General features: G+C 35.8%; 1 protein-coding gene across 4 annotated transcripts; it reads right to left on the reverse strand.

The window, feature by feature from the left end:
• Positions 1-395: 395 nt before the first annotated feature.
• FGF7 (fibroblast growth factor 7) lies at positions 396-29,729 on the reverse strand. 4 transcript variants are annotated; one of them, XM_085070572.1, is made up of 4 exons: positions 29,497-29,729; positions 28,394-28,893; positions 4,600-4,703; positions 396-4,212 (listed from the first exon to the last, which is right to left on the reverse strand). In XM_085070572.1, the coding sequence occupies exons 2-4, from the start codon at positions 28,677-28,679 to the stop codon at positions 4,018-4,020; spliced, it is 585 nt and encodes a 194-aa protein (XP_084926698.1). In that variant the 5' UTR covers positions 28,680-28,893; positions 29,497-29,729; the 3' UTR covers positions 396-4,017. The 4 variants fall into 4 exon arrangements, with proteins under 4 accessions (XP_084926698.1, XP_084926696.1, XP_084926695.1 ...); XM_085070570.1 differs by having other exon boundaries at positions 28,394-28,963; XM_085070569.1 differs by having other exon boundaries at positions 28,394-28,978.
• Positions 29,730-54,732: the final 25,003 nt, after the last annotated feature.

Below are 54,732 nucleotides of genomic sequence, written 5' to 3' on the forward strand. Positions count from 1 at the left end.
TCTTAATCTTCAAAATTATTCTACTAAGAGCACAGACAATTTAACTTCTTTCCTGGTAGTAAATTCACCTTCTCCCCTGTATTAAGTAAACATGTGTTTTAAATAACTGTTACCTTTTAAAACTCACCTAGTGATTTAAACAATTGTACTTCCTTTTTTTTTTTTGTTATTAAATGTTAGTTAAAAAGATAATATTATGTCTAAGTATGGATCTCAACTCTGATGATGACTTTTCCTAATTTGGGGAAAACCATCTAACCTGACACTTCCTTTTTCTACATGTTAAATGTTATGACATCATTACAGTGTTTGGAAAGGTAGCAGTGAGGAGATGGATTTTATAGGCTTATGAAGTATTTAGACTACTCAGATACCGGTCGTTGAGTGCAATGAAATACTGATACTCTCATTACTTTATTGATTTAATGTCAACTTACATTTTGCTTCAGCTTATTCAAAGAGAATATACATATATCTTTTAAAAAGTTTAAAACACAGACAAGTGTATTTTAATAATTAATTGATCAATCATTTAGTAATGTGATTATAACAGATGCTATGCAGAGCCATGTTTTAAAGTATTTGCAACAGAAATAGAAGTGAGACCGTATTGTACCATATCATGTATTGTAAAGGTCATGGATATTGTCCAATTGTCGTTTTTATTGTGTTATGGAATGTATTCACACCATTTTGCATACCTTTAAGGGCTCAACAAGTTATGAGACAAATGTGTAATTAACCCCCTGACATGGAAAATGTGTTTTGTGTAGCTGTTTGAAGGGATTGTTTCAAGAAAAATAACTTTCTTATGGAATCCTAGACTCATTCAGGTTGGAAGGGTACTGCAGGTCTCTTGTCCGATCTCCTGCTCTAATTAGGGCCCATGCTGGTTGTGCAGGGCTTTGTCTGGTCAGAGCTTAAAAAGCTTCAAGAATGGAGGTTCTGCAGTCTTCTCTCAGATTCCTCAGATGAGATTTGCTCATTTCTGTGTCCCAGAGTGTTTATCAGCAGTAATGCAAGGTTAAGTAAGTAAAACCTTTCTAGTTAAAGAGCCTGTGTAATGGAGCAGTTCCTGTGAAACCTGACTGGCTGTTGTAGGTTGCTGCTCTGACCACAGGAGCCTGGATTTCACTTCTTAACACCAGTCTGGAGACACTGTAGGGTCAGTGGGAAACAAAGAGAAAAGCTACATGGAAGCTAATGTCTCTGAAAGAAAAGCAAAGTAATTACACTTGAGGCTGGCTTTTATAGCCCACTTTTCTTGGCTTTTCTTGAACTTTTAGTATGATAGAGGTTAGTAACAAGCCATTTCCAGATAGATGTATCTGGTTTTGTATAAACATGTTTTTCTCCTGTATGGTATATTGTATGTTGGTGTTAAGATTGCTTGGATTGTGATCTAATTGATGTAGTAGGCTTTTGTGAAGATTTCTGACATCTTTTTGAATTTCTGTTAAAATCTAATAGATTCTTCTTATTTCCTGTTTTTTTAATAGTTTGCTGCTGCAGATAATCACTATAATTTTTCTGATTATTATTCTCTAGTTTTAGCATTAAACAGATTTTTTTTTTTGAGTCAGCATTTTGGAAGAGATTTTCTGAGATAAAGATACCATGAAAATTGCTCAATTGTAAGGACATATGACTGTGGTACTGACAAATCGCACCATTTGCAGTTAGGTGTTTTCTGGGAGGAATTCCCTCCCAGAACACATTTCAGTTATGACAGCTGTAAAACATAAAGCAGCCTTGGCTTACCTGATAATGGTGGTAACAGTGATTCATTGTATAAAGCATTCAGCAGTAAGGGCTAATTACAATTTGCATTCAGGATTTGTTCGACTGTATTTCTGTATTCTTGAATTACCTAATCAAAAGATCATTTAAAAGAGCCTGTCTGCATCTGGTTTTAATTTTAAGATTTCTTTTACATATATATTTATATATTGACGTGCATACATACATTTAAATTAAAACTTCAGTAAAGCTTTGAAGCACAAACAATCTTAATGAGGTTTTGTTATTTTCATTTTTATTTCAAAGTTTCAACTAACCTAGTTTAGATATAGAAACTTCTGCTAGTATGTTAGTGTTGATCATGAGTGTGAACTTTGTTTCACTGTTTATATATTCACAGAAAATAGTGCAGAGTGGTAATAGCAAAAAAACTTCTTTCATAGTACAGTCTGTTGTGTTCAGTGAACAAGTAATAAATAAACTAGCACAAGCACACTGAAGGTTTACTGATGGAGCTGTATTGACAAAGTTTTCTGCATGGATCCGTTCATGTCTTCTTTGATTTTTGACTTGCTAATATAATTCATTTTCAAATGTCATTATTTCTTAGACAAGTTGGTTTTTTTTTAAAGAAATATTTGTCAAAAGAAATCATTGCCATTTTCTCTGAGTGCTCTTAAAAGTGTTTCATGTAGAAAAAAATTGACTCTAGACACTTGTTATTCGAAGTAGACCATTTAAGACCATATTTAATTAACTTAACTCTCTCCCAGTCATGTGTCAACTGCTTTAGCTAGCTTTTTTGTGATCTTTATTTGAGTGCAATTATAACAATGCCAAGAAAACGTGTAGGGAAACTGAACAGAAAGAGATTATATAATGCATAAGTCAGGTAGGGCTTAGTTGAACACTTTAATAGCTAGAAAATTAAGATGTGTTTTCGTCATCAGGTCACACTGATTTTAGCTGTAGTTCCAAACTAGTCGCACAGGCTTGCACGTATTTCTGTATCTGTGAGTGGAGGTTCTACCATTTGAGGATTATTTCCAGTGCCTGCTGGAACTATAACCTTTTTTTACCTGGCATAACTCTGAGCATGCCAGTAATTCAATTATCAAGAGTATGCGGCATAGATTTTTAAAATTTTTGCATTGTTTCTTTTGAGATCTCCATTGTGTGATTTGCTGCAGGCTGTCATTTTTGTCTGCCATCCAATGTATGTTGGCAGGAGGGTTGTGTACTAGTCTTTGTGTCTGGTCACAGAAAAAAATTCATGCATCTCAGCCAGACCATTTTGTTATTCCTTTAGAATTAAAAGCATATGAAACAGATGCAGCTTAATAAGTATCTTTTTTTATAAATAACATTTAAATAACTTAAAACAATAAAGTTCAAATACAACTTAAAATAAAGTTTAATGCTGTAACAACAGAAAAAGCATGTATAAGAATGGAAAACAATATTGAAAGCTGTATGCCCTAACAGAAATTATACAAAAGATAGGATATGTTACATAAAAAACCTTAATATGTCTGAATTTTTGCTTCATTGTTATATAAAATGTTAATTTGTGAAAAGTGAGATGAAGTACATTATTTATTCCTATTTTTATTTTACATACACTATTTGAAACATCTTTTAGAGCAGCATTAGGTATTTGTTTCATTAATAGATAGGAACATTTTGTGTTAGAGTAAACTTAATTTTTCCAAACTAACTCTCTTATCTGAATACAACAATAAACATTTACAAGATTATATTTTTTTTTGACCATATAGTTTATGTATAGGATATCAGTTTCTTGGGGGAAGTATTTAAAATACTGCTCAGCCTCCACATTTTCTATTGACTTGATAATCTGACAACTCATTCCAGCAGCCTTAAAGTCTGACATATTTTACACAACATTATCATCTGCTTATTATTATTATAGCAGCCATATTTAAGAAGCAGATAGTTTTTTAAATAAAATATTATCAGATAATCAAGTAATGACTTATTCTTCAGGGTAAATTAATTTAAGAAACTACCCAGTTACAATGACTAAGATAATGATTGTACAACTCTTTAGAATTTTTTACAACTTTTAGTTAGTAAATCTGGTTTTGTGTATATTTTCAAATCTTTTTCATGTAGTCTCTCAAAAATAAACATAAATGCGCAAGTCCAGCTTGTTCAGTTTCTCAGTAGTATTCCAGCCTCTCTTGATATCTTGTCAAACAGTCTTCTTAAAATTAGTCTTCCTGCTGGAACTAGTTCTTTATAGATCATTTGTGATTAGGATATTGCCAGAGGAAGAAAGTGGGATGCTCTGTGTTCTTTCTTTGTTTTTTTACCTTTCATTGGAACCCCTTTGTGGTTTAGTGTAACAAACATCTCCTTTCCTTTGTGTGTCCATTTTGCAGAAGCATATGTATTATAATGGTTTTCTTCAATCAGTTCTATGAAGTTACAGTCTTCATTGCATACTTTCTGTTGAGAGGAAATAATAAAATAAGGTGAGATAAGTACAAGTGTCTTTTTAAATACTTAGATTAGGGAAGATGGGAGAAGAATATATGTTATAGACCCTGCATATTATGAATATTTTAATAAATAAAATTGACTTCTGAATATTGAATATTTTAGCTTTGTCTATTCCCCCTTAGTATTCCACATTTTGAAGAAGTGTATGTAAGACCTAATAGCTGAATTTATTAAATGGACATGGAAGTCTAATATGGGATGCATGGGATAAGTACAGAATACATTTTACTTAGTTAGGAATCTGTTTTATAAAAAGTCATACAGATGCTACATCTATAAATACATATCTTTAAGATTGTAGGGATGTAATATAAGAGATGTTTGCATCCATACCTTTCCATAGAGTCGTCCTGACTTGTTCATTGCCAGAAAATATTCACTTTCCACTCCTTTGATTGCCACTATTCCAACTGCCACTGTTCGAATTTCTAGAATACCTGCAAAGGTACACAGTAAGGGCTGTAAAATGGTTGGTTGTTCTCCAGTCAGCTTAGAAAGTTTAGTTGAACTAATATTCTGTAATGTTTCCATGTTTATTGAAAATCTGCAGCAATCACTCTTTGGAAAACAGAAAAATTATGTGTATTCATGTGAAGGAAGGGCTAGACTTTAAAAAATTCCTCTGTGTGATCATGTCTGCTTGCAGCCACTTTAAAATTTGTATGGTGATAATTTTTAAGTATATACTGAAGTTGTGGTGTCAATATAAGTAATTTCTCTATTTTCAGAGAATCCACGTAGCTTAGAATTTATCAGGATCAGGGTTTCATTTGGAATATGTAGTTAGCCATCAAGGTTCACAGAATTTGTGTAAAGCCTTTATTTTGAAGTCTTGTGTAGCAGTATCATCTCCTTGAAAGAGTGTAAACTTTAGAACTTGCGAGTGATAGAAAACAGACCACAGTGTCTTAAATAAGATAAAGTATTTGCTTGACCTTTGTGTGCTTTTATGACTGATCAGAGCTGTAAAGATATGTGTATTTGAAAATCATTAAAGGCTGCCCTGAGAACTTACTCAAAACCAGAAAACATTTAGTGTTGTTTTCTCTTAACTACTTTATTTTCATCTCACTGATACATATCAGCAATGCTTTCAGTAGTCACTGTAATACATTTAAATCACCTGCAACATTAAAAATATTCTTTTGCTAATAAGAAAGAAAAAAAAAAGTGAAGGTAGCAGGATCATGCAAGTTATTAAGGAACACCAGGTTGTTTTCAAGCTTAAATATTATTAATGTTGTCTTAAGCAATAGTTTATAGTTCTGCATCTGAGTTTGAGCTGTTCTGTTCTATATTGAGTCACTGACAGAACTCTGTGCCATAGCAACTGCACTGTGGCACCTTCTCCAAAATGGGGTCTTTCAAAGGCAGCTAACTTGAGGGGAATTGCAAGAGCTAAGCATGGGGGAAGCAAGTGAGGGAGGTGGGAGGGAGGCATGTGTTAGATTGCCACCTGAATTTCCTATCTAACAAAACATTTCCTTTTTTTCCACTTCAAGTTGGCATTGACTTTTCACAGACACATGGTAATAGTTTTTCACTGGTTAGTTTTTTTAAAGACAGGCATTAAATATCTATGATACTTCTCCTTCCCTATACATTTTTATATCCTCTTGTCCTTTGCTTTCTTTTGTGTTCTGTTTTGTTTTTCTCCTTGATATTACTGATGTCTCAGTCCTAGCACATATGGTTATTCTTTTCTTCCTATTTTCCTTACCAAATCAGTTACCTCTTCTCGTGGTGTGTGCTGCAGAGCATTCATCTCGGAGTATTTATACTTCTGTACTCCCCAATAATGCTAAGCCAGCTTTTAAGTAAAGCTTTTAGAATTCTTTGACAAGTTCCACTCTGCTGCAGGCCTAGCAATAGTTCTTAAAAAGGGCAATTTGTAACTGAAACTTACAAAAATTATGTTAACTTTCATTTAAATTTCACTTTAGAAAAACCACAGTGAGGCTGAAAACCAGATGAACATCTGCATTTAGCCAAACAAAGAACATAACAGTGGATGGGATCTCTGGGTCATCAAGTCCAGTGCTCTGCTAGCCTGGGAATTGGATCAGATAATTGTCTTTTCATAAACTTTGCCAGTACTAAATTGGAGTTGTTATTTCTTTGCCCCCAGTGTTTCTGCCGAAGGCTGTTCCAGAATTTGATTTATTTTAATGGCTAGAGACTTCGTGGTAATTTGCAATCTGCATTTCTTCAGTGACAGCTTATGTGCATTTGCTCTTTTGCCTGGGCTGGCCATTAACTTCAGTAGAGTTTAAAAAAAATAGAAATCAAACAACTGTGTTTGAGTTTTCTATTTATACAGGATTTTTAAAAATGAAAGATTTAAAATTACTTTTTAAAACAAGTCATGCTAATAGGAATTGAGATTTCCTTGAGTAAGTTGATGTTGGCTGAAGCTAAAGTAGTAAGAAATCCTACTACTTTAAAAAAGGAAATGCCAAAAGGTTTTGTCCAAAGCAATATTATTATTGTTACAATTTTGACATTATTTTTTAAAGGTTTTTTTTCTGAAGTAGATTGTGATACTCATACTAACTTGTTGAAGTTATTTTATTTTAGTTTGGGGTACTTGTTTTTCTACTTTATTTGCAGTTGAGACATCAATGTTTTTCATTGTCTTGAGTGAGCAGGTGTATTCTTATGTACTTCCTTTTGAAGTAAAGGGTTTTAATCCTTTTAATATCTATTCATGAATAGAAAAAAGCTACCAGACTAGGATGGGAAAGAGAAAATTCTTATACATAGATTGTTTCATTGAAATACTCTTTTCATACTCTAATAACCAAAATTACTTTAAAGTAATGCTTAAAATAATAAGATATTGATGGGGAGAAATTCAGAAGTCCAAGCTTCAACAAGGTCTTAAATATCCCTGATTTAAAAATTAAAATACAAACTATGTTCTTCAGTTGTTTTATCTAAAGCATCCCCAGAGAAGTTCAGAAGAGATCTAAGAGAAGACTTGAATATACCACAAAGTAAATGGGAAAGAAATCACATTAAAGCCAGAAAGAGAAAAAAAAACAACCTAGAGATGGGCATCCAAAATTGAAAACAACTGTACTTTCTATAAAATCAGCATGAAATTCCAAACAATTTTATATGGTTGTATGGTCAGTGTATCAAATGTAGCTTAAAATTCCTGTAGTGAATGAAGTTTCCTACAGAGCTGAAATTCTGTCTGGTGTATGTTAGAGACACTTAGCAGAGATGGGCTATAGTTTGTCTTCAGAAAAGATGGCTATGGATGGTGGCAAGTCTTTATAACCACTTGGTGCAAATTCAATAACAGACAATTGATATCCAGCAGGAAAAAAAAAGTGAAAAGGAAAGAAACAAAACAAGCCTGACACAACAGAATTAGTGGGTGAAATATATATCAGGTTTTGGAGAAAATTTATGTCATAAATGAGGTGAGTTTCCTGGCATTCTGGTCTAGAATGACAGTTGCTCAGTACTTTACAAGCAGACACTTTTATGTCTAGACTTGTTCCATAACTGTAGCCTGATCGACAGGACAGTACCTCAGGCTGTAAATTTGTGTAGAAAAATGGGCATTTAGCTACATCATTAACATAAAATTGAGCATTGTCTGTGAGATAATTATTTCCTGGCAAGAGGTATTTGATGATTTTATCACCTGATATCAGAGAAAAGTGTTTTTTCTGATTTGATTAATATTTTCAAATCACCATGTTCATCTTCCTTTTATTGGTTAGACTTTTTTTGCTTTTACAATACACCGTGACATTTTGTTTGTTAAAACGAATCTTTGCTTTTATTGCTACACAATCCATTTGCAGACTATATTAATTGCCATCAGTGTGCAGGCATAGCCAAATGTGTTTGCCCATAATATCCTTAAATAACAGCGTCTTGTCTATAACAAAGTAGCAAGAGCCTTGTGATTTGGCAAAATCAGGGCATTTCTCTTTAATCATTTGTCAGCTAAGCGGCTGAAAGAGCGATTGCAGCTCCTGCTTCTGAGAGCTGTAAGGAAAGCAGTAGGTGCTGCTCGTGCCTGAAGATCCTGCAGGCAGGAATAACCTGTCAGGGGGTTTTTGGAAGAGGAAGAACCACAGAGAGAGATCCCTTTTTACATTCTAGGGAACTGCCCCAGTATGCCAGGAGTTCTCGAGAAGATTCTGTGAAGTACATGTCGTGTTCAGTCCCTCATCAGCTGGCTCTGTTTCCAGACATTCCATATGTCACAGGTATCCCCTCAATGTCTATCACATGAGGTTTTTGGTCACTGCTCCTCAGTTTGTTAGAGACACAGTTTCTGTAGGCATTCATTCAAGGAGGCATTTTGACATCCATTACATTTTTCAGAAAGCTGACAGTGATTTCACTCCAGTACTTTTCTGTTTTGTCAGGTACAGATGTTGTGAGAGTGCATATGATATGTACAGCACTTTATTTCTTGCAGCCTCTCTGTGCAGTGAAGCTGAAAAAAAGCAGTCTGTTGCTGATTTTAGGGGTAGGGAGGTTGGCACTGACAGTTAAGCACTTGTGAGGAATGTGTGAAACACCCTTTCCTAGGCAGAATTGTCTTAAGATAAAGTATGTGAAATCTTAAATAGGGACAGAGGGGGCAGAAGGGACTTGGATGGAAAATAAGTTAAAACAAAATGTAACTTTTAAATTTCACTAGCTTGTGTTTCTCATTAATTGAATTTGGAGCACATATTTATGAATTCAAATGACCTTTGCAAATGATTCAAGGCCAAGTAAAATAATCTTGTCCTTGCTTACAAGACACTGTTTAATGGTATGTGATGTAATTTGTTCTTTTATTCTGGGACTTAATAAGTTAAAGTTTGTGCTTAAAGCAAGAAAATACGAATCACGATGGTCAATCTTGGAAAGCTTTCATAGTGTTACTGGTATGTGCGTGCATTTGGTGAGCCAGCACAGTAAATACGTTCATTAGCCGGTGTAAATGTTTTTCCAGAAGAGTCTTATCAGTGAAATGAATACTTTTATTGGATAGTTTTGAAAGTAATTGGTTTCAGGAAATATTTTTCTACATAGTGTCTATATGGTAAAGTATTTGTTTGGTTTGTATTTTGACTCTTAATATTTTTAAATGCGTGCATCTTGAAGTTCATTTTTAGGTAAAACAATTTGTGTGCTCATTCTTTCTCTCAAAAAACTAATGGTAAAAAATTTTCTGCAAATGAAGGTATTGATTCAAGATATTTTGTAATATGACTTAATTTTTACCCTTCCCTAAGATTAAATTAAAACCGATAGAAGGTAAAATTTGCATTTGTATTGAGCTCTTTCCTTAGCAGGAGAATGAAGGAGTTTCCTAGATGGTACCTCATAGAAATCCTCTTCATAAGCTTTGTAATTAGAAATAAATGTACAAGTAAATGTTATAATGGCTTTCAAAGCAGAGATGAGATTTCTCTACCCCAGAACTTTCTGTCTGTGGATGTGAGTTTAATGAACAATTGATTAACTTAAAAGGAAACAAGCTAGTACATTCACTATCACTTTCTTCTTTTACCTTCTCCCTGTGATACTCAGAATTTTGATTTATGTCATAAACACATATGTTGTTATTTACAACATGAACCAATATAGAAGGCTAAAAATATTCTTATTTAGGGGCTCTGTGGGCTTTGTGCCATATCCGTGCGTGCGTTTGCCGTGCAGAATATGGCTGTAAAAGTGATCTGCACAGAAAAAATGGATCTGTCAAGTATTTTCAAGAGAACAGTTGAAGCTACCGCTTCAGTGAGGTGCCAGACATCTGGATATTGTGGAGAAATATTCAAAGCACTCAAAATTCCTGGGTTTGTCCTGTGTGTAATTGCCAAGGAGGAAAAAGTGTAGTTGTCTGAGGAAACATGATTAACAGTAGAGAGGTATTTCTTGAGGATTTGATGCAGCACGTTGTTCAACATAATCAAACAACAGAATTTGCTTGTAAGGTTTAGTCCATGTACAGAATGTTTGATTGAGCATGAGTAGCTGGTGTTTAAATACCCTTTTGCAATTCACTGGACACAAAAACAGTAGGCATACTGCATTGAGAAGAAAATCAGCTAAATGTTAAACAGAAACCTGTTTAAGTATTTTTTGTACTCCGTCGGATTTTCATTTATTGTTAATTTAAAATTTTCTTTATTTGACATTACCTTATCTATAAATTTCTCCACTGTTTTTCAATAATAAAAGATGATAAATACATGCATTGCTAGATGGAACAACTTTGTGATAAACCATTGTCCTGGTGATAATCAAATAGCTGACAGATAAGTTAGTTATGGAATCTGAACCATTGCACCATGTCAAGGTTCAGAAAGGCTTCAGAAAGAAACTGCTAACTTGATAACTCTGTGAAAACAGTATAAAAATGCAAGATGAGAACCAAACATAAGAGAGAAGATACAACAGGGAACTAAAATGATTATTTAGAAATGCTGTTATTTTACTTACAAGATCTGTTCTTTGCATGTGTACTTGGACTTGTGGGTGTTTACCTTTATGACAGAAAAGGAGGGGGTAAGCCAAGTTCCACTCTTAAGTCTGCATTGTTCAAAGAATTTACACAGTTTCTCATGCATCATCCAATGTATAATCTGCCCTTCCAGCCACATATGGCTGATACTATGGCATGAAGTGAGGAGTCTGGGTTGAACTTCCAGACTGATGTTTGGAAATACATCTTCCTTTTTGCTTAAAACCTCACACATTTGATCTGCAGCAGGAAATATTAAAAGCCATAATACCGTTTTTTTTAGTTATTTTTCAAAGTGGATAAATGTAATGCAGTGCTCATCAGTTTACAACACTCACTAAAGTTTACCTCCCTGAATTACTCTAGTGAGAATTTCAGTGACCATATTGCAATTAATAATTGCTGAAGAGAAATACCTTAAAATCTTTGAGTATTTTCCCTTATTGTACAACCTGTTTGGCTTCAGTTTTATATCAACTCTCTGTTAATTTTGGTGAGTTATGAGATAGTTTTATAAATCAAATGCTTCATTCTTCATTGAAAATGGTGTTGTAGTAAGAATTGGTCTAGAATGTTCTGACTCCAAACTGCCTTCTTCTGTGCCTGTCTCTTCTGAGCATTAGCAATTCAGACCACTGTATTTCCCATATTTTCTTGATCTTCAGAACCAAAGGGTGTGACATTTTTCACTAAAGTAAATTGCAAAATTATGGAGCTTTTCAATTTAGAGGTGTGACTGGTGAATAGCAGTATATAGTAACAACTGAATAACATGCTGCCCCAGGCAGTCAGTCTCTTGGGAATGTCTCATTAAACTTATTAGAAGCCTTTACTCTGCTGATCTCCACTGTGCTTTATATAAATATTTTCTTGATCAGCCTCTTAGACAGCATGTAGTCATTTCTCATTTTTGCAGGAAACTACATTTCCCTCCAATAAAAATTGCCTTGAAGCTAAACATATGGTTATAATGAAGAATAATATTATTTTTTAGAATTAATACTGTCATGTAAAATCCAAGTCTTAATCCTCAGTCTGAAAAAGTGCTCTCTTATTACAGCATTAATAATTTACTGATATGAAAAATGGAAAAAAAGAGTGGAATGACTGTTTACAAAATGTAATTGTTTCCAAGCAGTAATAAAATTAATGATTTAATAGATTAGAGCTGAACGTGTACAACAAATGCTTTCCCTACAGCTCAGACGAAGGATATTTCTAGTATTTAAATATTTTGTGCCAATTTTACTGGAATAAGTGATCTTTTCAAGCTTCACAGGCTTTCAGAATGTAGCCTCAAAATACCAGAAGTGAATGCAAAATTTTGCTTATTAACCTTTTCACAGCAAAATAAGACATATCCAACTAGAGGTGCAAAACTTCCCAAATTCACTTCAGCGTCTACAGTTATTTTGATTATCTGAACTTGGATAATTCCACATAGGAGCACAGCTGCCTGTTTCCCAAATTCTCCCATAATGCAAAAGTCTTTAAATAGATTATTTGGTCCTTTTTTTTTAAATTTGTGTTACTATGCTATGTTGTGTTTTCATCTAGTAAAGAGCTGATGTTTTTCTTCTCCCTTTCCTTAACTAGTGATCACTGTAGACGTAAAATTAGTCATGTCCTTTCTGTGGAAGTTTTTCTTCTGTTTTTCTAAGAAAAAAAGGAGTGCATGTCCACATGCCTTTTCCGTGTATAAGAAAACAAGTGATTCCTTCTCTGAATTGTGTTCTGAAGAACATTAATTCCAGGTGCATTTCCCATTAATCACCTGTGTGAATTGGCTGCAGGCAGTCGCAAAATCAGCCGAAACGTGTCACTGGGTCCTTTAGCTAGCTAAACAGGGCAAAAAGAAATCCAACATAGAATCTGTTCCTTTTTATATGAAATATTCCCTGGGCTCAAGGGAATATTTCATATAAATATTCATATAAATATCTTGCTGGTTTGTTTTGTGTGTTGTACTGTCTCTAGCTGTTCTTGTGGCAGCTTTTCTGGTTCCTGAATCAGGCTTGACAGGAGGAAGAGCAGAGCCATATTCTGGGGACAAACTGCATCTAAGAACTGCCTTCCTGTGTTCTTTCAGGATAACTTAAAATTATACATTGCTGAGGCAAATTACTAAAAGCAAATAATAAATTTTTGTAGAGTGATCGTAATGGCATTCTACAATGTGTTATCAGTTTAAATATACAGTACAACACATTTTTAATAGTGAAAATGGTCCCAGAAGTAGCTAATAACCAAAATTATTTAAAATAAGTAAAACTCAGAAAGTGGCTGCACAACAAAGAAGGTGGCTGCAGTATTCCAGAGCGTGGAGGAATCCTAAGGGGCCTATGGCATGGACGCATATAGTTTTAAATGATTTGAAATTTTAGACAGTAAAATTTTGTTTAACATAGTTAAGAGATCATTTCAGTCATAAACACTACAATCCCTATTGAAGAGAGACATCTTTTCCCACTCTAAGAAGTTTTGTAAAATGTGGTGCAAGCACTACCCAACTGAAAAGATTTTAGTTCAATTTCCATCAGATCTGCTCTTTTGTTCAGGAACAGCAGAAGTCGGACATCTGAATATATCAATTACAATGTCTAGAAAAACACGAGCAGGCACTACGTAATTCCTTCCAAGGTACAAAATGCAAGAAGCTGCTAAGGAAATCTTACTAACCCCTTGCTGCATCACAGAGTGGGGATTGATAGAAACCAGCTGGCTCACTCCTGCCTTCAAAACACAACTGGACATATATTTATATGTAGGGTCTTTTAAATTGTTCTGGTTTGCTGCTGACAAATAATTCAGATTTAGCTGAACTTTCAAAATCAGTATAAGACCAAAGACTAAAATATAAACTAATAGAAGGAGAAAATTAAGACCCACTTAAAATCAAAGCAAATCTAATAATCAAATTCAATTCTGATAAATAAATTGGGATTTTTAGCAGATGTTTCTCCTGTCTTGCACAGTATATGGATGAAGATGTGTGTCAGTAATCCTAGTATTGCTGTTTTTTAGAATAGCTTAAGTCATGCCATGTCTTAATTTTGCCTAAAGTAATTAATTTCCTTCTAATTACACACTGCTTTTACCAGTCTAAAATTTAAGCTTGACTGGAAGCCTGACTTTAGGGAAATCAGTAGAACATTTGCCATTACACACAGGCAGCACTTTGAAGCCTCTCTCTTTCTTGATGTGACCAGATATTTGTAAAAGTATCACTGTCATCCCGTTATTACCTTTAGTTGTTATTTCACTTTACAAAAAATTCTGTATCAAAACTGAGAAAACATCAGCGTCAGTGGAGAAAATTGTTCCTCTGCTAGAGGACTAATTGCTATTACCAGAGCAAATAGACTAAAAGAGCTGCAGCTGAATTGCTCTTTCATTCTGTATTTATTTTTGTGATTTTTAATACACCTTTTTAAATTCAGCTGAACTGACCATTTGGAAAATCTAAACTTCTTTTCAGTTTTGACTGCAAATGCTGGTATGTAGAGGAAATCAGGTGTTAACCATCTTGAGTCTGGTGATAAAAGTATCCATGCACACTCTTGGTTTTGTCCATGTGTATAATATCAGGAAGTCAGTGAGAAAATTATTTCAACTAGAGTAACAGAAATATTTTCTAGAGTCCACAGCCTTTCTGTGCTTTGCTTTTTTTGGATTACACAGAAATAGTGGCCTTATTTTTCAGTGACTATTACTTGTACCCTAAAGTAGAAATCAGGCCTCTACAGCTCATGTTCCAGTGTGTTGTGATAGAATGGTGTGATGTTACATTATGAAAAGAAGTTATCAGTCATAGCTAATGTAGAAGTGTAATGGAATAAGTAATCAGTACTGAACAGTTAATAGAGCATAGTATTAGCCAAATTATATGACATTTCTTTAAATTCTTTAATTAACTTTTACCCATTTTTAGTATATTATTGGTTGTACACAACCCAGTTTCCCGTTGCTTTTGTTCTGTCTTATATCCCCATGTATGAATATCCCCATGTATGTGCAGTTATATTTATTTCAAGTAAGTTATCCATTTATAGCAGCTAAAGATATATAGAGGGGACATAAACGAGGGCAGCTATGAAGTTAGAAAGCTGCCTTGTGTTCTTACCCACTGTTCCTTCGCATTATCACCAAGAAACCCATATAAAGCATTTTCTCAATTAACCAGGGGAAAGTACGTAAAGTATGATAGAAACCACTTCACTTTCTTTACCTTTACCTTTGCCTTACCTTTACCTTCTCTTTTAACTAAGAAAAGTTTCTTCTGGCCCTGAACTGCCTAAGGAAGGATGTGAGCTCTCCTGTGCCTGTAAACTGCAGTACTTGATTTTCTGAGCTCTTGAAGCACACAGGTACTGCTGTATCACTATATGGTGACTATTTGTAATAAAGATATCTGTGACCAGTCTGTTAAAGGATTGAATAACTTAAATTCAGATCCATTTTGGCATCCATATTGTTATATTGGTAAAATTCCAAATTTCCATCTCTGACAATAATCAACCAACCTGTTTGATAGACAACAGTGCAGTGCATTGGCATAAGTGTAAAGACATACTTTTCTCTTGATCATGAAACAAATGGCAGATTTCATACCACTCAAGCATTTGAGAAGAGCTTCAGTCAGAGGCCTTTGAGAATGTTCCACTTTTTGATTTTTTTGGCTACAGTTTATATGCATTTGTATCATGAAATTTTGATGAGCTCTGTAGAAGTTATACATAAGCAACCTGTAGCAGAATATATGAACCCCTTTAAAATCTGGAAAACAGCTGGTCTATGGGTTGTAGATATTTGAAAACATGCGTTGCAGCTAATGGGTTTAAACAAGAACCTTGTTCGATCAGGGGGGGATAAAATGTTCGTTTTAAAGATGCAGAGTAAAAGGGTAGAGATTTCTTCTAGGTTTATAAAGCTAGAGAACTCAGGTAATGGTTGGTGCGGTTTTAATGCTAGACTCTGGACTGGGTAGCAGAAGCTCCATGTTCAAATAAAGGGTTTGCAGCTCTTACATTTTTATTTTGTGGAGGATTTGCATTGCATAATTCTGTGATTGGCAGACTCAGTTTGACAGCCTTTTTTGAATCTGCTTTATATTTATGATCATGTCTACTCCTTATGGTCCTGTTCTCTCCTGGTGTTTGTAACATAAAAGTGACTGCGTAACATTGAACTTAGCAGGAAATTTTTGAACTGCCTTGAAGAGCATATAGTTAAAAGACACAGGGCTTGGTTGTGCCCGTAGCTGTATGTTCTAAAATGTATAAAGAAAACCTGTTCTTAGTAAAGGATTTGCTATGCTTTTTGCTCTGACTGAAACAATTATGGCTATTCCAAGCACTTAAAGTGGTGAAGAAATCTTTTCTTTCTTTGCATAAAATATCAGTGACTTCATCTGTATTGCAGCAAAGAGCTGGAGAAACATTATCAAAGTTCACTGCGATGATGATTTCTTTTTACCACATAAAAAGAAACAAAGCACTTCTGCTGTTCTTAACTTCATCTTTTTGAGCGACCTTAATTCCCCTTTGACTATCAATGTATTCTTTATTCATATGTAAATGCAAATGTTCTGTGGTAGGAAGAAGTCTTACAAACCAAGATTATACCTCTACTATTAAATATATATTCATTATAAATAATGCTATCAGTTTTTAGTCAGTATAGAAATGTGAATCTGTGGTTTTAATATAGATCTGAAAAACCTAGAATAAACTTCCAGTTATATCTTTAATACATAAATACAAATTTGCACATATATTTGAAAAGTAATAGCTACTAAATTGGGTATATTCTGATGTATTGCACTTTTTAGGCCATACCTTAAGTAGAATGGAGATAACAGCCTTACTCCTACATAGATATTGGTGAGATAGATAAGTCATTCTGACTTGAAAGTCAGGAAGAGATTAATGGTGGAACAGGAATTTCATTTTTCTTTATGCCCAGTATTTATTACCAATGTTATGAAATGGTACGTTAAAGTAAAAGCACATGGATTTTCAGAAGCAATAGTTATTATTTGCCATATTTTTAAATAAACTCCTCAGCCATGGATAGGCATCAGTAACAAAACTTTTACTGATTTCAGTAGAGCCAGACTTTTACAAATGGCATGTATTTGTCTCTTTCCTAATATAGGTCTTTCAACTCTTGAGCAAATTTTTCCTAATGAATCACAGGGCTAGATAGCTTTTCCACTAGTCAGTAACTTAACTCCTCCACAGCTGTGCAATATTTTTTGCTTTCAACAGCAACTATTTAGACTATCAGTGATAGTTTTCCATAGTTCATCCCTAAGTCAGTATGAATAGAAAAGCCATATTTTGACTTTTTGTTGGAAAGAGCTAATGCTGTACTTCTTGACAATTACTTTCTCATGCTGATTACATCTCTGTGCTGTTGAGAATGTATTTCAGTCAAATACCATGCACACAGAGAGGGAATTGTTTTTTTAATGTAGAAATCTGTGTTAATGAAACAAATATGGCATGGTCTGACAGGGCTCAAATCAGACATTTTTGTACAATACCACCTGTGATGTAGATTGCAGCACATGTGATTACAAGAGATGATGTATATATAATTCTTTAGGAATCCATTGACAGAGGCTGGTTTGGGGTGCAGCTACCAGATAGCTCTTAAGGGGAAAATAAAGAAAGGAACCATCCCACTGTGATGGGTCTGGTGCCGGAGAGTAAACTCGTGAAACGAGCACTGGAACAAGCAATTCTACTTGTTAAGCTCAGTTCAGCTGAAAACACCCATAACTGCAATGCTGATGTATGAACAAGAAGACGGTGTAATTAATTGTGATCCAAAATCTTCAATATTTACAGTGCTGTATACAGACAGAAATATTGTTCATTTTCCTACATCACCTAAAAAAGGGTGATCACCTACATTCTAATTCTGGAATCTGAGTAGTCTTTTGGGGAAATAATTTATACAAAACTAATGTTCATTCAGTTTTGTCATATATGAATACCCTAAACAAAAGAATATCACTGACAGAAAAAAGTGAAGAGCAATGTGAAGAGGAAGAAAGGGAAAAAAGATTTTTGTAATGGTAGTCGTGATTTTAACTGAGCCCTAGCAGGAGAAAAATGTCTGTATCTTAGGTGTACAAGATTATCATTTACAAGGGATTAGAACAAAGTCGGGAAATGTGGGTTCTGTTATTTTTGCCTCACAGTTGCATAACAGTGGCTACTTGCACATTTTTGCAGATATCGCCTGAAGTGATGTAGAAATGTAAGCACCATATATATGATGCAGGATTTAGGCTTCAGTATTGCCCTTTTTTAAGGTGACTAGAAGTGTCTCTTGAGTACTTGTCAGCCCTTTTAGAGAACTGTCTCTGGGTTGTCTGCAGATCCTGTGTGAAAAGGACAGTGTACAGATACCTACTTGTGCTTATGGACCATTTTGTTATCTAAGAAGAAAAAGTCTTATTTTGACAAATATAGAAGTGTATTACATTTCAAATGTTGAACAGTTTTGAATAATTCTCCAATAATTTCTCAGAATAGTTATGACAAACGTATCTTCTATCACTTGATCATTTTCTGCTTGAATGATATAGCCATTGTAACTCATCAGTTTCTCTTAAATAATCTGCCTGGACCACAGTAATGCTGTTCATCACCAAACTAAATTAGGGGAAGTTTGCCTTATATATTAGGAATAATTGAAAATTCTGCTTTTGGTCTGATAATAGTTTATGATTTTGGTGTAGACTGGTTTTGCTTCCAGTGTTCCCTCTGGATGAAAGTGGCATTTCAGAAGTTTTCATCAGAATGTGTCCTAGAAGAATATGACTAAATTAGAAGAATTCAAATTCAAAACACTGGATTACTTAGCTAAAAAAACAACAGAGCATGATTTCTGCGAAATATGTGGTAATACTTTCCTAGAAAGATGTGGTAATTTTCTTTTTCTTTAATTTAGTTGCATGACAGTTCTCTTCAGTAATATAGACTAAATTTCCCATCACATAAGGGTGCAATCAGAAAGGAAGGCACATTAAGTAATTTTAGTTTCATATTTGGTCAAAGAGGCTGAGTCCCAGTTTGCTAATACAAACATTCTGATTGAAATTGGTGTATAATAATCTCAAAGCTTGGTTTTATTAATAGCTGTATTATTTTCATTGCTCAATTTAAAAGACATTTAAAGGGACAAGTATAAGTGGCCTAGGACTCTTGCCATTCGCTTTATAATTTGAGCAAACTCTCCTAAGGCTATTGTCAAAATTGATGTAGCATTTGATTTCCTTTAAGCTAATAAAAATATCAGCTACATAGTCCAATACAAATTCACCAAAATATGTGGCTGTTACACTGTTACTAAGGTAGGAAAACTTGCCAGACTGTTTGTCTTTTACAGCCTCAGTAAGAAAACGTCTTTCCTGGCTGCTGAAGCAGGTGCTCAGATAGAATGCTTAGCTCTGTGAAACACAGTGCCAGCCCTGATGGGGTGGCAGGATGCAAAACAGAGCAAGAGGCTCAAAGCACACTAATGAGGCTTGATTGCACACTAATGAGGAAGGAGGGCAGGGCCAGGCCCTTGTAGCTGGCCAGTGGTCAGAGAGGATGCCTTGCAGGGAAGAGGCTCTCCATGTGTTTCCCACTGGGGTTTTCTCCACAGTTCTTATGTGGCCCCTTACCTGGTGTGGTAGGTGGTGTTATGTTTCCTGAGTGGATGAATGGTCTTTTTGGGATCAGAATTTGAGCATAAAGAAATTTTGTTCTTTTTCTTTTAACTGGTATGCAGTGTTTTAGAGTGCTCTAAAGAACTTGCTTGCCCTGGAAATTATGTACCTTTTTGTTCGGTTTTGGTGTTTGTTTTGTTTTGTTGGAAATACGAAGCAGAATCTCCATGCTCGGTAAAAAATGTTAAAAGTTTGGCTAGAAGAATGGAGCTTACTTAAATTGGAAGAATGGCTTTTTGTCACCAGTTACTTTGAAAGTAATTGTAGTTGTGTACAATTTAGCTTTTTATTAGTAGCAATGTTTGTAGGCAGAGTGCTGTGTGAGTTCTGTCACATTTGCCGTTCAGATGTGGTTGGAGATGTGCTGAGTACATGGCAGAGATTTCTTTCTGTGCTATGTTCTAACATGGTATTTCTAAGATGGTGCTGAACTAATGCAGGCACTAGTGCTGGGTGTGGAATTCAATTGGGATGAATCTCAGTTTGAGCACAGGTATTTGTCCCTGTCCTTATGTAGAAGTAGTATTCCAATTTTTTGCTGTGGCATTGGGAAATGACATGTCTGTGATGACTTCAGCACTTCTCAGGTGCAGTTTCCCCACACAAGCAAACATACAGGGCTGCTGCTGAGTGAGCTGCTGTGCTGGCCTTTCCCACAGCATAAGTCTGTCTCTTGTTGTAAGGCAGTTCTATCAAGCAAGTCTCATTATTTGATCACTATGTGCTGGATTTATATAGCTAGTTCCCTAAATCCTTGTAAAATTTCACCAATAAGTACTCAAAAACTGCTTGGATTTCTGTGTATCATCTTGCACATTGTGTGCAGTCCCCAAGCTGCCAGGGCTATTCCAAAGGAAATAAATTAGCATGGTAGAGTTAAAGTTGGTTTTGAAAGCTGGTGAAAGTTGCAGTTTCCCATTGTGTTAGTACTGACTGCACTCTCCAGGATTCAGTTATCCTTTCTGTTTTACTTCAGAGTTTCTGTCAGAGAGTACAACTCTTATTTTCCCAACAGCTACACAAACACTGCATGGAATCACTCCACTGTTTGCTGCCTTCTTCCCTTGACTAGATCTGCATTTTCTCCCAAATCCATCTGCTTAGTGGCTAGCTAGAGAGCCTGAACATTGGCACCCTTAGAGTTCATGCAGACCACTCAAAGGGCAAATCTATCATCACCATGTAATGTTGTGTATGTGTTATACAAGAAGCCAGAAAACTCTTGAAGTGAGCATTTCCACACACCTGACATGTAAAACTCCACTTTTGCTACTGCATTCCAGCTGTGCACACAAACAGCCACTGAACAACAGTACCAGTTCACCTGAGCAGCTCAGGGAGTGCAGCACAGATTCACATACAACCTTTTCCAAATTTGATGTTGACTGTGGTTATTTTTCCCCTCTAATATTTTAAACATTTTCCCCTCTAGATAAGAGGTATGTTTATCTAAAGTAATTTATGTGTTTAACAGTCATAAACTTCTATTTTTTAATGTGTTAAACATTTACTTTTGGTTAAATGTCACATGGGGTTTGATATTTTGAAGGTCATAATAAAACATATAAAATTAGCACAGGTAATTAAGGAAAATGTGCTTCTTTTTAACAGGTGGGGCTATTTTTTCTGCTTTGAAATACATTCTAGTTAGACAGATATTAAAATTCCAAGGTGTCAAAATGGCCAAGGACAAGTCTGATCACCTTCTTTTTATAGTCTATAGCACCTCCCAGTGTCTGTTGACACGTTTAAAAGGAAGCAAGCAAGCTTACCAAAAATGGAAGTACTAATGCTAGGAAATTCCTTCCAAAAAAATCCACAGGTTATGAGGGTATTCAAAAAGTGTTATCTTTAAAGAGATGGAGATGAGTGGTGTTTGTTGATCCCTGTTGAAGTTGTTGTGCATATAAATGCCATGGAATGTTCATGTTTGCTCTTTTCATTTATCGTTTTGAGTTGATCTGTCAGTATTCTGACTGAGCTTAATTTTGAAAGACTGGATACAGAAGGAAGATTTCAGTGTTTTGAACAGAGTATCTAGAACTTTTAATAACTTCATCCTGGTTTTGTTCTTTGTTTTAAAAGCTAAAGAATAGTCAAAAGTGCCTATTGATTGCATTGATATTTTTATTGCTTTTTTTGGTGTGTTTTCATGAAGTTGTGGGCCACATCTTGAATATCCCCTTCTAACTTTTCAACACCAATTGTTACAAAGAATTTTTTCCATTTGTATAAATGATGTCATGTGTTACGAAAGTTTTCAAGAGTGACAATTCAGTGCTATGATTGTTAACCTCTATTATGTTACTGCCATAAAAATTTTCACTATTAACATTTTATTAATAATATTTCTAAATTGCATACACCAGAAGGCTTACTTGATCTTTCTTTCATATCCAGAATTAAAAATAATGTCAAAGGTCAAACAAGACAATTGAAATTCAGTTGCCAAATATAGTCATAGATAGCCAATTATGCAACGAAAGCAGTGTGCCACCCACGAAGAGTAATAGTCTACATTTGCCTAAACTTACTCTGTTTTGATGAGAAAAGTGTTCCAAAATAGGCCACTAGTTGATAGGTCTTGTAGTGTGGAACAGTATAATTATATGGCTTAGGATGTCTTGGTCTTCCTAAGCTTTAAGGAAGATGGAGAGGAAAGCCAACTGTGTTCTGTATTCCAGGATCCTAGAAATCTGAAACATTCACTTTCAGATACTCAAACAACACAGGAGGTTGGAAACTGCGAAGGGGATATCTGGACTTAGGTCTTGTTTTGCAAGGCTGACTATAAGGAATTAAATTTCCTGCTAAATTCTATTAGCCTGTATGGAAATGGCTTATTTAAGATTCATCTGAGCTCTGTGTTCTTCTGTCTAGCTACTGACTTCAAGTATTCTAGTTAATTTTCTATTAGTCAATCAATGTTCCATTATCAAATTATTTATTATTTATAATATTAACACACAATTCTTTTGTGGTTTGGAAGTATTTTCACTAGCACTTTTTAAAGCTCTTTACAGAGAGGTGAATAATTCTTTTTCATAGAGGCACAGAGAGTTTGAAGAATTTTCCCAAAGTCTGTAAGCAAATTGCTTAGAAGTTTGGATTAGCCTCAAGTCTCTTGAGTCTCAGGTCAGGGCCACTTCAGCACATTTTCTTCAGGATGGGGCAATAACATACTTAATGATACAACACTCAATTTTTTGAAGATTCTGAAATCGTAAACGATGTGGGGGAGAAAGCTGTGGGAGAGAAGGGGCTGCAATTTATCTTTTTAAATGTATCCTGTAACTGCTTCTGCAGTTGCCTGCTCAGTTTGATTGATCATTCCATAAAATGCACTATTTCTCATTTCTGATAAATCTCAATATTTAGAGATTCAGAAAAAATTGCCAAGTCACAGCTGAACTATGAGGGTGTATCAAGGTTGAAGGAATCAGTAAGAACAATGTGTATAGATTCAGATGTTTTTCACTGCTCAGACTGATGTTAGCTCTGTTTTGAAGCTCCCCCAGGCAAGCATAGCCCTGTTGGTGTATATTAACTTGTGGAGCTGCTGCCTGGGCCTGAGCCCAGAGGTTTGAGTTTTCCCAGTTTGCACAGAGCTTATGCAATCGTTTTTGTTCATGAGAGTGAGAAGAAAGTGAGTATAAACTGCTACCATCTGGCTTTATGCATAGTTTTCAGCTGGTAAATGCCTAAGAATAGACAAGGTGATGAAGATTCGGGAGGTAAATTCAGTAGTGACAAACAGATTTAATTGTGTTTTGTGGCACCCCTGCATACTCTGCCAGTTGAGCACTGATCTGGATGTTGATATGTGAGACCTGACAAATCTTGCTGCAATGGTTCAAGGCTTCATGCCCTGCTTTCTTTTTCTCACTTCCCCAAAGGCTACACTTACCAAGAAAGTCAGTAGAAGCTGTAAGACAGGTATAACTCAGCTGCTTCTGTTATCCACATCTTTGCTAAAACCCATTTCATCAGCAGCTGAGGGTGAAAACCTGGGGTTTGTGATGAGGTATAGGCTGAGGGATAGGCATAGATCTCTGTGCTGGCCGAAACTTGAGGGCTGGGATGTTCCCCCAGTGCCAGGCAGAGAACTGGAGAGGCAGCAGGGAAATCTGGTGTATTTAGGTCTGATGAATCACTGAGGGAAAGTTATCCTTGGTGCTGTGGGCTAGGTTTTGAGAGAATATGCATGTATTTCTATTTGAATTAAATCTCTTTCTGTTATAATTGAAAAGAATAGCAGTGTAGTAATGTGAAACAAAGTACTTTCATGCTAGTGAAGGTTTGTCTTCTCCTGACATCTAAGTGTTGGTGAACCAACAACCTCTTGAAAAATCAAGAATGCAGTGGCAGAGACAGACTTTCTGTTTGTTTGGAACACACATAACCCTTAACTGAAACTAGTCCATCAATACCTGCCTTGAAATACCTGATTTTAAGAAGCTGAATCTTCTTGGTTCTCTCGGTAATATGTATTTAAGCAACAGAAATTATATTTATACAGTAGTATAGCATACATACATTTGTTTTATGCTAAGAAGAATATATAAAATGCTAGTGGAGGTAATTCTGATTTCTAAGCAAGTTGGAGTATTTAGCTACTAAGATGTGCATAAAGTATATTTTATCATCACTTAGGGTTTACATTTGAGCAAAACTGAGTCAGAGTTAATTTCTTATTGCTGAAAACTATGACTTGTTAGATTTTGGTCAAAATAGAAGTAGTTTTCCAAGATAAAGTTCTAATCAAGATTTCAGCCATTTTATGTCAAGATCTCACTAGACTACTTTTTCTAGGGTCTTTTTTGGTTGGCTTTACCCACTGAAAAGAAGAGGAAATAGGCACTTTCTGGGTTTAGAGCACACATGCAATATGATCGGATCAGACATCTTAGGATTCAGGTTCCGGGAAGGCTTTCCTAGTAACTAGGAGACCCTTTGAAGTCTTTAAAATGAGATTCCAAAGGCAACAGAGCATGGAAAGTCCTAAAGCATCATCCAGTCATAGTTATAAATCCTCCTGTATAGGGTCAAAACAAACTGATTTTTGCTGCCTTTTTTTTTTTTTAAAAAACAAAATTAAGTGGAATCTGGTAACATTCTGAAACACAAAATGAAATGAAAGAAAGAGTAAACAGTGGTAAGGAGAGATTTAGTTTTCTATCAAAGATTAAGAGTTAGCAAACTGCCTTGTTATCTCCAAGATTTGTTCAGTCAATCTCACATTTTACAATAATGAATTCAAGAAGTGTGTTCTGTGTGCCCACTTAGATTCTTTTCCATAAACAAGATACAAAATTTAGTTTTTGTTAAAAAGGTTTAGGCTTTGGCAAGTTATAGTAAGTTTTTGTCAAAGAGAAATTTTTTTATGACTAATGACAGATTTTTCTGGGTGACCTAACCTCTTGGCTGCTGCCTAATTCTTGCTTTAGTTTTCAGTGGGTGACTCTCAGTTCTCACTCCGCCATTTAGTTTTCAGATTGAAAGCAAATCTGTCAGGTGCAAAGTGATTTCCCCTGCTTAGTGGAGATCACTGTCCTCTGATTTGATTAGTTCACTCTTGAGTTATCACCTTTATGTCCACCAGAAGGCTCTACTGCTTTCTGAAATGTGCACAGAACCATATTCTTTGGGTAGCTAACAAGGTCATCTGTTGTAAACAGGATTTGGCAATTCACTTGCACTGAGACAGCACCTATATTTCTTGAACGAAGCAGTTAAATTCTAATGTGTTTTGAAGCAACTGAATACAAAATACAGGTTATTTACAATTGCTGAGTGATGATTTGGTTCAGTATTTAGTTATGTCACGAAATTTGAATCCACACACATTTAATACAGTGGCTGTTAACTTAAAACCTTTGAAATTTTAACACTTTCACTATTTGTGCTGTTACTTTCATAGTATGTGTGTGTATATACATTTTTATTCTGTAACTAGAGAAATTTGAAATACAAAGACCCTAATTCTTCACCATCTTGGCATTCTTATATTTATGGTCCCAACTGATAAGAGAAGCTCTGTGAAATTTGGCCAAAGTTGTGATGAAGTTATCCTTCTGCAGACATTTCTCCATGTGAAGATTGTTCTTCACAATATTAGTGCTTCACACCTCATGGGCTGAAAAGAGGTAGTTCATTTGATCTACAAAACTGTCCAGGCAGCTTCCTTTATGAAGCAAAGTTATGATAGATAAAAATATGTTTTTTCTTATTTTATTTTAGTAGCACGAGTTAGTGAATTCAAAAAGGAAAAGAATACCTTTTATATGTTATGTAAGTGGAAAATTAGGATAAAATGAGAAGAAACGTCTTGGACACTTTTCATGTCCATTGATTAGTTTGCCTGCAGCAGTTCTGGCATTCCATCCTCAGAAACAGGTTTGATTTACCTTTTACTAACTTTCAGAACTGGAAGTCATGGAACAAGTACGTTTGAACACACACAAAAATACATCCTTTTCATGGGTATGGTTTTAAAATTATGCTTTTCAGAGACCCTGGGTAAAAATAGCCTGTTTAGTCTTCTAATATTAAAATTTTAACTTAGTGAAGGTATACTAGTCCACATGGGGATTTTATTTTTCCTGTTTGTTTTTTGTTTGGTTGGTTTGGTTTTTGCCCCCTCATATAATATTATTTATGATTATGGATTTCAGTAGAGAGCCATAAGCACATCTTCAGAAAGGCTGTTTACATCTTTTGTTGAACAACGGGTACGACAAAAAATGTTTCTATAGTAATACTACAATACCAATTTTTTTAGTTTCTCAGAAAATGCAGCTTATCAGTGTTCACATTTTCCTAGTCCTCTTTGCCTATAATTACCTATTCTACTTGTCCAACAAAAGCATTTGGATGCTATTCCCTAAGATACAATAGATAAATTAGAGTATTAGACTTCAGATGGTGGGAATTTCCTACATACTTGAGCCAAATTTAAAGACAGTTCATCACAGTGCACATCAGTAACCAGATAACCATTACAATTTCATTTGGTTTTTCTCCTGATACTCATTGTATTTACCAGAAAAAGGATTCCATTCTTTTTCCACTGCAATAGAAGTGTAAGGGCTTAGTGACTCAAGTTTGCCTTTCTGTAATTTGTAATAGTTAGTTACCATCACTAAATTATCATAAACTGTTCAGAAAACTGCAAGAGGCATCAGTGGCGCAAGAGGATCTAGTGTTCTCTAATGGGCTCACTACAGAATGTTTAAAGGTCTCATTAATGTGCTTAAGCTGCATGGGATCCTTCAGAGAACTGAGAACCTCTGCTTGAATTTGAAATAATGCTGAATTGTTTACAAAGTTTTTACTTAAGCATCATAGAACTAAAAAAGCAACTGTGTATAATTACTCGGCTCTAGATGCTGTCATAATGTGTTTGTAAATAATAACAGGAAAAAAAAAGGTACTGTGAATATTCACTTATCTGCATTAATTTGGAAGAATCAGTTTCAACAGTCAGTAACATTTTTTTCCAGTGATTTTTATGGGAACAACATTTCCCTTCAAAAACTACCCCTGTGGATCTCTATTGTAGCAGTGCCCTCCCGAAACTCAAAGGGAGTCTTCTTGAATATGGACCAAATAATTTAGTTGGCTGCTGGCCATGTGTTGTCTTTCAGAGGAATATGGTTATTCACTATGTAATAGTGTAGGAAGAAAGGAGACATATGGAAACAAATTTTAAAAGAAACAGTAACATTAGTCAATGCAGTTTTAGCCACACAAGTTGCCAAGCACTTAATGTAGTCATGAAGTAAAGAAATAAATTACGAAGCCCACTAGCCAGGCGCATAGCACTCGAAAGTGCTGTTCTGATAGAAAACAAGCACTCAGCTTCAGCTGAAAGTTGAAACACACTAACACTTCTTGAAGTTTGATTTATTGATTTCTTTTGCTGCTGCTGTTATAAAAAGCACGTTATTATATACAACAAATTAAAACTGTTTTTAACAGCATTCATGGAAATATATTTGTCCCTTTTTTTGTCTCTAAACACTAGACCAGCATGTCCCTGGCCCCTTTTCGTTATAATTTTGTTTTGAATATGCAATATAATCCTATGTATTTTCCTATTGCATCTTAATAAAGCAATGTTTTTCAAGCAGATGTCACGTTTCTCTAAATAAGCAATAGATTTGTAACAACACAAAAGACAAAGTGGCAAAAATAGTGACTGTGAAAATTGATGCCTTCAAGTGTAAATCAAAGATTATATAGGTATTGTGTGGAAAATGCATATTAGCACAACAATTCTTTTTCCAGCTCAGAATTTATATTTGGCACAGATTTATAAAATATTATATGTCCATTCTCTCTGGATGAGTCATGGTTTTGGAAGAAAGGGGGGAGAATATTTTTTCAGCATCATAATCATCGTAATAATGAACTGCAGAAACTATAATAGATTTTGTTCCTGGCTTGGCAAACTATCTAAAAGATTTTGCAAGAGAGTTTACATAATTCTTTCCATTATACTTTCTAGTATTGCATATGTTTTAATTGTTAACTCAAACATACCAAAATTTTAAGTCATTTGTGCACTATATAAATGTGGTTTAGTGTTTCAGGAGTATTTTATGAACAGAGTTGGTGGTTATACATTTTCGTACTTACAACCTTAGTTCACTTGTTAAAATAGGCTCTCTGTTTGCTAATAGTTCCCAGCTGTAACTAATACATTAGCAGATCTACCATGTATTTAAAATGACGCATTTCAAAATCAATAGCAAATGTCCTGCTGTATGATTAATTGGAAAACTTGTTTTACACAATGGTCAGTACATGATACAGAACTCTTTTGAAATTATGATAAATCAAGGATTAGGAAACAATGTGTAAATTTCTAAAAACTTAGAAATAGGAAAAACAAAGATATTACTTACTGTAGTTGTTATTTGCTTCTCTTGTCCCTTTCACTTTGCCTCGCTTATCAATCCTCATATACCACTGAGTTCGACAGAAAAGTCTTCTCACTCTTACATCCCCCCCTTCCATATAATCATAGCTTCTGGTATGTCGCTCAGGGCTGGAACAGTTCACATTTGTAGCCATTTGCTCTGGAGTCATGTCATTGCAAGCTAAAGATATAGTGCCCATTAGAAAGATAATGTAAAAGTATGATCTGTAGAGCAAAATTGGCAGGATCCATGTCAGTATCCATTTGTGCATTATAGTGCAGTGTTCTGGGTGTTCATGAACAACATAATGAAAATTAAATCTCAAGTAGACTGTTGCTCTTAGGTCACCGACCTGCCTTCTGTCTTTACGAGTTACAGATTCATTTAAATGAGATTGCTCCCTCTTCTAGAATTCTGATCGTTATTCCTTAATAGTTAATGGCGAAATAGAAGAGCTTCTTAAATATCTCTTCAGTCAGAATATCCTTTAAAGACACAAGTTATAAAAAACCTTGTTGTCGTGACCTTCTTTACTACTTGAATTTGCTGCTTGCACTGAAAGTAAAAGATCTGTGAGAAAAGGTGCATGTGTAAGTCTTTATGCTCAATTGTTACAAACGTGCGAGGGTACATTATGCTACTGAAAAATACCACACTTAAATATATGACATGCTGAGCTCATTTTTTAAAATATGCAAATGAATATACAATAGATATCTCTCATACAACTTTTTACGTAAACAGACATTTACACTGATTGTAAACACAGTTCTGTTTTCAGTTTTAAGTCCTCCCAAAAATCTCCTATTGATTAATTTCTACTGCTTTCTCATGCATTATAAAATTCTCCTGATTACTTCAAATCTATATATTTACTATTAGCACAATCTATCATATAATTTTTCTCTAGTTCAAGTTTCAAAACAGATCTCATGGCTTTAGCCCAGTATTTTTATTCCTACACTTCTCAGATTATCAGTAGAAATAGTTTTCTTAATTCTTTTTTTAATATCTAGCATATAGAAATAAAGATAAGTTATTAACTATTATAAACTGTTGAATAATCTTGTAAAGGACAGATAACTTACTTGTTCCTGTTGATAAGAGCTGGATAGCCAAGTACTCCATTTCTGTTGTCTCCTTTTTGCAACATGAGACACTCTACTGTAGCTACAAACTTTCTCAGCTCAGAAAGACTCCACCAGAATTATAATTGTTTCCATAAATCAACACGCTGGAGAGATGGTGTGTATGTGCTTATGCGTGCGCGTGCATGTGTGTGTTGAGCCTGTTGTTCAGTCCTTTTCGATAAATACCTTTGCTGACCTCACTTGGAAGCAATTAGAATTTAACCAGTCAGCTGTCAGTTGAATGCACGAACAAAAGTAAAAGGAGACTTGCATTGTATCGTGTCCAATGGTCATCAGAGGGAGCTGTGTACATAGTTTATGCTTTAAATCTCCAAGAATCTACTTTCTAAAAACGTATATTTTGTACTGCGTTGATAGAATTCTTTCACACACATTAGTGTTTCTGTGCTCTGGTTTAGGTCAGTATTTTTCCTGTCCTTAAAAAAATTCCTCTTCCTCTCTTTTGTACTCACATGCTTATCTTAGTTTGCTTTCAAATCTCTTCTGCAGTTTGGTGGATTCATAGTCTGCTTTGTGCCTTTCTGAAGGATATATGAAACGTGGGTCTGTGACATACAGTGGAGAGGTGTGTGCTGTAGCCATTGTAGATCATGCAGTATATTTTTATATCTTGGATTTGAAAAGAGGGACCACTGCACTGGGATTTTATTTGATCAGCCACTAGGTGAAAATGAGAATGTATATTTAGATGATTCAAAGTCTGACATTCAAACACAACCTTTATCAGCATGAAGGAAAAATTGCTACTAGGGAGCAGCCTTAGCAAATGCAGTTAGTTCTGGAAACTCACAATGTGAGAATGAAAACTGGCAGCAATATTAGAAAACCCCTATTGCACACCAACCAATGGGCTTAAAATCTAGAGAATCAGAATAATAGGTGGATACACCTGGTTTTCTGCTTTTGTGTACCTATTTCCCTCTCTGGCACCAGCCTGTCCATGTTCCATTTCACCCCTACAAGCTATTGAGTTTCTGGTGAATGTATTTGTAAAACATACTGAAGCAAAGTTTTCAGTAGCTACTTACCGTGTTTAACTGCCACTCTGTTGATGTGAGAACACCTCAGTCCCTTTAGTAAGTACAGCAACAAGGAAAGTTTGGAATTAATCCAGTTATTAAGAATAGTTGAATTATGTTTAGTTGTTTATACTTGAGAATACAATGCAGTTTATCATTCCATGCCTTTATTCCATCCCCACTCCTTTCCTCCCTCTCTTATGGGATAACAGGTACTTATTAAAAATTAAGTAAACTGTAGAGGCAGTTAAAAATCCCAGGGAATACATATGTGCCACCTTGTGGTGAGGGGGACATAAGTAAACCAGGGTGTTTCACTGGACTGATCCAAAATGGGCATAAAGGTGCACCAGGCAACATTGTAGTACTCAGCCTTTCCTATACACAAAGAGAATGAGTGATTTCCTTCCTTAATGTTGACAGCCTCCTTGTCAGCACTCACACGGATCAATCCTATTTGTCACTCACTTTGTGGAGTTTTTTTAACAATTTTCACACAAAGTCCAAAATTGATCAAGTTTTCTTGTTATGTCTATTTCAGCATATTGGGCTGTTTGTTCTGTAGTTCAGCCTAATTTTCCTACTTTAGCAAAATACTCAATTTAGGCACCTTTCTGATATGAAAGATGTACTTAGGGCTTTCAAAGGCAGGATAACTGCAGCTAATACACAAAGTGGCTTTCATTAATTAACTCTTGTAAACTGTGATTACAGCTGTTGCCAGTTTGACTTGTATCTTGTCAACCCACAACCACCATTCTGACAAGAAATGGGGACTGAAGTGACTTACCTCAGTTGTGGGTTTTGCCAGTACATTTGCTGGATTTATGTTCCCTGACCCATTCCACAGTCTGAATTCAGAATGATAGCAATGAAAAATATTTGTGGTATTCAAAAGGCTTATCTGTTGTGTATTATAAAGAAAGCAACCAAGGATAAAAGGTAATCTGTGTTTTACTCAGCAAAATAGGATGCAAGTAGAAATATTTTTGTAAATATTCTGGGTCTTTTATTTGCAATAACAACCTGCACTTTCAGATCCATACTGGTTTTAATTTTTCTTTTTCCTTGCTAACTTATTGTTTCTGACAGTAACAGGAGAAAAAATACATACCTGAGGTTTCAGTTCCAGAAAGCTTGAGCTATTCGTAGTCCAGGGATAGGCATGTATTTCTCTTGGCTCTGAAAAAATAAATCATTTGCAGTGAGTTTTTTTACATGGTGTCTCAGTTCAGATCTCTGTAAAGTTTTGTAGTTAAGAATAAATGAAAAGTGGTTTAAATAAGGCACTAGCTCTAATTTTATTTGGTGAACAGTGCAGTTACTCTTTAATTATTGCTGATAACATTCATATCCTCAATGTTTTGTAATTACAGAATAACATCTTTCCACCATGCTTTTGCAGCAGTTTTCCTTAATTACACATTTTTATGTCTTGCCATGCAAGTAAAGCTCCATAATTTTTAATGGAAGGATGCCATCTTGCTGTGCATGTGCACATCAGGCTTCTCTGCATGTGTCTCCAAGCCTCTGGATTATCCAACATGCATCTGTTTGAATCAAGCATAACTAATATCTCTCTCAAATTGAACTGGTTGATGTTTAGAGAAGATTTAGCTTGACTGACTCTTGGTCCTCTAGCTGTTTATAAAAGTACATACCCAGGCCTTCGCATTACAATCCCAAGCAAATCTTTAATAATATGTAGAAATTTTCCACCTAAAATGCTTATGATTTTCTGTTCCTTTGGTGATGTGTTCGGGTTTCAGTACCACAGGGGACATGGAAATGTGCAAAATGCACATGCTGTAAACCATCCTTTAATACTTAATGTGTGCATTGGTTTCCTCCTTCCTGTTGATAAGACAGATTTGCACAGCATTGTTACAGTGCCTACACTGAAAAGGAAAGTGGAAATGAATTGCAAGCACTTTGCTTCCAGTTATAAAGATTGTGCATAGGTCTCCAGTTCAAATAGAGCTTAATTAAATTTATTCCCTTTTTCCTTACGTAGGAAATTACTTTTTGTCCTTTTAGATGAAAACATGACCATAAGGACCCATGCTTTCTTCATCTCCAGGCTGGCCTGCTGCAAATTTACTGGCCAGGTTTAGCTTTGGGTGATGAATTTTTTAAAAACCTCCATTTTGCCCACTTTGCCCTTAGGACAGCACATATCTGCTAAGAAACCATCAGTCTCTTCCTCCTTGTTTTGTGATCCATTTTGAATTTGCTTTAGAACATCTTCCACAACTTCCAGAGTTCTAGACAGTAGGAAGATAAAAATCTCTGTATCAGACTTCAAACCCAAGATGTGGGGTTTTAAAGCCCTGCAGCAATAGCTAAAATGGGATTGAAAGGTCCTAGGGAAAAAAAATAAGATAGATGTGAAGGTGCTAAATCTTCTTGTGGTTAAGTCCTTATCCATAGTTTCCAGTTATCAGAAATGAGGATGAGATCAAGGCTGACTTTTAGTACATGCAAAAGATACAAGAATAGTGCTACAGTTTGAGCAAATCTTTGGTCAGTGTTACAGTATCTGAGAAACATTGCAACATGCATGGAAAATAAAATATAACAAGGCAGTAAAAACAAGAGAGACAAGGAGTATTGCACTTCAGTTTGGATTTATCTTTTCAGGTTGTAAGCCTAAGATTAAAAACTGTAAGTATGAATCCTTTGTCTCCCTGACTATAAGAATGCCTTTTTGGTTTTGGTAACTGGTATGGGTTATTAAAATCATATTGAAAAGACAACAGTAATTTTTTCCTAGCAATTTTCAAAACAGATCTCTTCAACATCGTTCCTTTTTTGTTTCCTCCTATTCATTCAGATCATATTGAGATGATTTAGATCTACAGGAAAATTTGAATGCGATGCAATAGATACTTGGAAAAAAAAACCCTTCAAACGATCAAAGAGTTTAACAGCTACACAACTAATTCCTTTTCTCATAATTAATTAGAGCAAATGTGTTTTATATAGCTTATTTTAGGGAAAACAAAGGCTGTGGATACCTTAGCTCAGTCAATACTAAATTTAAAGGTAAATTTATCCAAGCCTTTTTCAGTAGGACAATGGAGTATCATGAGACTGACTTTTGAAGGAGAGAGAATAAAAAAAGAATGCAGAGGCAGCCAGACGAATCCTTCCTTTCTGAATGGAATTAGCACTGTGTATGGTTATGCTAGACCTCCTTGTTATTCATTGCTTAATAACCCTCAACTTCAGGGGATCTTGCTTGTGAGGACATCAGGACACTCAGGCTATGTTTATCATAACCTCAGATGTTGATGCAGAATTGTAACAATACATTTTTGGTGGAGATATAAAAAGCAGAGAACTGGTATGAGAAAATACTGAGGAGAGCCATTTGGTTTATGTCATTTATTACCAGGTGTGATGTTCAGAGGTCTCTCTTTCTGAAGTGATCCATACATTTGCAGTCAATTTTTATTTTACCAAAATACTTAACCATGCAGTGATTTTTTTCTGCCTGACTTTAAATATATTCTTTTTACAAAATAAAAGACTTGTAGCATCTTTTTATATACACTGATGGTTGGATAAGAACCAGCTTTAAGACTTGGATTTGTGGAATCTGTGTGCTTAGAACCACCTTTTACAGCTGTTTCTCCAGTTAAATAGCTGTGATACATCAAATATGTACAGCCCCTGTTGCACACTGTAGGTGTCAAAATGTTCCTGTGATTGAATTCTAAAAACCTAGGCACACATATATCCACACCATACACTGAAACATTCTCAATGTTGTAAAATGAAATACTCAAAAGGCACAAATTCCAGTTATCCATCTCATGCATTCAGTCAGGAAGGAAAATGGTGAAGAAAACAATAATGATAAAACTTGGAGTCTGTATCATAGTACATACTCACACACTCAACCAAACAGTATTTATCAAAGTAAGCTCTTGGCATCTCTGTATACTTCAGCAAGTCCAGGGTTTCACCCGCGGTTTGATGTAAATTCCTTCTTTATGGTTCTGTGTTATTTACGAGTGTCTTAAGTCTTGAGATTTAACGAAACATATTTTCAGTGGCTTTCTCCTTTCTATACAAAGCAGGCAATAAAGCAGGTTGGTATAATCAATGCAAACAAATGCAAAATAACAAAACACGGGACTGCGTATAGCAGAAATGCTACTGATTTGCTACTGTGTATTTATGATTTTATTTTGGGAAACAGCTGGAGTAAGACTTTCCCAAGTTTTAGCTAATTATATGGGCTATTGTTACATGTGTTCTAAAAGCAAAATAAGATAGGAGGAAACTGCCTTATTCCCCTGTAAAGCTGTGCTCCTTGTAGAGTTCAAAACTCACCAGTTGACTCAGAGCGATTCTCTAATGATAGTGTTATTTATTACCCATCTGTCAGAGACAGGGATACCACTTAGTCACAAAAATTTAAGGTTTTCCAGCTGTTTGCCATTTGAATGGTAGATAAGCATTTGCTAAACTGAGGGAATCTAATAAAAGGGTGTCGTTCCTAGGGAATCTGTATTAGTAATTGGCTTACAGAGTGAACTCCACCACATTTCCTCACTTTTTCCATTCCCTCACTTACTGATAATGAAGTCCATGATATTCTATTAAATCCTATGTAAATTCAGGCCAGAACAGTCATTTCATAATCTAGTAAGGGTGTGAAAGAAGGATATAAAGTGCTAGGGATCTGAGTTCAGTTCAGCATATCAAGTGCAGAGTTAGAACGAGCATGTCAGCATTATCCCTGAGTCATCTGGTGTGGGCATAGACTGGTGAGCCAGTTTTTCTAATTATAAAAGGAAGAAAAGAAAGTGTCAAAATACCTTTGCATTCAAAGGGCAAATTGAGGCTATGTCAAAACTGTGTTTTCTTTCAGAGCTGCCTCAAGAGAGTTAGGTGAGAAGGGACACTATTGATTTCAAACTGGCTGTAATTTAAAGATGCTTACACTGAGGGTTACCAGATAGTGCTATTTATTTGCAATATGAACCATCCTGCTCCTCTGTATGTATAGTTCTGCAGATTGCAGGAGTGATCCCTTCTATCTGGGAATAGCTGTGCTTCCAAGAGTTTAAATGTCTCCCACTGCAGCTGTTGCTCTGTTAGATGGTTATTTGCCTGGCTGTGGTATCAGCAAGGATTGAATTTTGTCAGGGACTGATGAGGGTCAGGCCTTGAAACAGATTGTTATCAGACTTGATGTTCTGATTTGCCTCCTTACTCCTGCCTTACTTTGCTTGTCAGAACTATCACATTACTAAAATAATTTCTGCCCTTTTAACAGTAGTGCCAGTTGCTATTTTTTCACACCTTTAAGAAAGACTGTCCATTGCAACTAAAGTATTCTCCACAAAACTAAGTATTACTCTTCGGTGAAGCTGGAATGCAGAACATTTGGGAGGTGATAGAAAGAAAGAAAGAGGGGGATAAAGAGCTGTGACTAAAAGATCTCTGTATTCATTTCTCCCCTATAAGAGAGGAGGGAAAACTTGATTCCCTGATAGGAATTTGTCTAGTGTAGTGGTAAATTCCCTTTATCAGCCTTTTATGATACTGGGTTGGGTGCATCTGTAGCATCTGTCTAGTTTGTGTACCTCTTGCATCTCTGTTACCACTGCCATGCTTGACAGTGGGTTATTGCAACTTGCAAAAGTTTTCTGGAGTAGAAAACTTTTATTGATGTGACTTTGTGAAAACTTTTTTCACACTGAGTATGTGTATTGGCTCCAGTGCTGAAGTCACTGTACTAAACTCCACATGCTGAGGTACAAAGTCCCTTGACACGGAAATCAACTGAACAAGTTTTTGTGGTTTTTTTTTTAATCTAGTTGACTGAAAGCATCAGAATAAGAAGATACAAATATTAAAGGGAAGTTACTGAAAAGCTATTTTTTAAAGAAATTTGACAGGCAGTTTCTTGCTAGTTAACCACATTTCAATAAAATTCCTCTCTGAAGATCATGCCATTGTTTGTTTGTTTGTTTCATAGCATTGTTAGACATGAACAATAAGCTGGCAGTGCCTGGTATGAATTCTTGGTCTCTAAAAAGTCTCTGGTGAATGGTTTATCAAATTGAACATGTATACTATAATCTTAAATTACAGATTAGGTTTTTTCCTCAAGTTAGTCTTCTGTGCCCTTCCTTATAATTCCTGATGGTGACTAAAACTTTTATATCTTTTCTTGATGAGAAACCTGTGGAAGAAAAGACAGCTCTCTCAAAGTGTCTTGAAATTTGAGGGCTTATTACAATTGAGACTCTTCTGTGAGGATTGTGAGGTTTTATCAGTAATGCAAATAACAACATGATTTTGATAGCCATTAGTTCAATAGAAATAAGAAGGTATCTTTTATAGGAGTAGAAGAGAAGAAATAATGGAAAAAAAATTGGTGAACTGTCAGGGAGAGGGAGAGAGATTTAACTCAGAGCAAAGGAAAGTAATGAGGTCCTAATGTGTGCAGTATGTCAGAAGAAATGGGAGCTAGAAAAGAGGGAACCTTGGAAGTCACTTTAAGATGCAGGAAGAGATAAAGGAATTTCTCATATGAATCCCCTCTTCTTCTGTCTGACACTTTTTCAAAATCTGTTGAAGAGAAATAATATCATTTGGCAAAACAAATGCATTTTAGGCTGTATTACATGAAATCTTTCATTTCTAAGTTTGTATTTTGGCTTTGGTAACCTGCAGGACTTCTAGGGATGGAGTGATTACTGTACCACATGATGATAAAGCTTTGTTCACACAAAAAATAAGGTGCTGATAGCAAAAAGAGATAATTTAGAAATAAGTTATCTCTTCTGCCCCTATATGGTGTGCTTTTACCAGTTTTGCAGGCCAGATTGTGTGGCTTGTACTTTTCCCACTGTAAGAGGCACTCACTGTAAGCTGAAGCAAAGTGACCTGGCACAACTGGGATAGTGCTCATTAGAGTTGGTGCTGAACAGGGCTAACCCAGTCTCTCTTCTAGTTTTTTTGAAAATAGGGTAGATATGTGAGAAAGACAGGTTTTTTTTAAATCTGTATTTGAAATTATTATTTTATCTACCCAATGAAGGAATCCCTTCTTCTCCACACTTGCCAAAGGTAACTGCCACCCTCTTCTCTGGTCTTTGGTTCCTGGCCTAGATGTAAATGTGCAAGGGAAAAAGCAAGGCTTCAGTAGGGCCACACTGCTATCTGCAGTAGAAGCTGTGATGCTGAGGAGTGGTCCTATTATTTCCTTTGTGCCTTGTGATCCCTGTTCCTCTGTGACAAGAAATTTTGTTATTTTCTATTCCGTGTGAAGAAACAGATGGTCTACTCTGCAAAACAGTGCCATTAGGTCATACTTAGTCTTCAAGATTGCAGATACTGGCCTGCATTTAGCAGAAAAAGAGCTCCCATCAGGATTGGCACAAAGATTTCCATTTAGTGACTCTCTGGAGTTGAAGATTGATATGAAGGTTCCAAAAAAATTATCTTACTTACGGTCCAGTAAACCAAAGTGGTATTCCTGTAAAATGCTGAGGTCTAAATGTGAATTAGTCTTTTTCCTGTGAGCTTTATTTCTTGTGGATTTATGAGCAAAACTGAAAATAGAGATTTTTCTTTGTTTTAGTGTTGGCTGGTACACCCAGTTTTAAGATAATGGTGCATTGGAGTATAATCAAAATAGGTGTCTAAAGAACTAGATTGCTTCATGTTTCTTAGGGATGTTTTTGTGAGAGAGATTTCTGGGTTTGAGTGTTTTGCAGTTCCTACCCCACCCTTCTAAAAGATACATACACTCTCCCTCTTCAGTTTCGAGAAATACCCTGAGGGCATCCTTTTTATTTGAATTGATTTTCTGGTTGTTTATCTTTTTCAATCTGGTCATGAAAAGCACATCTGGTTCCTATTTTAATCAGTATTCCAGTGGGAGCAACATCATATTATAGAAGGCTAACAATGCTAAAATAATAATCCGTAATGATGCAACTTCTGGTAATTTAAAACTGTTTTATCCACTGTTTGTAGAAGTGTGTTAATGATGTCGGCCAACTGATCTCTTTGTAGATTAAACTCACCCTGGGTCCTCATAACAGAGAATATCTGACATCCACGTAAGGGAACCTTTCGAACTGTCAGCAATTCCTGAAGTGTCTGAGCGTTTCAGTACTTATAGAATGTGCAAAACTGACAGTTGTGCAAACTGAAGCAATCACTTGACAAAGAGGTTGGGTGAAACAACCCCAGTGCAGGTTTAGATGTAAACTACTTCTGCCTTTTATTTGACATAGTTCTGCCTCTGGAGGTGACAGAGTTGGAGGTCTTGCTCTAGTTTTTCTTTGCATTGTTCGTTGATTCAATATTCGGCATATATGGTAAGCCTGCCAGAAAGCAACAGTGGTAGTTTTATTACAAAGCTAGCAGATAAACTGAAATAGGTTGCCAAACAGCCTTCAAGTGGTAGGACTTGTTTTCTGTATTTCTTGTCATGGTTTAAGCCAGCAACAAAGAGGAGAGATTTCTACTGTTTCTGTAACTAGTGCATATTAAGCAATTATGTAAAAGTGAAAGTTTTTATCTCTGCAAATCCCGTGTGAATGATCCAGCAAAGCAGCAGCCTCCAATACTTTTGCTGAAAAGGTCTTTGTTGAAGTGTGGACCTCTCAGTCATGTCCATATTTGCATTGCCACTTTAAAGTGTATCATTCTGATACCATCTCCAAACAAGAGTTCCACACAATAGCAGAATAAACTGAGGAGGCTGCCCTTTAAAAATAACTTTGAGAGGTGGGGAGAACATACTCCTATTTGTTGTGAATGCTGTGATAACAGAGTATTTATCTAACATCTTCATTCAACCTTAAAAATATTTCTTGGAACTGTCTCTGATATACACCTGCTTCTACTGTGACTCTTCGGCAGAGTTTCTCAATGAAGTAGGTTGTAGCATATCTTAAATTGGGAGGTCAAACTTTGTATGGGTATGATCAAGTAAGGAGTGGCATTCTTGGCAGGATGACAGAGTTTTACATTAATTATTTTAGAGACTAATCTTACAAGTGATAGTTGATATTTGTGACCTTCTTTTGTCTCTAACCTCGTGTTAGGAAGAGCTAAAGCCCAAAACTAAAAGAAACATTAAAATTTTGCAAAATCAGTTTTTAAATAGAAACGGTTATGTTTTGGAGCACAGTCACTGCAGTCAGCATTAGTGAAATCCTCCTAAAGGTCTGTGTTCTTGGTGAGAGAGTATGGTGAAGGCATGCAAGTTGACCTCAGCAGTAGTTTCTCTAAGAAACACTGCTCTTAATTTAATGCTCACTTTCCCATCTTAAGACTACTGATTAATGGGTTAGTATCTTAACACTTAAATGTTTTTGTTCTATGGAATAAAACAAGCCTTTTCCTCACAGTTCTAAAAGAATAAATTATGTAAAATATCAGAGGAAGGCAAGGCAAATTTCAGGGAAGCTGAGCTTTTAAAGCAGTGTCTGAATTTCTGTAAATAATCTGTGCTCAAGGTCAGAATATCAGGTCAGGGATATCCAGTGACTACACTCTGAAGCAGGGGAGCTGCAATGTCTCTCATAACTGAAGTTTTTAGTTTGCATTTTTAAATAAACCTGGAACAAGTGCAGGTTATGTATAGTATCTCAGCCTTATGCTGGCAGAGGGAATGTCTTGAATAACTTTATTCCAGCATCTTGAAGCATGGGGTTGGTTAAATTGGTGAAATGTTGTATTTTCAGCTACCCCCTCACAAGAGAGAATCTCCAGAAGATTATCAAGTGATATTCCTTGCTCTCATTTGAACTGATGCTACATTCCTGGTTGCTTTTGTAAACTGGATTTTATTATTTGTTTTTATTTTTTCCTGTTTTGACACTATATAATTTCAGATTTTAAAACCATTCTCATCTTAAGAATGTTTCATTTTGAAAGGACTTTCATGAGTCAAAAAATATTTTTGCTTCTACTGAAGGAGGGGGTGGAGAATCACAGTACTGTCCCTTTGGCACATTTTGATTTCCCCAGTAACCAATTTCAAGCTGTGGATACTGAAACAAGTTTCCCATCTGGGTTGCTCTTCAAGTCATACATGGTGTGCATTGTTTCTGATGTTGAAATTATACCCTGAACACAAAATAAATCTGTCTTTCCAGATACTTGGTTTAATTTCTTGTGGTCTAACTTTAAGTGCCTCCTCTAGTATATTTCTCATATGTATCACAATTTAAGTTCTACATAAATACTTTCAGGATACTTGGGGGAAAACTGTGTAAATAATGAAAAGGAAATAAAGCTTCCCATATGTAAATGTATGATTTCTGAAATGTGATGGTTTTCATCAGAAAAAAAGTTTATTGACTGCATACCAAAAAACATATGCCAGCAGTAGGCATTCTGAAGAAATAACAGAGAAAGTCCTTGTAACTTGATATCATAGCTGGGGAAAGTGAGGTAAAAAGAGGAGATGTACATTTTCCATGGCTATGAGGTGATGTAGCCACAGACCTTGGAGTTAAGTGCAGGTGGCCTCACTGCAAGAGCTTTCAGAATGAGATCTACTGCTTGGGCTGTATCCTGAGTGTGCATTTGACTTTCTGTTTTTCCCCTCTTGTCATCATATTTTTCCTTTGTTTGGTACTATTTACTAAGAACCTATCTGTTCAATTTTCTGTGTACATGGACTTAGGAACAGTACATCTATTGCTAAATAAAACACATTCCTAGAATGGGATACAGGCTCAGAAAATTATGAAGTCATGGAACTTCTGTGACTTTTGAGAACTACTTTTATGTCCCGCCTCAGCCTCAACATATTGCTCAGCCTTTTGCAGCTCAAGCATGTAGTTTTTCATAATTCCCTCCTTGACTTCAGTTGGAGCAGATGTTCTTTTTGCCAGTTTTTTTCAGAATACTTTCCCTCTCTTTCTGCCCCTTAAAAATCATTAGCTCCACCTTTTATTTTGAAAGATGCTACTGTCTTGTTTATGGAAGCCAGTTCAAGTTTTCCTCTGGCTCAAGTGTTTGGTTTCCTAAAATTGTTCTTCCTGTGTGCATAATGCCAATTTGGAATTTTTCCATGGTAAGCAGAAGAAATACAAAAAGAATTATTTGGTGTGAACTCACTTTCTACAAGTAGATACAGTGAAATATTAATTTAGGTATAGTTTCAAAAGCAAAATTTCTCATTTTCTCAATGGGCAATCTATTAATAAATTAGTGGCATAATACAACCTTTTCTGTTCCATTGGTTTTCTTTCACATTCTCACTACAAGTAAGATGATAGTGGATCACATAATTCCTCCACTCTAAAACAGTAAACCCACCTGACTTCAATGATTTTGGTTAAAAACTGAGGGCATGATAAAGTCAGTCTATTTAACATCCAATATTATAAGATAAGAATATTAAGAGCAGCTTTATTGTACAAAATGAAAGCAGATAAATTATCTCTGCTTTATCAAAGCTTTACACGTTCTAGAAACAGATGCCTTTTTAAACCAATACAAAATTCCTAGATATTAACTTTTCAAACAATAACAGCTGTTAGAAATCAATCCCTTTTGATTAACTACTCTTGCAGTAGGCCAGGTTTGTTTTAAAATTAAACTCTATCACAGAATGAGTTTTTAAAATCAATCCATTGCTTTCATACTCAGTCCAAGGAAATTCATGTTAATTCAGAATTTGTTGTATATTTAGCCCATATTTCATCATAAGGGAAATATTTTGTATCCTAAATTAATATGTTACTTTTACCTTTTCTCACAATTTAAAGGCTGTGTAGTGCAGCTTTCCTGTTTAATTTTTTATGGTTGTTTTAATCTATTCATGAGACTGACAAAGGAATTAAGGCTGGTATGGATTCAGTCAGTTGTATTCCTTGATACATTAAATTTTTCTGGCATCTTCTTGAAGAAATGAGTCAGTTAAGGAGTTTAACTTGGTCTCCTTTTTAAAATTTATTCTTTTTAATTGCAGACAGATAAATGTGTAAATTAAATATTTGGAGATAAAATTTCAGATAGTGGGAGAGTGCCTGATGTCAGAGAGCTAGACTCTCTCCTGATCCTCTGCCACATGCCTGTGTGCAATCCCCTGTCCCACTGCACCTGTTCCAGCTTTCTGCTATTCTGAGAATACGTTTGTGTGAGTGGCAATGAGGCTGCTTTTTAAATGGAGATGGATCTCTGGTGCCTCTGGTGTATTCAGGGACTGGGGTAGCATCATGCTTTCCCAGTCCTGATTTTTTTCTAAAGAAAAAGTTAATGATTCTTTTTTTCTTTCTTGCTCTGATGTTACTGCAATTTTAGATTAAAAGGTTTTGGGAATTTTGTTGTTCTAATTTATAAATTGATGATACAGTTTAGTGAGCAGTACTGAAGAAGTATGCTGAAATGATTTTATATTCATAACCCTCATTCAAGACAGTAATTTCTGTTAACCAAAACCAGCTTCCTGCGTTTCAGGTGATCGAAAGCAATATGCAAATTTACATAAAATAGAGGAGGATCTGTGGTTTATTGTCTGTCTTGGGGAGTTCTAACTTTGCCCTCCACTTAGAAACAACAGTAACTGCATGACTGCACTAATAAAGCTGCTATTGTCACTGCCAGAGATACTATCATTTACAGGGGTGTAAATCTTTGCTGATTAACTTTATTACAATGCTTTTTCTTTCTTTTGACACTGAAGACAAGTACAATCCATATTTTATCTGACACCTCATACTAGATTCAAGCATGGGAGCCAATATACCTACAGAAGTACATGCTATCTTTCCTCAAATGTTGAGTCTGTATCCAAAAAGTAACTGTGTATGAACTAAAGTGCCAGACCCTCAAAATAATATGATCAAGTATGATTAAATTTTGTTCAACTTGGATGCTTCCTAAGAGGGCATATCTGTAATAAACTCTTCATCTGATGGCAATCTTCTAAAAGCACTCAAATTGCTGTATTAGTGGCAATAATTATTAATGAAGGATTAAGAACTATAAAGTGTCTTCAGGCATTCAAGCAGTCAGGGAGAAAAAAAGCAGACTTTCCTTTACTGTGAAAGAAATATAGAAGTGTGGAAAATCTGGTGTTATGTATCAACACTTTCAGGAAGGTCAACAGTTTTAAGTAGTTTCTGGTATTTGCACTAAGAAAAGTAGATCTCAGAAAGATTTGAGTTCCAGCTGCTGCACCAGCTCTTTTCTCCCGTCTTTGAAAATAGGGGAATGTATTAAAGTATTACCAGGTCCTCATCACCTGATAGTTGTTCATTCAAAATTACTGTAATAATTAGAACCAGAATCTTAGCTCCTTCCTTTTTCTAAGCCTCAAATAGCCTCAGAGAACAGAAAGGCCTTGGAGTGTTTCATAATTTAATGAAAAAATGGAAGCAAGCTGAATTCCTAAAGCCTCTTGGAAGTTGCTCTTTCACTCAAAAGTTTCTTGAAATCTGAGTGGTGGTAATGGGGAACAGAATTTCTGTACCTGTTTTTGGGGTGGGCTTTTTTCCATGTGTGCATATTTGAGTGACTGAGGTATCACTACCCACTTTCCAAGACTCCCATATGAAAAGTTTGCCATCATGTTAAAAATGCATCAGCTTTCTCTTGCCACTACTGTTCCTGCTGTTAGTCAGAGGGTTACATGCAGCATTTAATAAGAAAGAAAGAAAGAATACATGTATCTTCTATTCCTTTTATTCTTCTATCATGCAAAAATATGCAAAGCACTTTATATAGACTATTTCATGGCCAATAAAAAGTAGAGAGCAAATTTATTTTCCAATTTTTTTTTTTATTTGGACTTAGCCCATTTCTATACCCTAAAATCTGCTGCTCTAGATTGTTGAAATATTTTGTTAGTACCTCCCTAGCTGAAAATAAAGAGAGACTTTTTTTTCTGCCAGCCTGCAAGTGCTGCTTGGAGAGGTTCTGGAAGCATTCATCCACTGTGTAATCTCTCTGACAGTGCACACACTGCTGGTGGAATTTCCTAGATAGGCATGCAACACTCGTTAGCCTCATCTCATCAAAGGAGCAGGGGAACTTGACCTATCAAAATTGTCATACTTTTTTGACTAGGTAATTGTAAATAAAGCCTCACTTTCAGTTGTTAATAATTCCTCATTTCTTACTTTCATTTGTGGTTATTTCATGGCATGCTGCAATAACTAATGACAGCCTAGGTACTCTGGTTTTTAAATCAAAAACATTTTTAAGAGTTAAATGGTTTCATTTAACTTGGAAAAATCCCAGCAGAGTAAAAGCCTGTATAGTACAATTTGTGCATGATACTAGAGCAGACTCAAAGTTCATCCTAAGTTTCTGCATGCTATGCATCTACTGAAATCAATGACAGCTGCACATGAAGAGATATTGCAGAACCCATCTACAGCTTAATGATAAATAAATAGTAAGTATGAGATAATCTGACTCTACTTAAATTTAATTAGAACGTTTTGATTCAGAGTTTGGGATGAAATTGTACCTAAACTTCCATATGAGTTTCTAAGATAGGAATTTACTTCTGAATATGTCCTGTATAACAGGATCAGGTAATCATCTTGAGCAGTTTGCTCATCTGGCTTTTCCTCTACACCGTCAGTTTATAAGTCTATTTTTGAAATCAGCTCTTTTTACATATGAAATATTTTCAACAAATTCCTCTGAAAATTTATTGTAGCAAAAGTGATATTGTTTCCAGCTGTTTCTATCCAGAACTGATATTAAATACTGGAAGATAACACAACCAGATCACTTTCTCTGTCAGACTTTGACACCAGGTCATGGGAATTAATAATGTTCAAAATGTAGCTCAGATTAAAGCTGGAAGGACCAGTCAGAGATATCAACCAGCAGCAGATGTTAAAGCCCAACTCTGATCCAATTATTACCTTGCACTGCAAAAGAGGAAAAATATTCTGGAGGTCAGTCACAATGTCTAGTCTGTCTGGGTGGCCTGCTGGTCTTCTCTTCAACTGATCTAGACTGAATATTACTCAAGATACTTTCAGGTCGTTCAGGTAGGAACACATTTAGTTGCTTCCCACCATACGTTAGGATAATTAGTGAGATAAGATGTGGGTAAGATATTGAGAAAGACACTATCTGAGTTAATACTCTCAGATTTGTTTCACGTTTTTACTCTCACTGCCATATTTTATTAGGTCATAATGTAGCTGTAGGTCAAGTTTCCATACTATTTCCTAACTCCATGTGGGAGATAACCCTAAGGGTGATATAAAAGTAATGAAGTTGAAGGCACATGAACTCCCAATTGCTTGTTTACTGAAAGCAGCAAATTCAAAGTACTGAATGCCAACTACAAACTTGGTATGCACTTCTAGTTATTGCTGATATTTTTGGTATGATGAAAATACCAACAGCCACTAATATGTGGCTGCTTGGACATTTGTTCATGAAGTAAGGAGTATCTTTTGCTCATATGCAGCAGATAATTTGCAGTGCTTTCTGAAGACTACAGACTTAAAGATGCCTTTTCCTGAAGCCAGTCTGGAATTTGGAGCAGTGCAGTAGCTGTGCCACTGGGATGTGGCATACCTAAAGTAGCCTGGTCTGAAACATTTCCCATACTTGCTGGGAGGCAGATTTTTTTTCAAGGATTAAGGTGCTCACCGAACACCAGGTGTTTTTTTACTTATTCATTATGTGTTGTACAGTAAAATTTGGCTTCTAAGAAACACAGTAATTGAAGGGGGAATAAATCCTTCTGTTGATAGCAACAATATTGGTTCTGTAGAGGCAGACTACTGAAGTAGTTTGAAGAAACTTGTACAGAGCTGTCAAATAGAGTCACTACCTCTGGTTCCTGAGCCACAGAATGTTTGTGGCCAAGAGAGATTTCTGTGGAAATATCACTATGTGCTTGCCACGTTCTTAGTCTTCCTTTGGCATCCGATGTTGGTCAGAGCTGGAAATTGGATCTTGCGCTCTGTGTACCTTTGGTTTGACCGAGTACAGCTATTCTTGTATTCTTCTGTTGTAACAGGAAACAATCCAGATATGTCTTATTTTTGTTCTACTGAGAGAAGTCAGATTTTCAAGTGGAGTAAAGCAGATACAGCATTAAGCTGTCTGGTGACATACAAACTCTCAATTTGTTAATTTTGATTTTTAAAGCCTTCTCATCCAATGATGAACAGACTTACTACAATATAGATTCTATATTTTAATAAGAAGGAGCTGTTAAAAAATTTTATTGGTTTTTAAATTATCTAGTTCCATTCTTACTCAGAGCCTGCATGCCGTGGCTCCACGGCATGTTTGGAAAGCCATCCTTTTTTTCTTGGTTTTTTTTTTTCTTAAGAGTTTGAGAAGATTGAGAAGATTGAGGCACTGAGTGGTATCTGATGGCTGACCAAGTTGTTCTTTTGCATTAGAGCTCTGTTAGAATGATGTGTTCATTGCATTTCAAAATATCCTTCTATCATTGGTCTCTTCTTGAATATCAGCATTTGAATGTCCAGCCTCCCTCTAATGCTTTGTGGTTTACTTCTCCTTCACTTATTCCCTTCAGTACTGAGCATCTTTTGCATTAATATTCCTTGAGTCACTAATTCTTACTTCTTTTAACTAATCATTGTTTCTCTAAGACTCATAGGACCTGCAATGTAAGTAATTTCAAATAGGAGAAGCAGGTGACATGATGTTTGCACCATATCTAATTTTGTGCCCCTTATGCAGTGAGGATAAGCTCTTCAGCTTTCCATGATGACATAATAAAGACTTAATGTGGATCTTAATGTAATAAAACAAGCTCTCCTCTGTAGAACCCTTACCACTTGTTTAATTCTGTGTAAGTTATTTAATTAGCTCGTCAATACTACTGTTTTTATATTAATTATTTTTCTGTTGGGAAAGCACAGAATTAAAAAAGGTGCTTCTCCAAGCTTAGTCTGACAGTAGACTATGGCCAGTTATGATGCAGAAAACCAGATTACAATTTAGTTTACAAGGCTGTCATGCAAAGTAAGCCAGTTGGTTTTGATCGCCAAAAGGGTGCAGATACTTCCTGTGAAAGAGTAATTTAAAATTTCCAAAGCTGCTTTTACAGATTTTCTTTTGCTTTGTAAGAAATGGGCTTGTGAGAAGGAGTGGCTGTCTTTGGTTCTCGTTGAATCTGTTCCATAATGGGAATGTGTGAGGTGTCTGTGTGAGGCAGTTGTTGCAGCTCACTTTAAAGCTGACCTGCTTTAATTTTTTATTTTCTTTTCAGAATGGCTTTTGTCATCCTAAAAAGAACTTTGTAACCTTTTCACTAAGCAAACCAAATTTTTCTTCTCCTTTCATTCCACTTCTTTCTCCTTGTTAGGAACTGAGTCCTTGTTGAAAAGAAGGCACTAATTCCTTACCAGTAAGGGAGAAATCGGATAAAATGAAAGCCTGTGAGGCTTTTCTCTGTAGGATGACAAGTTGTAAAAATACAACTGTATGCTGAAAAGTGACTGTAGAGATGGCATCTTGGGAGTGAGTGGGGGAAGGTTATGTTTATTATCTGTTAATGACTTCCAGATCAAGTTTGCTCAGTTTGTGAGTAAAAAAAAAACCACCACCCTTTTTTAACTGCCTTCTCTGCAGACTCAATTTGGGATTTAAAAATCATGCTGTGCTAATTTTAATCCAAGTATTACTGTCAGCAATAAAAAGGTTCTTTGGGGTATATTATGCCTTTAGTTAAACTGTCCATCACTGGACTGTAAGTCAATGCTAATGCTGTTGATGAGAAGCTTATCAAAATCAGGATTTGTCTAGTTCTGATTAGTCTTATTTAGGTCTTATTAACCCTTTTAAACATGTCTGTTGAATTGGTTTCTGGACTTGTCTACTGTGGAGGAATGTAAAAGGAAGAGGAATAAACCTCAAAGCTATTATTTTTGCTGTGCGAGTAAGGATTGTTGGGTGAGCTCATAGGAGTTATAAAATAAGTCCCACTGACATACTGGCCATCTTGTTAAGTTTTAAATTTCTCAAGGACTTGAGTATCTAGTGTTCATATGTGACACAAATGAGAAAAGTTTGTGGGAAGAATCAGTATTTTAATTAAATCATATGATGTAATTTGAAAAATGTCAGCTTTCAGACATGCAGGTCCTTCTTGAAATCCAATTGGAATCATTATGTTATCAGATAAAGAGCCAGCAATTTGGAAAGTGTTGGGGTGCATTCAAGTGTGGCCTCTGAGGGTGCTTTGATGGCAGCACCACTGAGCTTGGTGGTTACAGTAAAAGAAAAAAGGGATGCCAGTGGTGATCTTGCAGTCCTTCCTCTCTCTCTGACAGATATTCACTTGTACTCAAATGTACTCAAATCTTGTCAACAAAGACCTTGTTACTGACTTGTCAGGCTGCAGGGCTCAGCCATGCTCTGACACATGATTTTTCCATTGCTCTTCTCACTAGACTGGCAAACTGGGCTGGATATTGTGTCTGTCTGTCTCTCTTAGCCTGGTACACTGGGATTCCTTCAGGATCAAGGGAGGGGCAGGAAGAGTTCATCATCTTTGTCATGCTTTTCTCGTTTTGTTCCTCTCAGATCATCTGGCACTCTTTGATGACAGTAGCTCTTCTTTAGCCTCCTGTTGTTGGTTCCTGATCCTGTTCCATTCTGTCCACTTTCTTTTTTTCAGGGAGAACTGCTCCTGCTGCACAGCAGGGGAGCACTGCAAGGATTTGAACTCACTCCTGGTTTTAACAGGCAGTAAAGCTTCTGTCCTCAGTACTCTGTCAGATGGGCTCCCCATCTTCTTTGTTTCTGGTGTGAGAGTATTTCTTCCTGAGCAGAACCCTGCACCTATGACTTCTAAATTTGTAGCTCCTATTAATCAGCCTTTGAGGCCCTTGTCTCTGTCTCTGAGCCCCACATTTTGAGTAAGGTTAGACTATAATTCATGGTTTGAGTCAGACATTGCTTTTTCCCTTTTCTTTCCTAAACTCACATACTGGGGCTAAAGACTATCTATGCTTATTGGTTTCAAAAAGTCCTTGGCTATATCTGAAAACTCTGGCCTTTTTTAAGATCTTTCTAAGAATTCAAATTAACTGATTTGGAAGTGCTTGGTACCTCCTTCCTCCTCTTGCTAATTTTCAGCAATCTGGAACATTGTTCTGACACGTATTCTTCTTGTGAGTATATAAATTGTTTTGAAGCCCTATGGGATAATTGTCATTGCTGGAAAACTTTTATTGAATGGTGTTTGTCTGCCAGCATCCGAACTTGAGGAGGTTATTTCATCTTGGCTTTCATTTCAGTTCTATTTTAGCAGTTCTTTGTCTTCAACTCCATCATCTTCTCTGTGCACTGAGCTGCTGTGTTCAAAGACATTTTTTGAAATAAAATTCTTCATTTTGTGGTTCTTATTCAATGATGTTATTTCTCATTTTAGGAGCTTTTGTATTTCTTTAAGGCAAATGAGACATGTTAGTGGTTATTTGTAATTCTTTTTTGTTCAGTGGATTTCCTGTTATGCAAAAATGTAAAGCTTTTCTCACTGTTCTTCCAAACTTTTGTTTTCCTGTCTTGATAGTTTTGTACATCTGTGTCTGCTTTATAACCTGTGGCTAAGATGTACTTGCCCAGTTAAGATCTGGCTTTGTCTTCATGGATGTCTGACAACTTCCTGTAAAACTGCAAATTAGAGCTCCTGCTTGTTTGTTTCAAGACTTTCAAGAAGTGAACAGCTTTCCTTTTCTTTAACAGCTTTTCTGAATGGAAATGAGGGTACTGAAGATCTCCATAAAATTATCAGCGTGTTGTGCTTGCATGTTCCACATGTGAGTAATTGTTTTACTCATTTGTCACTGTAACAAAGAATCATGGGGGAAGCTTTGGGAAGCATAAGGCTTGCCCTGGGTTGTGTGTGCTCTGCACAAAATGCCACCTTTGTGTATGGAGCACAGGCAAAGTCAGTCAGAGAATGGTTTGGGTTGGAAGCCGCCTGAAAGATCACCCAGTTCCAACCCCCTGCCACGGGCAGGGACACCTCCCTTTTGCTCAAAGTCCCATCCAGCCTGGCCGTAAACACTTCAGGGATGGGACAGCCACAACCTGTCTGAGCAGCCTGTCCCAGTGCCTCACCACCCTCACAGCAAAGAATTTCTTCCTTTTTTCTAATCTAAACCTGCCCTCTCTCAGTTTTAAGCCATTAACCCTTGTCCCATCACTTTGTGTCTTTCAAAAAGGTTTGTCTCCAGCTCTCCTGTAGCCCCTCTGGATGCTGGAAGGCTTTGCACACACCTCTGCTTTACAGTTAGTTTTCACTTCAGTAGGCAGGTGGGGTGGGGACAGACAGACAGACAGACGGAAAGACACTGACCATGTGAGACTGCATAAATACTGCTCTTTACCACCCCAGAAATCCAGGATTATTAATATCAGTCTGTACAGACACAGTCTTTTTAAAACATCTGAGACAGAGCTTAGCATCTGTTCTATTGCTTGTGTAAATGGTAGTATTTTTTCTAGTTTCCAATGACAGATCTATCTGTTCCAAATAATGTAGTTTAATCTTTTAAGATACAGAAAGTGGGTTAAATAACCTTCTTAACACCATTTTTCATTAACTGGTTCATTATCTGTAGAGAAATCTCATTGCATAGCATTTTGTCTGGGGGGGAAAAAAAGCATAGAAAATGTACTGAGGGGAGATTTAGTTTATTAACATTTCGCTGGAAGTGTGATGTGCATCCTAAAGTACCAAGAAAATGATATGTGTGATTTTTATATTTTTGTTAGAAGATCATTCAATTTGCAAAAATCTACCTAAAGATAGGAAATATATGGCAGATGAAGAAATAAGTGAATGTTGTGAACATAAAAATACTGTGCCAAAGGAATCCAAAACCATAAGAGAGGTTTGCTTTACATACTTCTGATATTAAAAGGATCATACCATGGGTAATGTACTAACAAAAGCCATGATTCTGTCAGTATTTATAAGCTATGATACTAAAATGCTTACAGAATACAGAGAATTCTGTCAGGAGGGAAAACAACAATGCACAACAGTGGTGTTTTTCTCTACTAATCTGCAGTTGCAGTAATATTAGGTGTGATATATTTAAAAAAACTAGGCAGAAAAGCCAGAGGTGAATGTCATCTTTAAGTTTGTTGTGTAGGTTATACCATCAGTGGTTTTGAACAGTGCTGCATTTATTTTGGACTTTTCCTTTTATAACCAGTATTTGTGCTGGGTTGTTTTTACATATTTTACATGGGTTTTTTCAGTTCTCCTTTCTAATATGTTTTAATGCTTTCAATGTTCACAAAAGCAAAATGCTTTAGCCTTAGATAAGAACCAATTGGTCATATTAAGGTAAGGGCTTGATTGTGGTAAGCTGCAGTTTAAAATGTGATATACTAGTTTAATTCTTGATAAAACCTTTTCACACACCTTGATTTTTAAAATAACTGTACACAAAGTCCTGCATTGGTTTTTAAAATAACTCAAGCTTGCAGGTGTTCATGTTCCATGCCTATCATAGTCTGCAGTTTCTCTGCCTGAAATGGAGAATGTTCTCCTGTAACATTAGATCATTGCCATCAATCTCTGTCAGAAATTCTGATCCCTTCTTGTACTGCTATCACCACTAAGTAGTACAGTACTTTGTTTTGGTGAAAAAAGTCTTAGAAAAAAAATCTCAATAAATATTTTGTAATATGAATGTAGAATTTCTTAGTCTCTTCTGATATTCTCAGACAGTTTGATAATATCCTTTATTGACATTAGTCCCATTTTTACAGCCCTCTTGTATCAGCTCAGATCTGAATGTAGTCTGTGCTCCTCAGATTTCAGTGGCCAATGTCCTTTATCTCCTACTTTCTTCATGCACATGATACTGATAATGCTGTGTCATACCCCCTGACTTGAAGAGTAGCTGTACTGAAGTTTACAAACACGATATCCTTTTTGACTCCCTGACCAACCTGTATTGTGTTTAAAAACCTTTCTTCAGAAGTTTTAGCCAAGATGGTTTAAACCAGCTGGGGCAGGGAGGAGAAGAATGCATTACTCAAGTCTCACCCATTTATTTTGTTTCCTTTTTCTGCTATGATCCACAATAGCTGGGACAGTTTTCTCTTTTCTAGACTGAGACAGACCACAGTAATGCAGACAATCTCAGCAAGTGGTTTGCCTAAAAGACAGAAACTTAAAAATACAGAAAAAAGGTTTGATTGGTTCCTCATCTTGTTATCCTTTAACCTAGCATATGATTTAAAATGTCTGAAGTGAGACTGCATTTCAGCTTGGTTACTTTATTTCTGTTAGATTTTTGGGGAATAAGGCTGAATGAGAAATATAAATCAAACCTCACAGATTGTAATGAAACTCCTGTCATATCTGGAGTCTAGCTTTATATATGGAATTTGTTCTATTATGGTCCTGAATTATACTCTTTGGTTCCAAGCATCTATAAATCATGAGGAAGTTTAGAGCAGCTTCTGAATTTGGACATATTTCTATCTGGCATGTATCTTTCTGAATTTAGAAAGGACTTATCTGTTGTGGGGAACAGATATTCAGAGCCCTTTGTTCTTTTTATCTTAAAACAAAGAGGTTTCAGAAGCAAAGATTTGCTAATTAATTCTATTCTTTCCCTGACACACACAGAACTTCTTTAATCACAATGTTTTTGGAAGATTTAATGAAGACTTACTTTAGTTTCTCTGAAACCTTTTCTCTTGGGATTCTAAGAATTTCAGTTTTCTGTATATTCAAGATTTTGCACACAACACATTAAAGGAAAAGCAGTTTGCCACTGCTTTTCAGCATATTCAGCATAGGGAGCCTCAGATTGCTTGTAAATTCTCAGCAGCTTCTGTTACAACAGGGCAGCCCTTCTTCAGTGAATTCAGGGGTCAGATTATGGTAGTTTAACTTCACTGACTTCAACCAGTTTTGCAACATCATATAGAAGAGTGGAAACTTTTTTTTCAGCTTTCAGTGTGGCATTTTTATATTTGTCATTGTTTTTATGAACTTTACAAGGATAAATTGTAAAACTTGTTATTAGGCTGACTAATGGGATAAAAAGAAAATTTTAGACTTCTTGTGAAACTGATTATGTTTTTCTCAGCAGATTTTAGGTGACTGTTCACATTATGAGCACAATTCTGTCTAAAAATAAGTTGTGTCCACTTCTTTATGGGTTTATTGAGAACAGAAATTTCCACACCATTCTCCCTTTAATGTGACCACAATGGGCAGTCGTAATTTGTCCATTTATAAAAAAGAATAAAGTAGCAAATTGGCCACCATAAACTGTTAGTATATCCACTTTTGCTGACATGTTTATTGTAGTTTGCAATATGCATGATGTTGATTTTCAAAAATGTTCCATTTTCTTTTTTGAGAGTATGAATTATAAATTCATGAATCACAGAAATCAAGACTGTAATACAACTCAGGAGTTGGAAACACTACATAGCACTCATCTATGTCATCCTCAAAAAAACAGGGATGCTGAAATTTTTCATAGTTTGATTAAAAGCCTAGAAACCTTCTATTCATTGTACAGCTGAAGTCGAGCAAGTTGGATAGTTTTTCATGCATTTATGTAATGAGCAAAAGGCAGCTAAGGAACATGTCAGGAAATGTTTAGAGAAAATCTAAAAAGGGACAAATACGTAAATTTCGGTGCACCACCCGGAACCTTATATAGCATAGAATCTCATAAAATAAACCTATAACTTTGCCTAAAGTCTGAAAGTATTTTTAATGTTTTGTCTTCATGGTATGTTTCAAAGGAAAGGAACTTGACTCCAAAAAACACATCTAGGAATTCAAGATGGCCCCTAATGAACAGACAAAGGAACGAAAAAAGCAGAAGCCTTTGCAGCCTTAAAAGTAGAGTTCAAAATATCATCCCTCTTACAAAATATTTCCTGAAAATAGGCTTGTGGAGCACAAAAGTCAATTCTGGAAACGCAAGAACTATGAAAGCAAGTCCAGTAGTCGGCACTTTCAAAAATAAATAAAACCATCAGGCAACAACTGTATGCTAATTGCATTTAAGAAATGAAAGACCACCTACATAGAAATAAAATAAATCTCATTAGTGGAGCTAAAGCAGATAGTTGAGATTCAAACTCTGCAAACCAAACCCCTTAGGCTCGCCAGAAAGAGCTTATGAAGTCACTGCCATGTTCCTTGGAA

This window comes from Lichenostomus cassidix, chromosome 10, assembly GCF_008360975.1.
Source record: "Lichenostomus cassidix isolate B80296 chromosome 10, HeHo_3.0, whole genome shotgun sequence".
Classification (NCBI taxonomy): Eukaryota; Metazoa; Chordata; class Aves; order Passeriformes; family Meliphagidae; genus Lichenostomus; species Lichenostomus cassidix.

Excerpts from the sequence above, each read along its gene's own strand:
- FGF7 (XM_085070572.1), bottom strand. The coding sequence starts at position 28,679 with ATGCACAAATGGATACTGACATGGATCCTGCCAATTTTGCTCTACAGA. Across the intron at positions 4,704-28,393 it reads AGAAGCAAATAACAACTACA|GTATTCTAGAAATTCGAACA; the intron begins GTAAGTAATATC and ends GTACCTTTGCAG. Across the intron at positions 4,213-4,599 it reads CAGGACGACTCTATGGAAAG|AAAGTATGCAATGAAGACTG; the intron begins GTATGGATGCAA and ends TCCTCTCAACAG.